This window comes from Nilaparvata lugens, chromosome 2 (genome assembly GCF_014356525.2).
Source record: "Nilaparvata lugens isolate BPH chromosome 2, ASM1435652v1, whole genome shotgun sequence".
NCBI classification, from domain to species: domain Eukaryota; kingdom Metazoa; phylum Arthropoda; class Insecta; order Hemiptera; family Delphacidae; genus Nilaparvata; species Nilaparvata lugens.
Genome location: NC_052505.1, coordinates 8,975,256 through 9,047,344, shown reverse-complemented (window position 1 = coordinate 9,047,344; position 72,089 = coordinate 8,975,256). Strand labels below are relative to the sequence as shown.

General features: G+C 35.2%; 1 protein-coding gene across 1 annotated transcript; it reads right to left on the bottom strand.

Annotated features, from left to right (window-relative positions):
• Positions 1-29,077: 29,077 nt before the first annotated feature.
• On the bottom strand, positions 29,078-71,658 carry LOC120349780 (developmental regulatory protein wetA-like). Its single transcript, XM_039420488.1, has 3 exons — positions 71,515-71,658; positions 64,087-64,278; positions 29,078-29,274 (listed from the first exon to the last, which is right to left on the bottom strand). Exons 2-3 carry the CDS (start codon positions 64,237-64,239, stop codon positions 29,254-29,256), a joined length of 174 nt encoding a protein of 57 aa, XP_039276422.1. The 5' UTR covers positions 64,240-64,278; positions 71,515-71,658; the 3' UTR covers positions 29,078-29,253.
• Between the last annotated feature and the right edge of the window lie 431 nt (positions 71,659-72,089).

Genomic DNA, 72,089 nt, shown 5'->3' with positions numbered 1-72,089 from the left:
ATGATTTGTTAGTTGTAGCACTTTGTCTGTTTGAAATTGAGCCACGACTCCATGGCTTAGGACAAGTATTTCACTTGTTTTATTTTTGCATGATGGATTTCGTGTCTCATGCAATAATGCAGAGAAGTTGTCCGCAGTTATTTAGATCTTGTGGGGCATTACACGCGAACGTTAGCCTAGTATGAACGTAGCTTATGGCATTGAGCCGCTGTACCTATCACAGAGAACGATATCATTTCCATCAACAGTACAGTGGCAGTAGTTCATTGTAGACCTGTATTTCCACCTTTAGGGCTTTGAATAACACAGGAACGTATCTGAATATTCATGATAATGAATAGTATTGATCTATAAAGTTGAAAATACAGTTCAAAGTTTTTGAAGAGGAAGTTTGCTTCCGTTTAGCCACGAAGCTCTATTGAAGCCCTTTCTCAGCTCTATTATTCCATCAATGTGACCAGATTAATTGAAGAAAAATACTTGAATGCATTAAAACATTTTTATAAATGAATTTCAACATCGATCTTGAGTAAACCGAGAATTCCGATTACTAGAGAGTGTTATAACAATAATAATTGATTGATGTTTGATAGTTAGTAAATGAAATTCGAAGCTCACTGGAGATCGATGATGATAATGATTATATCATCATCCTTATTTAAAGTGTTTGACAAATTCACGACAGAACTTGAGTTTGTGGCCTAGGCCCGGCTTAACATTAAAACACTGGTGTGCCTTTTGATGATGATGTTGATGATGATGATGATGATGAAGATGATGATGATGATGATGATGATGATGATGATGATGATGATGATGTAACAACTAGAACTAGTTCCTTGAAATTCTTCAATAAATGAGTAATTGATGTGACAGTTCAAGATCAAATACAATAAGGAGATCTTCCGTACTACAACTCAAAAAGTGACTAGATTAGATTATGTAGTCTACTAGTAATGGGGAAGGTTTAATTCTTCTCCAAACATACTAACTCCGACTCATAAAGAATTTTTTCATTCCATTTCATTTTAATTTCATTACATTACACATTACCATTTGACATATTCCAAGTACACACTGCATTACAAACCAACAGATTATATGTAGGCCATTCCGATACAAAATTAGAACCAACCACATCAATCTCTGCATCTCTGTCTAATAATATTTCAAATGTTCAGTTCGTGATAGGTGAGCAGAATCACCTAGTACAAAAAGTAAGTCCCGAAAAGATTTATTACCCTTGGCTGACGTCGTTCTTGCAGCTTGAAGATGCTTTTTCACAACTTTTCCCTTCTTATCTCTCCACTCACACTATCATTCAACCATTCCCTCAAAGAAGATATTCTCTCACGTTTAGAGGCTTTGGTATTTTCCCAGAAAAACCATATGAAAAACAGTACGTGCCTCAGCGCATAAAGTCGTGTCTCAGCTATTAAATCTCTACTACTGTTGAGAGTAAATATTTTTTTCATTTTTGCAATATTCTATATAACAAGAATTGATAAAGAATCAACAAGAATGAATAAAAACGTACTCATTCACGTAACTTGATCATTATATCAAATGAAATGACATGCGTAATTGATACAACCACTCATTCATTGGAAAACTTTGAGACCATAGTTACAGTTCTTACACCATGATCAGTTCCTAATAAATTGGGCTGATTAAAATATGTCATAGGTCATAAAATATTGATGATATTGTAAAATTCAAAACTGGTACCTACTGAAATTTTCGCAATAACCTAGTGGCTGTGACAATGTTTCAAGGTGTGTCATTTAGTATGATATAATGTATGTACCATTTTATATTCAAATACATCAGTAATACATAAAAACTACTCACTCACTAACAAACAGGAAACAATCACTTCTGATCTTATCAATGGATGGTCTAGGCTACCCGATGTTCCCAAAACTATTTTCCCTCACTCAAAACATCTTTCTGAACACACGAATATCAAGAAATATTAATTTTAGAATATTAACTTTGTTTTTTGGTCCTGCAAAATTATTCCTTTAATATGTGAATATTTCCTATTCTAGTGATAATAATATGAAATATTTCTTCTATGTTTGGTTTTGTATCTAAATTTAAATATCTACTTTGCGAAAATATTCAAGGACTGATAATTTTGTGAAGTGAACAACTACAGGACTTGACCTATTTCAGACTATGTGTAGCCTTATCTAAATTTGGGAGAGGAATAGCACAACCTTACTATAACCTTATTCTTTCTCTCCCTATCATTTTGATGAAGTATTTATTGTATGAATCTATCAATAAAGAATACGAACATTCGAACTTGATGATATCCAACAATAATAATTTCATTTTTCTAGATTGGAGACCAAAGTTAACCACCAAAATTTTTTTATCGATAGGCCTATATGAATTGTTAAGTTTGTCATGAATTAAACTCAAGGTGTTTCTAATAACTGATGTTTATTAGTTCGCCATTATTCTAAGAGCTGACTGCAACGCCACTGTATCAAATAACATTAATTATTTCCAGTACAATTTCTCAGAAAAAGGCTACTATCAATCAATTGTAGGATTGAGTTTTTGCGAAATCTCCTTCCAAGATGGAGTAAAGCAGAGGCTATTGAAGAGAGAGTGGGGACACTGGAGAGGGGTGATTGCATCTGTGCGTCTGACATAAAGATGTATGAATCAAGGGTGAAACTCTCGCATTGTTACCCTGGGGACTCTCTTAGTCAGACCCTGTCCCAATTACCTCCTAGCACCCTCTAGAAATTGATTGGATCGTATTTGGTGACCTTCATATCGGGAAATGGAATTTTATAGTAGCCAAAAAATTATTCTTATAATGGCAAGAGATGAAAAACTGCCTCAACAATGAGAGGATAGAATGTTTTCCCTATTTCCAATTCATATTCAATACTGATTGGAGCATACGAATATAAACTACAGATCATTTTGATCTCTATTTTCTACCGAAGAATGATCACATCAACATTGAAAATGATGACTATTGCCAAGAAATAGTAAGGTTCAAAAAGACTGAATAGTCTTGAGAATAATGTCACTGCATAAATTGAATATAAGCTGTAATAACTACTATAATTCATAGCAAGCTCAAACTTCATAACAACTCATTAGTCAAATTGAAAAAAAAAATTGAATTAACTTAATGTTAAATCATTAACATAAAATTGAACTAAATATTAGTCATTGGTCCACCTTCCTGTCCCCAAATCTAAGATTTATAGGGCACAGTTAAGACTGGAATTCAATGAAAGTGTGAATATTTTACGGATTTTAGTTTGTGAATTAAACAATTTATTAACTTGCAGTTCGCCATGAAGAGTGAAATAGATGAATAGATTATTTTTTTCATTAATAATTAATTAAAAATATATTATGCAAAATCTTCAATTATAATCAATGAGCAACTTCCAATATCCTATTCAGCTTTACGAACAATTTTCCATTTGTTATCATGTTTTCGACAGAAACAAGCATTCTTTCAACGGAGGTGATGGATGGTAGCCAAAGTTTATCAATATAAGATAAAGTACTCAAGAGATGGGGTGTATAAATATGGATCAAGATCAGGTGGAGCGCAGAAGGAGTTACCAGTTAATTTTAATCCCGCTCGAGGGACTCGGAAATTAGAACACAATCCTTGGAAGTTGGAGCCGTAGTAAGCAGACTAATCTGCACAAACTTCCGCCGAAGTTCAGCACTTGCAGAAAAGTTTCAGGGTTTTATCATGAGATCCGGGCGAGACTGGTGTCAAATATTTGCACGGTATTAAGCGAGCCGTCTGTTTGCTTTTCCAGTGCATGGATTAGTTTGCACTTTGTGCCCAAACAAGACATCAAAGCAGGACTCTCGCATTCGACACCTCGCATTGCGCTCAGTCTAGCGAGAATAGGACATAGGGACATATAGGGACCCGGCCTGAGGCCCTTTGTAGCACCAGAAGGGCGCGATCTCCCCCAAGGTCACGTGCTCGCACAAAGCATTGTGCGTCATTGCTGTCAATTAATAGCTGCACACAGTCGTCTGCGGCCCCTCCATAGTCTTGCAGCAGTGCAGATAAGCGCCGTCACCCAGAGGGAAGCAATCATTTGCCGAAATGCAGAAGGGGCTGTCGATATTTCAATCTGCATTGTGATCACATTGTTGGTGATCGATCGCATCAAGAGAAGTATTCTTATCGACATGAAGTTCAGTCCCCTTGGGCTGTGATCCACTGACCCTCAGTGACTGATGTAGGTCGTGTACAGAAAGGAAAATTTGACCATGTAGGATACTGTTCCTGAAAGTCCTTGTATCGAAATAAAACTAGCTCCAATACACTTGTTTGTATGTTTGTTCAAATTTTCTTCCTGGTGACTCTTGAAGAGTATAAGAAATCGTCAAAAGTAAAATTTCAATTCCTGGTAGTGAATAGTACTTTACTCAGTTTGCATTCAGCATTTTGTGCGCAACGTTCACTTGGATCTAGAAATTCTACTGTTAGTAGTATATTTTTAGGTATTATTGTATGATATATTAATGAGGAGCACATTGGGATATAACAAGTGGATACTGAATTCGGTTTCAAGTAGGCAATTGCAAATGAACCAATAATAAATGTAAGATTTTGATTTTGATCTCAGAAGTTATTGGAGTTGAACCTTGATTGATTCTTAATCGTGGTGTTTGACTAACTACAGTCGAACCTCTCTATAACGAACCTCCACTTAACGAAATCCTCCACACCACGAATTTTTACCTGGTCCGATGACATTTTAGAGTTTTTTCTGCTTATTTACCTCTATTTAACGAATTTCGGACCACTTAACAACAAAGTTTTCTCTTGACTTGAACATACAAAGTGTAGTGTGTATAGAAAGCTGACGGTCATTTTCAAGGAATTCTTTAGTTTCAGCAGAAAGGTCAATAGACTAAAAATAATGGCAATTCAGGTGGGAAGAAGATAGAGTGGTAGACAGTCAATAGAGGGTGAAACACATGTTGGAAATTGAATGCAAGTTACTGGAAATTGAGTTCCAAGAGCTTGTCATTATTGTAGACCAGGCAGGTGAACGATTGGACTTTCCCATTCTTGCTTTTGACACACATTTCAATTCTTTGAACTGACTATGATGATGATGATGACTGTGACGAACCTGAGGAGAAGAATCCGTCAGATCAAGAAGTTCTTGAGGCTTTCAGAATTATCACGCAAGGATTAAAACTGAAAAATAGTGTACCAGACTTGTTAGACTGTTTGAATAGATGTGAGTCGTTTATCAAACATGATGTCTTATTCAAATGCAAAATTCAACCCATATTACTCACTTTTTCAAATATAAAACAAAAAAAAATGAAATTTTCGTTTTGAGTTATTCTGGTATTTATAGTGAAGTTATTGACAAAATAACCGCATTTTGCGTTCCATCTAAAAGTAGTGTAAAAAGTTGAAAAATATTGCTACAGAGTATGTACTTTGATCAAACTCTACTAATAGTACAAATCAAGCTTTCTGAGAACAAATTGGTGAGTTTACTTAACTTATTACGTTCTACAAATATTCAACAAACATGTTTTTTTCAACAGCATGAATTTTCAAATTTCCATATTAATATTTGCCTAATAGGTACCATACCTACGATGATATGTTTTATGTACCATATTCATTTATTTACCGCCGTGATACGATATTATAAGATTGATAGGATCGTGGTAGTTTTCTTGACAGAACCTCTGAATATCGAATACCTCTCGGCAGCGAATTTTTTCTCGGGATAATCGACTTCGTTATACAGAGGTTCAACTGTATTTATTTCAACCAGTTCAGTTACTATGTAATAGGTACCTTAAGATGCGATTCCTTGGAGGCGTTCTAGCAGCTCTGCTCGAGTAGCGTAGCTATAAGCAGGAAGTTCTTGACGCAAACAAGCCTGCTTATAGCTGCGAATTATAAACTTTGAGATTATATTGAAGATTATAAACTTTGTAAGCTAGCTACTATGTTTATATCTAACCTTATGTGGCTTCAATACTATCGATGGTTCAAAGATGATGTAACATTTTCTAGGCTCCAGATGGGGATAGAATGTTGAAGAGCGCTTCCAAAAATAGATATTTCTTGCATCAATAAAAAATTATAATAGAACGTTCCTGCACGATACAGTATCACTTTTATTTTGCTTGGCAATAAAACAGTGTTTATGTGGAGAATGAATGGGAATCAAATTTGGATTCAATTCAAATTCTTTTAGTTCAAGTAAATTGCAGATTATCTTTTTGTAGCAACCCCATCTCTTGTTGATTCCACGATGTGCTGAGAGACAGTTGGTCGGGCCAAAAGTAAATTTTAAGAGCTCATCGCTCTTACATCAGCATGGAAAATAGATTCAACAGCCTGATAGCTGCACAAAAGCATTTTAAAAATAGGACATAGGCACATAGCTCAATCACGCATATTCCATAGTAGAAATCTGAGGGAGAAATCGAATTCAATGTTCTAAACGGGAACTTCTGAGAATTCAAATCTCTATTGAGATAGAAATGGAATATCCAATGCTAATAAATATTTTATATTTCATTAATGAATAATATTATTTGATAATCTAAAATTATTTTCCTTGAATAGTCCAAAAATAGGTGATAATGATAATAACAACAATGTTGATAATATGAACAATAGTATGATGAATAGACTACCATCTCTCGACAAATTACATCACTCAATATCACGTGATGAATGACATAGTTTCATTGTCAATCAATCATCTAATAATAAAATATCAGCTTCATCAATTAAAAGATTTTGGCTAATAAATACAATCATGATATTCATATTGTTACTCACCCCCAAACTGGATAAAGAAGGGAATTTCTTCTTAAACATTTTCAAATTTGATTTCACGTAAATCACTTGTTTTGTGTATCACTTCACACCAACATTTCACAGTAACAGAACAGATCGTTGATAACTATGACTGCGTTGTTGAAACACCATGGGAAAATCAATAATGGATAGTTTTTCTATTGAATCACAATTTCTTTCAGACTTTCAAATTCAAAGGATATTTTCATTTACTACTGTGTGAATACTTCAAACAATTGTAATTGATTCAGTCCATGATACATTTTATAACTATTGTCGAAATGGGAGAAGGATTTTCTCAACTGCTAGTTCACAATTCCAAGTTTAATATTCATCTGAGCCATATTTATGATACATGAAAATTGAAAAGATATTTGATAATTTTAGAATAAGGATGAACATCATGAATATAAATGATTCAAGTGTGCAACTTGCAAATGCAAAAGCATTTCAACATCTCATATCATCAGTATTATTTGAGCTTATTATTGAGCTAAATATTGTGCTTGTAGAATCAATATTGATAAGTTATCATACAAAATGAATTATTGCAGAATATTTTTGGTATTCATAACTCACTCCACTGTAATACTATCTCATGTAAACTGTGACACAAGAACTGCAATAATTTCCTGTGAGGGATCAAAACACAAATAGATCAATGATATTTGATGATATTTATTTATGATTTTCTCCAAGAATTCAAGAAAAACTGGAAGATAACATATCGGAGTATTCTCAAGATTCTTCACTGCAAACAGTGTTCCCAAGAAGCTAGAAGTATGTTTCGTCTGTTATATAAACAACAATACAGAAGCTTGTGAGAATATATCACAAAATCATAACGCATTTGTAATCAACTTTATTCATTTGCAATCAGGATTCATATGTTGGATTATATTGGAAGAGATGTTATACATCTCAGATACATTTCTCATCAATAATGGAAAAAGTTAGAAAGAGTGATTCAATAGAGAATTCTCACAGTGTATTATCAGCTAACCACAATAATCAGGGGTTCAGATGGAGTAAGAAGGTCGACGACGATTCGATTTCGTATAACTTAGTTGCTGTGACGCGAATTCAGTCCGAACCAATACTGCGAGATCTCGACAAAAATTTTCCACCCGATAAGAGCCAACTTCACAAGAATTTTCCACCTGATAAAAGTGAACTTCACCAGCCGAACTTGATCACGATTCACTAGGCAACGGTCGCGTTGAGTTTGTCGAAAGAAGCAACGGCAATGCGAAGCCCAACTTTCAGCTTAGCTTTCAAGTCCACTGTATTGGACAGTAAAAATAGATGGCGTAACCACTAAGAACTAAGTTTAGAACGCCGATCTTTTGCCGCTCGCTGATGCTAACTTCTGGCCATTTACACAAATCATTCGAGATAGGCGGAAAGTTGCGAGACTCATGTCTGGCCATTTCGACCTTATCACAAGTCGACAAAGTTTCAAAGTAGGAGAATTCAAATGGCTTACAATTCTCACTATTTCTAGCTCAAGCCTATTATGAGGAAACAAACAAGTAACTCGAGTCAATGTTTCAGTAGTGTTCATCCAACAATGTTTCAGAAAACAGTCTTTCCATTTTCTTAAGAAAAGCCTATTCAAGTTCTGAAATAAAAGACAAGATACTGATAATCCATAGAATAGAACTGAGACTAATCTCCCGACAGTACACAAAAAATAGCTCAATAGCTACCATATTCATTAATTTATAGCTTGAAACTTTTAGTGAAACTGATGAAATAAAATAGTAATTATGACTAACTAGTAAATCTTCTGTGAGATATTGAATGAAAATAATATATCATGAATTTTTTCAACAACTGATTTATTGAAACAATTCGAGATACTGGTTTACTAGCTAGTAAATCTTCTGTGAGATATTGAATGGAAAAAATATATCATGAATATTTAAAACAACTGATTTATTGGAACAATTCGAGATACTGGTTTCGGATGTTACACAATTTTCAATTTCTTGTCACCTAGCAGCTTGAATGATGAGCAACAGCATATTAAATAGTATTGGTGAAACCATACTATCTGCCATTAGCTGTTGAGTGAGCACGACTGTCATTGGCCAAGACTTATGACCATATTTGGAATACTTGGGCGTGACTTGTCTCGGCCAATGGCAGTAGAGATCAGCCTTTATTGGTCGACATCTAAATAAGCCAATCGTAGGACGCTACTCACACCATATTATATACTGCTGCTCAATGTTTAAGCTTCCAGTTTACTAGAGATTGATAATTATAAGTTTCAAGGCTATTACCTCAAATTACTTTAATGAATTAACTTATAGGTTTGATAATATCAGCTAGTTTCCATTTAATATGGGTATCTACCACAACAATCGGCTACCAACTCCACAACACAGAAAAGAAAGTTTATGTGATTATAAAAAATGAATAATAAATTAATTAACTAACTAAAGAGACTTGAGATGTTGTCAAAAAATCCACTTCATTCACTTTATAAAATTAACTAACCTCAATCACTATTTTAAAATCATTTTCCTTGAGAAAATTGATTGCAACTGGGTATATTTTGGAACGAATTATTAAATTTCAGAGCTATTCATAACCCTTGATCACAATCTGTGAAGTGACTACAGTTCAAAAGAATTACTTGGAGCAATATCGATTCATAAATAATCAATCGATCAACATTCAATAATTGAGAACTTATAGAACATACACCTTGGATAAAGGGTTCAGAATAGTCACGCAATCAGTGCAAAGGTTCGATCGTTTAAACTTGAACTTGATGTAACATCTCATTGTCAGACCATTGATTTCCTGGTCCAATAACCTATCAACCAATTTACGGTTGAATTATATCAACATCTTCCAATAAGGGTTTTCTATGGAATAAAGAATTATTGGAAGTCATTTAAATGCGCAACTTAGATTAGTTACTAACTCATAATAGAATACATAATAGAATATTTGATGCACCAACATTTCGAAGACGGAGAATAACATTAAACTTAACTCATAACGCGGATTTTTTGTAAAACTTCATGTTAGTTTTTTCGATATATATGTTTTTTTTAGTATTCGGTATGTATTCTACAGTGTTGATTGTAGGGATGTAAATTGTCGTAGAAAGTTAGGTGGTAGCAGAGACAAACAATCTAGCTATCATATTGAACGGTAGAAAATAAGATAAATTATTTTGATAAATCAACTTATGATTTTGACAATATCAGCTATTTTCTATCCTATATGGGTAAAATAGCAGGAATCTATTTCTAAAATATATTTTCTACTCTATGGTAGTAGATTCAAATGCTGATTGTAGATATAAATTGTTGAACATTTTTAGGGTTGTAAGCCAACTAATAAAGCTCAGTTCTACTGTCAAAATATATCAGAACCAATAATTTATTATAGAATGGCTTATTGACAACGTGATCTTCTCCTTTCCTTATGCCGAAAGAGTCAATGAATAGAGAATAATAAAGAAAATTTGAAGTGCCTCATGAGCTAGCGATGACCAAACAGCCTCACAATTCACACACAACTTCTGTGCCTTTATACACAAAAAAGAGAAACAACATTTCTCTATAGTCAAGAAACAAATTTTTCTTACTCCTTGCTCTAAGGTATCTCCGGTGTGCTCCGGCTTAAATTACGTCATGAGTACTTTGAAAATCAGTTCTGGATCCCATATAAATCCATGTATTAGCAATACCAGAGACAATTTATCAGGGATTGCGATACAAGTTCACATCCCTTGCACGATGATATCTGATTAATATTATTATATTTAATGGTGTCTTTACTCTATGGCGATACCGACTAGGAACCATTAAGGTGAATTCCCACACATCGGTACGGTATCAGAGAACGTACCCGGTTCAAACAGTGAGAATGTTATTCTCATAATTTCTCTATAATTTTCAATGGATTTCCAGATTCGCACTCAGACAGGCTGAGCGAGAAAGTCCCATTAGAAATCATGGGAATTATATGTTTACTGTTCTGGTCACTGACTCCAATATAGATATGTGAAATATGATTGTGGCTTTATCATGGCGGTCGGCGGCCTGTTACGGGGTGTCATTCATATGTGTGATATCTCAAATGCGCGAGTATTTCAACTTTTTGTTATTTATTAATTATACTATTATGTTGAGCGAGCAATTTCTGTATATCTGTTTATATTTTTATAACTGGTTATTTTTATTTATGTTCAACAGATCTTGAAAACAGCTCTAACGATTTTCACGAAATTTGAAACATAGTAGCATAGAGAAACATAAGCGTAAGTATAATGATTTTATGTCGCAACTTTTACTGTTATCTCAAGCTGGTTACTGTCACTCATTGTCGATTTTTACTGTTTTGACCGGGTGAGAGTGTATGATCGGCACAATATGAGAGACTACCAGTGTCACACAGCTTCAAAGGAAAGAACTACGTGGACTATCGGCTTGAGATAACAGTAAAAGTTACGACATAAACTCCCTATACCATGGGACATATACTTACACTATTGTTTCTCTATGATAGTAGGTTTGATATGAAAATTCGATTGCACTGGGTCTCATCCCTGGGAAAACTCGCTGAAGGACATGAAAAGGATAACAATATTATTTTTCCTTGGAAAAACAGATGATAATTTCGTCGTCTGTCGAAACACAAGATAATTCTGTCTCTGTATGTGTGTATAATACTTACACATAATATGTGTGTATAATGCATACACATAATGTGTGTGTGAGAGAGAGAGAGACAGAATTATTTCCAATCAATAAGCGAGAAATTTTAATCGACTTTATCAAAATAATCTGATTTGTTGACATTGACAATCATTTTAAACTAGAGTATATCATAATTTTCAAAGTTATTCATTATTTGTCAATTTTAAATGATTAGTGATTGTTATTCAAGGTGATTTGTAAATAATCTAAAATAGAACTTTATTGTTTCGAAATGTTTGGACTGAAAATTGAACCTGAATTCAAGTGTATGGAACATAACCTACTTTCTGGACTATTTTTAGTGTATAAATCAAAATTCGGGGAAGAAACAGTTTTGGGCTGTGCCTGTTAGTCCTTAACCAATCATTTTAAAGAATTGTGTTCTGTTTATCAATAAATAACAAGCGAAGCTCGGTGCCCCGATATTCAAGCATTAACAAGAAATTTCAAATTAAACTAACAGATTGTCATTTGAATACCAAAAACTAACCTCCCTAGCTTTTTTTGCACCTTCAAACATTTAAACAGAACCTTCTAGGAGATGTTCATACACTAAACAATTTGAAATCTCGCCGATCTGAGGCACTCCTGTATGAGTGGGTGTACGCTCACTCTGTCTTGTCTCTGCAGAGTCGAGAGACAATGAACGCTATCTACCGCCAACAGATGGAACTTCTCCCGTGTTAGGCTCGGGCGCTCGATTTGAAATTTCTTCCATCAGAGCTGCTGCCACAAAAGTTTCCTGCACACAGGGGCATTATAGTGATTTCCTTGTCCACTTTATAATGACAGTATGATTTGAATAGCATTTATGTTGCTATCATTGGACAAAACATATAGCACTATCCTTTTCAAGCTCCGCAATTTTGTCAATTCGTTTTTTAACAATGTTAGGAATGTAAATTATCAACAAAATTAAAAATCTTAATTATAAAAATGTATTATTCAATCATTGAAAGATTTATTCTCTTGAAGAAAGAGATAATAATGATTATTTTGAAGAATGAACAGTTGATATTACATTAGTTATCCCGGTATCAGGTATTAGCTATCCTCTAAAGAAGTTAGTGACAAGGCAGAGAATCTGCTCCGCTGTTCCATCTTTCTCCATCGCTATTACAACGTGGATCTTACTATAACAGCCGAGGATCTTTATTGGTGGAAGCCGTGACCTATCAAGGTGAACGACTGCCATTGGTCTACACTAACCCCTCCTTATATTAGCGGTTCATACAAAAGTTACAAAACAGCAAACACAGCAATTGAAGATTATTAAATTATTGAAATTGTCACGAAATAAGTAAATGTTACAAAAACAAGGGAAAAATTGAATAATAATGATACGAATCTTATTGTTCAATTATTCTTATTCAGAATACCTACTATTTATGAAGGAGAAAAAATGTTTGGTGATGAAATAAACTCGACTGTATGAGTGAATGGATAATTGGAAATTTTTGTAATTTATAAATCACTTAATTATAAAATATTTTATATTATTCTGAAAGTACTGAGCTCAATGCCAGACAGAAAACTGTTTGCAGTAGGCTGTTATTGAGCATAATATTTCTATTTGCATAATTAAAACAATAATTCATTCCCTTTTAGAGCCTTGAAAGTTTGCATTCTGGTCACACACCGATTAGTCAAGACAAGACTAGTCACGTTTAGTCACAATACTTTACATAGTTGCTTATGGAGTCATGTCTAATTGCAATGACTAATCAGTGTGAGTTGCGTCATAAACAGCAATGTGAAGTATTGTGACTAAACGTGACTAGTCACTCTTGTCTTGTCTTGACTAATCGGTGTGTGACCAGCCTTAATCGATAAAATATAACAATCCATAAATACTAGACTACCCAACAGATTTTTGTTGAATAATGATTTGCCCAAACTTGTACCCTTTGGTTTAGTTCTTTTTTCAACTTCATTATGATACATTTGAGCCGTATATATTTCCTCTTCATTTAACTCCCTGTCAATTTTCTATTAACTCGAAAAAATCTTCCATCTCTTCTGCGTTCGGAAGAAATATTACTTATCTATGGTTATGAATTATTAATAGTCTTCGTTGGGTCTCACTTTCGATTTTTCTTCATTATTGACTCATGTAGCACTAAGCTCCACAAAGTATTTTTGACAGTCGAAGACTAAGCTCGCAAGATTCTCAAGGGTAGATAGGGCTCTTGCACGTTGAAGTGGCTTGAATAAAAGAGAGCACTCTCCTCTTCAAGCTCCGCAATTTTGTCAATTCGTTTTTTAACAATGTTAGGAATGTAAATTATCAACAAAATTAAAAATCTTAATTATAAAAATGTATTATTCAATCATTGAAAGATTTATTCTCTTGAAGAAGAGATAATAATGATTATTTTGAAGAATGAACAGTTGATATTACATTAGTTATCCCGGTATCAGGTATTAGCTATCCTCTAAAGAAGTTAGTGACAAGGCAGAGAATCTGCTCCGCTGTTCCATCTTTCTCCATCGCTATTACAACGTGGATCTTACTATAACAGCCGAGGATCTTTATTGGTGGAAGCCGTGACCTATCAAGGTGAACGACTGCCATTGGTCTACACTAACCCCTCCTTATATTAGCGGTTCATACAAAAGTTACAAAACAGCAAACACAGCAATTGAAGATTATTAAATTATTGAAATTGTCACGAAATAAGTAAATGTTACAAAAACAAGGGAAAAATTGAATAATAATGATACGAATCTTATTGTTCAATTATTCTTATTCAGAATACCTACTATTTATGAAGGAGAAAAAATGTTTGGTGATGAAATAAACTCGACTGTATGAGTGAATGGATAATTGGAAATTTTTGTAATTTATAAATCACTTAATTATAAAATATTTTATATTATTCTGAAAGTACTGAGCTCAATGCCAGACAGAAAACTGTTTGCAGTAGGCTGTTATTGAGCATAATATTTCTATTTGCATAATTAAAACAATAATTCATTCCCTTTTAGAGCCTTGAAAGTTTGCATTCTGGTCACACACCGATTAGTCAAGACAAGACTAGTCACGTTTAGTCACAATACTTTACATAGTTGCTTATGGAGTCATGTCTAATTGCAATGACTAATCAGTGTGAGTTGCGTCATAAACAGCAATGTGAAGTATTGTGACTAAACGTGACTAGTCACTCTTGTCTTGTCTTGACTAATCGGTGTGTGACCAGCCTTAATCGATAAAATATAACAATCCATAAATACTAGACTACCCAACAGATTTTTGTTGAATAATGATTTGCCCAAACTTGTACCCTTTGGTTTAGTTCTTTTTTCAACTTCATTATGATACATTTGAGCCGTATATATTTCCTCTTCATTTAACTCCCTGTCAATTTTCTATTAACTCGAAAAAATCTTCCATCTCTTCTGCGTTCGGAAGAAATATTACTTATCTATGGTTATGAATTATTAATAGTCTTCGTTGGGTCTCACTTTCGATTTTTCTTCATTATTGACTCATGTAGCACTAAGCTCCACAAAGTATTTTTGACAGTCGAAGACTAAGCTCGCAAGATTCTCAAGGGTAGATAGGGCTCTTGCACGTTGAAGTGGCTTGAATAAAAGAGAGCACTCTCCTCTTGCATCGTCGAGCATCGTGTCTAGAACCACAGGCTTCTTTTCAAATTCGATCTATCTCCATCTACCCACATCTTATTCAATCTTCAACCTTTACACTATCAGCTATACATTTTTTTGAGATGCCTCTCAGATCTCTCTAAGAAATTGAATTGGAATAGATGTCTCCACGTACTGATTCTCATTTGAAAATTGAAAATTATGATACTAATTTATGATCAGCTACATAATACTTTCATCTCTCACTTTGTTCATTATCATCAACTCTCACTTTATTATATTAGCAGCCTACTAGCGCTGCGGGCCAGGCATAATTTCACTCGTACGTTATGCCTTACTTATGCACTTCCTTATACAAATCTAACCAGACCAACTTTATAGAGTTTTCATGTCCTAGACCCAGAATCTCCTCATATGCAGAGGAGATTCATAAACTCTTCTACATAAACTGTGTTCTCATTAGATCTAATAATGCAAACTTTTTATAGTTTGTTATTAATCTATTATATAATGCTACTTGAATACTCACATTCTATTCTTTTTTCAGCGTATCAATATCTTGCTTGTCATAAACTTGTTACAGAGGAACAAACATGATATAAACCTTCATTATCGAATGATTTCAATTCCTACAATTCAAAAGTAAATATAATTCAGTAGAGGATAGAGAAATAGATGTGTTTGTAGAGGAAAATGAATTAGACCAAGAAGAGAAAGTAGCATTCTTGGGAATTTTATTGGACAGGAAATTAACATGGCATCCTTACATTGAGAGGATATGTAATAAGATATCATCTGGGGTATTTGTCCTGCGGCAGCTTGCTAGGCTGAATGATAAAAAACTACTGTTAACTGCTTACCATGGACTTATACTATCTCATATTAGGTATGCTATTTTAGTATGGGGTAATTCATCTCAACAAAATATGGACAGAGTGTTTAAGATTCAAAAGAAGGCACTCAGATGTATAGAGAAAGTGAATAGGTTAGACTCTTGTAGGCCTTTATTTAAAAAGCTTGGTCTATTAACTGTGCCATCTTTGTATGTATATGAAGTTGTAATGCATGTGAAAAAGAGTGGTGTGATCCAGAATTCAGATGTTCATGAGTATAATACGCGAAACAGAGCAGATTATCATATAATGGGTCACAATAGTAGGTTATTTGAACCAAAACCAGATTATATTGGTAGGAGATTTTATAACAAGGTACCTCAAATCTTGAAAAGTAATGATGATTTGATGATTTTCAAAAAAACAAATGAAAAAATATTTAGTTGATAAAGCTTTTTATAGTGTACAAGAATTCCTTTCAAACCTAAACTTGGTTGAACTACTTAGTGTTAGAATTATTATGTAATAACATGACTTGTCTTATACTCCATGACTGTAGTCTTTAGGACGTAATCTAAAAAAAAAAAATCATAAAATTTGGGAGGAGTTCTGTCTAGATATTTCGATGTAATGAAATAGATTCATTCACCCCTCACCACCAAAAATATTCCGAAGAAAACAGTCAAGATAAAAGATAAATAACTGACCCTGACAATTTTAATAATAATTATAAACAAAAAGTAGGGTAAGAGAGAAATGATAGAAAATTAGTTGAAATTATTTCCTGTCTCATGAGCTTCGTAGTATTGTGTAGGCTAAATTAAATTGTTTACACTCCCCCTTCCTTGAAAGAATCAAGAAGAGCTTTATAATTAGATCAATTTACACTCAATTTTCCTTTTTTTTGAAATATCATTGATGAAAATTTTCTCTACAGTGATATAACTATAGTAATAAGTTCTATAGAGAAGGTTCTTTGAGGGTTTGGCTTGGAACAATAAATCTACAATTAACAATTCCCCCGCAAATCTCGAAAATGTAACAATTCTGAGTGAATATCAATGTGATCTGTGAATAATTGTCATGTGCAACTCAACAAGCATTGATAAGCTTTAGTCGATTGGAGCTTTACAACATAAAAGCTATAGACTCAATGATGAATTAAAGGGTGTCGGGGAGGATAAAATGGCTAGACAGACTGGTGTTGTGGGGAGGGTGGAGATCAATAGGATGCCATTTCACTCTACCTATGACCTTTCACAGGCAACTAGACTTCTAACGTTAGTAATCATCACATTACATGTGGTTAATAGCTTGAAACAGGCAACTGAATACATTATCAGGATGATTAGCTAATTCAAGCGCAGCACTATGCTCAGTAGCATTTTTAACAATAATCTCCATTTATTCTATAACACCAGGTACACCACTGATGGAAATTTTATTAGAACTCAAACCTACAGTTCTTTTTCATCATATTCCTGTCACAATTACAATTTATCGTAAGATATTGAGTTTCTCCGTAGGGTTTGTTGGTTGAGTTTCCAGACTTCTATATTATTTGACTCCAGTGTGCCTTTCAACTATTGGCATATTCTTTTACAAAATGGGAATTTCGAGAAATCACAACCGCTTCACACCAGATTTTATTACTTTCAAAATATAATATATCTGCAATATACTTGGAACACCATCATACCTAAGACACGAAAAATATAAGATGTCTCACTGTTGCTCTGAAGTAGCGATATATTATTTCAATAGGCTCTTTATAATGCAAGAGCATGGAAATCGGTAAACTTATACAATTTCAAAGAGGCATCAATATAATATTAATCTATACCGTGAATGTTAAAATCTTTATAATCCTACAATAATTCACTATGATGGGGAAACTAGACAAACTACGGTAATGAATTTCAATTACTTAAAATTTCTGAATCGGGAGGCATAATAGAACACCCCTATTCATTTATTGCAGCTTATTCTCAGATTATAATAGTCTTTGTACAGTCATTTGTGAATTTTTATACTTCGGTGTTCGGTAGGTGGATAAGGTTCCGTCGTTCCAAGTCAGCATGAAGACTAGCATTTGTTCTATTGTGCATGATTTATATTCGTGCAAAGACGGTCGAAAGAAAACTTTATGTGCAGAAAGCACGCGAATTCTATTCAAATCAGGGGCAGAAAGTCATGGAGGAACGCGACGCTTTTCAACTTCGAAAAGAACGAGTTTCAGTTTGTTCCTCATACACTAGAGTCACAGAGATTCCTGATATCGGCACTAGAAGTTCTTGTAGATTAATGGGCAGAAATAAAAAGAATTATTAAAAGATAATAAGTATCATGATATTCAAAAACGTTGAAAATGAAACAAACTATGATAGAACCAGGTATATTTCTTGTATTGAAATACTTATGAAATTGTTATGAATAAACTCCTCTGGATGTGTCGTCCAACATCCAGAGAAATTATTATTATTATTATTATTATTATTATTATTATTATTATTATTATTATTATTATTATTATTATTATTGAAAACCACCATACATGAGAACGTCTTGATATTGACAAAATAATCAATTCAGACACAATATTATTAATCTCTTGAATCTTGGACATTGAGCAGCCGAGTATGATAGTGTAGGTGAAGTTTCACGTTTGAACATTAGCTGTAAACCAATGAATTATGAGCTCCTCTGTCCTTGGCAGAGGACTAGACACGCTCAAGTATTTTGACCAATGACAGTAGAGCTCAACCTTCATTGGTCTACAGCTAACAACCAATAGTAGGGCTTCACCTACAATAACACGGGAGTGATCCGTGGTCTAGTGGATAGAGTGCCTGCGTAGCAGCATAGAGATCCCGGGTTCTCAAGCCCTCTCAATACCAAAAGTTTTTTAATCAGATCACTCCCGTGTTATCGGATGGACACGTTAAACTGTCGGTCCCGGCTGAAGTATGACAGTTGTAAGGCCCATTGACGGCTTAAATTATATATTCAGGAGGTGGGACCTTCCCGCAAGGGACTCCCCACCAACAAAAGTCATACGAATTTACTTTTTTTACCTACAATATATTCTGCTGCTCAATGTTTAAGTTTTTAGCTTTCAGTTCACTAGAGAATGATGATGATGATGTAACAACCGAAACTAGTATCTCAAATTGATGTATTAAGTTAGTGCTTTGACAATGTTAAGTCGTTTTCATTCATAGAAACATTTCCCCAGCATAAAGTTAACTCTCAATAACTGTCGAAGTGTTACATGAATACTTTCCCACTGAAATGCCTACTAGGAGCTGCTTATAAACGATTCTAAAATAAAATTTCCCCAGCTTTCTTTCATATTCAGAGCTTATTTCGAGCTGATAAATTCAAAAGTCAAGAAAATGATACCCTTCATAATGACTGATAATTATTTAATAGAGAGCACATTGCGAATCTATATGAACGATGGATATCAACCGGTCTATTTCATTAAAATAATTAAGTTACCTTGTGATGAAGGTGAATAGAATTATGTAGTTGTGTCTCATGCACAATTTATTCCATATCTATGTGAGTCAAGAGCTTCCATTAGTTTATTAAATTTATATGAAGGTTGTTATATTACACTAGGGAGTGGTTACATTTTGAGGCCATTACACCAATTTTGAGCTCAAAGTGATGTGACTATAATGTAATTTTCCACCGCTATAAAGTTCCTCGTAACGCTAGCTAGGAAATACTCATTTTTGAAGTGTCTATCCTTCGTCTAGACTTGATGTTATTTGATATTTTGTGAGAATTAAAAATTTGTGAGTTTCCTGAAAGTTATAGGAATCGAAAAATTGTAACGTGCTATAAATTTTCGGCTCTAAATTTATTGTCTAGATTCAATATTTTCTAAATTTGGCTTACTGGTTTTGTGTTTTGTTTCGGTTTTGTATATGTTTGGACTTTTTAACATCTAAATGAACTTTATTCCGAAGTGAAAAGTGTAAATTAAAAGTATTGTGCTTTATAACCTTAGTGTCCGGTTTCCCATTGGGGAACTTTGGACTATTATATACGGCGAGGTGGAACTACCTTGGGTCTCCCCACCATTTAAAGCCATACGCTAATAATAATATAGGAATCGAATCATAAATTTGATTAATGACTCATATGAACACCAAATATGCGAATAGTGCATGTTGATATTTTCAACAAAGATTTTCTTGTAAAATTATATTCCACGCACTAGAAAATATACTATCACAGAAATAATATTTTGAGGCTGAGCTATCATAGAAATATTGAACGCCCATATAAGCATTCAGATTAGGATTTATTCCGCTAAAAGTTTAGATGGGAACTCTATGTAACTTGATAATGCAATCAATGCGATTTATGCAACTTGATAATGCCTGGGAAATAGTTTTCGATTTTGGAAGATGTAAATATATTTTGATAGAATGTACACGAAATGATATTCATCCGGTCATTTTTGAATTATTCTAAAAGTCAGAGTAGTCAGAGTAAGAGTTTCAAACATTTTAGGGAGATTCAACTGAATTTCAGGACTAATAAAAAACCAATAACCCAATTGGTGAAACTTAACTTTGGCATCGACATGCTCGATGTGTAATAGTTGAATCACTACTGCATCACTGTGCATTACAGTCAACGAACCAAGACCACCACATTATGTAGAAAGTTTTAAATGTATAGATTGATCGAGAATTGCACCAAGACTACCACATTATGTAAAACGTTTTGTTGAATGGATAGATTGCTCGAGAATTGCGTACACAAACTAATACGTTAACAATTTGATTACGAAAATCAGTAGGATTCTGTAGCTCGTCATGAACGGAAGAATTGCAACTGACAGGCCTCGAACGCTAGTCGATGAGTGTTACCTAATCCGCGAGGCCCCACCTTCCCTGACGGACAGGTGCTCGCTTAATATTTCGTGTGAATCCGTACCGAGTTTCATACTTGCAGCTAAAGTTTTGACACACGATACGTAAAAAGATATTCCCATCGAGGTACCATCCTTGTGAAGGTCCTGCTCGCACTCAGGACTGGTTGAAATCAATGCTGCCCAACAATTACATAACGTCACATGAAAGCCTGATCATAGACAATCAAAGCCAATCACAGAGACGTACCTGGAAGCCTACTGGTACGCACAACGTACGAGTCACAGTCGTGCGAAAATCTGACAACGTAAAAAGTTTTTTATAGCTGATATGCGAAGTTACACCTCTATTTCAGATGGTATCAGTAATCGATAGGATCGACTGGAGTTTTTTGACTTGTTTCATTGACGTGAATAGACTTTTGATTTTGATTTCTTCAATGAGTGTTCTCTAGTGGTAGATTTATCCCACATTCAATTGATTGGGCTGCATTATTTTTAAATTCAATTTTATGCATAAAGCTTAGTCTTTCACAAATAATAAATATTAACTAACTATTAATCCTTATAATATGTCTCTTATACTCATTCCTCCATTGATTAGTGTGAATTGAATTCCCCGGTATTATATTCCCTTTATGATTATATTCCCTTTTATGATTTCTTGTTCACCAGACTCCCTCACACAGAATAATTTATTCCTTCTTTTCAAATAACAATACAATAGAAAATGAATGCTAAGGATTTTTCAGTACAAAACTTGTGATTTGGAGCTAAACTTGGGTAAGGCTTTAACAAAAAACAACGGTTAACAAATAAATGGCTCTCATTAATGTGTGGGGGGATTAATAATTGCTTTGTTATTCATAATATTTTGAATAATTTACATAAGAAATAATATATTCTAAGCTGTTTCATCTATACTACCTAATTTGAAATCTTATTGCTTTGAGATCAGACTATTGAACGAGATTCAATGTTTCGAATTCCAAAGAGCAATATTATAAGTATTGATCATTTTTACCAGATGAGTAAAGTGGCTTATAACTGTTGGTTGAACAAGATACATCTCTGACTATTATTGGTTGGAATCGTTTCTTATGTCCATTCAGAGAGAAAAGAAAACAATTGAATTATTTTCTCTCTGGTCTACTATCGCAAACCACTTTTCTGGTCAAATTGAGGATCGGTAACATAATACTAGCCCATTGGATTGATGTTTTTATAATTATTGTTCAATTCTTCTACCCTCTACGGACTTGAACGCTTACGAAAATACTATTTATTTTTTGAATTAAATATCCGGTTCCTGAAAACGCTTCTTGACATCCAGTGTGGTTTGGTTTCTGAACCTGTAGCTTTGTAGGTTGAAAACTTGTTTAATACTTCTTATTCTACATTAGCTCAACTTTCCAAATAGATGTGCGATCAAACAAGTCATTTATGTTGATTAGAATCTCCTAACTCTCATTCAGATAGATCCTTTACAGTGTTTGGAGTAGAATTTTGAAGAATAATTTTATCCTTTTATATAGATTAGTGGAGTTCGTCTCATCATTTCTCTGCTAAAAAATCAAAGAATCCAAAACTGAGAAAACATATATTGAGAATTTAATCAGTCCAACAGTAGAATTCTCGACACGCTATACTATCATGAGTTTAAAATTTTGATAGGTGCTGGGAATAATCGAAAGTGACATATTTGATTCATTCCATGATATTGTATTATGAAATTGAAGAATTCTTGAAGCTGAGAAAAAAATTACAGCAAGAATCGTCCAGACCAGATCAGAGATCAAACATGAACAAATAGTTCTATACTTGAAACAAAAATAGGTAAGTTGAGGTGATGCTTGGGAATTGAACAATTTCCCTAGAGTAATGAATCAATGCACATTAGAACACATTTAAGCCACAATTTCCAATTTGAAGCGAAGAATTTTAACGCATGGAATTTAGTCATTTCTCTTTTCAACTACCCCAGTACCATGTATATGTGGACTCTGTATGAGATTTCAGTGAATTGCAGTCCTCTCATCAAAATTATCAATTTGAATAGCACACAATGATAGTTATTCAAAATTGTCAGCTTATTTGTCCGAATTTAATGCTATAGTATGTTGTCAGTATTCTTCGTATGTTAATACTATTCTCCTTCCCATCATACCCAAGTAAGCTTTGAATAGAAAACATCTACTTTCTAATCTGAAGTTTGATGATTTCTTATAGAACGAAATCTAGAGAATGTTGGGTCAATGTCGGTTGAATTCAGAAGAAATAATTTGTTATCCATATTTCAAAACAAATTCTATATCGTTGAAAGAGATAGAGATATTTAAATTGAGCTACATTGTCCTGAACCTTAATCCTCCTAAGAGTTAAAACAACACACGTTTTTATGTAATTGAACACGTTTTTCTAGAATGATTGAAGTGTGGATGAGTATTTGTTCAGCTAGTGTTGAGTTGAGCCACTCAACAAATAGGTGAACAGATTCTGGTTGATAGGCTCAACGCTGACCGGTTATTAGTGACTGTCACCTCCAAAGGACACCACGTGAAGAGAGAGAGAGACCGGCGTCGTCGCCTAGCGTCGGACTGAACTGCACTGGACCTGTGAAGGAATGACTATGAACAAGTCAAGCTGCAATGCAGGGTCTTATGGACAGGTTGGAGCCTGCGCGTAACTAACTACCCTTAATAGGGTGGCAAGAGGTAAGATGGGGGGGACCAGAGTGCAGTTCAACCCGCTTTTCATCCCCTCACTATATACTATCATCTACCTCTATTAGGTGGTTGGAATACAATCAACCACACTATCAATTACAAACGACATCATACCAACAATCACTTGTCTATTCATGCCCCATATCAGTGCGCTATCAATATTGGAGCCTTCATCTTGGATTAATTTGTTGGCGCAATATAATCTGTCAGCTGTTGAGTTGGATTTCACTTGGAACGAATATTAATCAGTAAACCTCAGTTTGCTTCTCTCTATGAAAATCTGTGATGTTTGATCTGTGACCTATATTATTGTTATCAATCCTCATTAGTGTTAATGAATAAGGCATCAAATCAATAATAAATTTGATATAATTTTCAATAATATGAAATTACTATAATTTGTATTCATATTGTTGATGCATAAGACATCTGATTAATATTTTTGAAATTGGAGTATCATGCAAATGCCGGTTTCTCTTCCCTTTGAACATCCATCTCCATCGAGTGAATAGATGAGTCATCCCACAAAGTGGGTTGATCTCATCAATGAAATCTTGCTGATGAAGTCTCACTGATTACATTTCTATCATAATTTTCAGTAATATGAGTGGAAAAATTGGGATAGCCCCTATGGAAAGCGCATTCAAATTTCATTTCATTTATTCATAGACAATAGATACAATGCAGGTAAAAACAACAGGCATTCGCCCAAAACTGCTTCAAACCTTAATTTTGAATACACAGTCTAGAGGTTATGTAAATGATAACTCAATTCACATAAAAATTAAACCATAGAATAAAAAATCTTACGTTAGTATCTGTTTTCTCTGACCAAACGCATGAGGTTGCAAGATAAAATAGTTATCGTTATAAATGATGTGGCATAATTTTTTTCTAAAATGTTATACTATTGTTTAAATTGATCTATTTTTTATAATTCAGAGGACACTAGAAACAATCAATCACAAGTCTATGAAACATCATGTTAGTTTCTCGTTGATCAACCTCTATCATAGTAATAACTGAAGACAAACAAGTACCTCATCATCATTCTCATAATATTCAACTCCTCAACAATGATAGTTCTACAATTATTGATTATGCAATTCTCAATTATCTTGAAATAACAAAATTCACTGGAGTTTTTTTACATTTCATTCACTGACCTCCTACAAAAGGGGTATATGGATTCATTGGTATTAATGAATATATGTTAAATTATATTTGTTATTTGATGAGAGGACATATTTTGCTCAATTATTGGTGTGCAGCTCTTTCAGTGTTATCTAGTATTGTCTAAGATGGACTAGTTCCACATCTCAATATCCAGGGCCGGATTCAGAAATTTGGCATCCCTAGGCCCAATTTTTTTGGCGTCCAACTCCAATTAGTAATACCGATATGATCTCCTTGAATCATATATTGAAAAAATATAGTAGAGACCTACTTTGTTGATTGATTGAACACCATATCATGATCCTACTCCATCATTATTTTATTTTTTCGAATAACATACTAATTTGTTCACTTCCAGAATATTTATGAGGAGAATAATATTCTAGCGGAGAAAGGCAGAACTCTCTCATGACACGAATTATGATAGGAGTGGCTTGCTTGTGACGTTGTCGAGCTGCTTGCTTTCTATTGGTAGTGAGCTGTGAAGGTGAAATGGCGACTGATCAACCCATTAACCAATCAGACAGCTCCTTGGTTTTGGTTGCGTGAACTAGGCCTACTAATTCAGCTACTCCGTCATCGATGTTATTGTCCCAAGTAGTGTATTCAACAATAATAATGCCATGAAAGGGTTATTTATCAATTTATTTATTCATTCCAATAACGATTGAGCTGCGAAGGTTCAAATTCGATACACAAGTTCAGCTGAAATGACGGGGCTCAGAGTTTGAAGAGTTTCTTTTTACAAATTCATCTTTTTAAAGCATTTTCTCAGATCCCAAGTAGAATTGTAAAGATTGAATATGAATTTTTGGAAAGTTTACTACATCAATTTCCATGTCAATTGTGAAAATATTGACTTACTACAATAGTTTCTTATAATATCTCATAATATCATATATATTATAATAATAGTAGAGTACTAAAATGTATTTGAAGTATGGTGTTGGAGACGGATGCTCAAGCTGAGATGGACTGATGAAATTACTAATGAGGAAGTATTTCAAAGGGTTGAGGAAAAGCGATCTCTTTTGCATATTTTAAAGCCAAGACGGCATTCTTAGCTTGACCATGTATTTAGACACAACGAATGCACGAGTACTGGAAGGTTTAATAATATTGGACAAAGGGCTCGTGGAAGACCCCGGCTACAATATCTGAAGCAAAGGTCTAGGGATCCAGAGCTACATCCAACTGAAAAGTACAGCTCTGGACAGAAAACGATGGAAAGCTGCGTACCAATCGAATGATTGAAGCTAAAGAAGAAGTAATTACAATTTGAAACTCATTAAATCACAGAAGTTGGATCAATTAACTAATTATTGAAGAAAACTCTTGGTTATGTACGAGCAGTTGGACTACTTTTTGGAATGAGCTTTGGAAGCTCTGCTGGAAAGTTGAGAAGAAATAGACATGATTGAGAGGAGCGCTAAATTTTAGATGGGAATTGAAATGCTTTTACTTTGGGATGTTGGACTAGCAGCTGCTTTCCCTGCCTTTTGATACTAGCTACAGAGGGGATCGATACAATTCGGGAATGCATTTGAAAGCGAACTCACCATGAGCATCGCTCCAAGTGGGAAAGAGATAGAGATGAAGTTATTGAGAAAGAGTTAGTGCGAAGAGGTGGCGAAGGATGATAGGGGTTGAGAGGGTTCAAAGGGGAGGTGATGACATGCAGAAGGTCAAAGTCCGGGTCACGGAATTCCTGCTCTTGCTACTTCGTGCAAGCGAACAAAATAAATTTTCACTGATGGCAAAAGTTACAAGAAAACTCCCTCTAGTTGCCAAATTGAATTTCGTTTCAGACCTTATGCTCGCTTCAGCTATTGCAAATTTGAAACAAGCTAAATTTGCTGAGCGGACAGCAGATGCTGGAATGTATAGCGTATAGTCGAACTTATTCAATTATAATCGTTTCAAAAATAATAGTCTCAGAATACATTTCGATATAGGTTTCTGTGTAGCTTGCACAACAATATTTGAATGTCAGTATGGTAGCTTGTAAGCAGCATTATTGCAATATCACACTTCTTGAGACTAGAGGATCAGAATATATGGAACAACTGAATCAACAGATCATAAGAATGAATTGAAATAATAAATTATTATTGGGAGCACCTTGAATATTAGCGTTTTTATCCATTTAATGTATTTATAAAAATCTTAATATTTATAATTTTGGAAAAAATTTTAGATGAATGACTCAGAAACTTCGTTAGTGAAGGACCCAAACATACTGTTTCCAAAAAACACTTTACTCACATGTGCTACTCTTTAACAAGTTAATAAAAACAATATGAAAATATTGTAGTACCCTTTATCTCTTATTTTTGTTGAACTATTTCAAAGTTATTTAAAAAATAAAGGGTACTAGAAGATTTTTATATTGTTTTTTATTATACTGATTCCACCATTTGAATGCTAACACTTCACATGTTATTTATTGATGTCACATACTTTTAAACATACGTTTTCTCTTGCTTTGAAGACACATTCAATACTTTCCATTTTGAAACCCTCAATTGCCTCTGACTCACTTTTGCTTTTCCAAATTCCCTAGTATGAGGGTAATGCTGAGCACCATTGTGAAGTCTTTCTGACAACTCCTTCACTTGATACAGAAGTAATTTTCATAATTTTAAAAATTATCAGATCTCGTTACATCCATAATATATCATGGAGATTCCATCTTATGAAAGAGTTTTTCACTTTCGAATTCAATTCTCAAGTTGTGACTCCATTGATCGTATTTACAACACTTCACAATGGTTTTTGATTTTCACACTTAGTGGAATCAGTCGACCAAAGAGATGAACACATTCCGAACTCAATTTCCATTGAGTCAGTTTTTATCTGATTGTTATGTTGTTGCTTTTTCATTTCCAGAATGACATATAGGCTACTGCAACATAATGAATCGAAAATTATAAAAGTATATCATTTTCGTACAATGATTTATTGAAATCGTCATCTTAGACATTGAGCTTTCAATGATGCGCGTCGTTTTATTGTTTATCAATTATGCTTACCTTAGAACTCTACTCCCATTTCTAACTTAGCTCCATGATTACCTGCAAGAGGAAAGATAATAGAGGGGTACTGGCATATTCATAGAGTAACCTATTATTCACTGTGTAGTGAAAGTTGCAGATGGTTCTGATGATTCTGTTTTGAAGGCCAAATAGACGTTTTCTATTGGTCTTCGATAGATATGGGAACCAGACTGGGGCGGCATAGGTCAGGTATGCTCTGATGATGGCTGTGAATATGAGCAGCCGAAATTTCAGGGGGAGTGAAGGGGTGACAAGTAGGGGGAATAGTTGTACAAACAGCACACGACAGTGTTGAATTTTCACTTTAATGTGTTGTTTGAAAGTGAGTGTTCTATCCAGAGTTACACCTAGGTACTTGACGGTATGGGACCATGGCAGGGCGTGGCCATGAATTTTGAGAGTGGGAGGAAGTTTGAGTTTTCGGGAAAAGGCGACAGCCACACATTTAGTTGGATTTATCTCTACCTTCCAGGATGAACACCAGGATGTAAGCAGGTTTAATTGCTCTTGAACATTCCTGGCCGCCCTATTCAGATTCATGCTGCTCGAGTGGAATGTGGTGTCATCAGCAAATAGACTTGTTTGAACTGAAGGTAGAGATGGCATGTCATTGATGAAGAAGGAGTAGAGGATAGGTCCAAGCACAGATCCTTGGGGGACACCTGCTGTTGCTGGGGTGAGAGCTGAAGAGTTTACTGAAGATGGGGTTTGGTTGTGAACTTCGAAATACCTATTAGTAAGGTATGACTTGAAGAATGCCAAGCTAGCACTTCACATATTATTTATTGGAGTCACATACTTTTTAAAGTCATCTTCTCTTGCTTTGAAGACACATTCAATACTTTCCATTTTGAAACCCTCAATTGCCTCTCACTCACTTTTGCCTTTCCAAATTCCCCTAGTATGAGGGTTATGCTAAGTAGGCACCATTGTAAAGTCTTTCTGACAACTTCTTCACTTGATACAGAAGTAATTTTCATCATTTTTAAAATTATCATATCTGGTTACATCAATATATAATTGAGATTCCATCTTATGAAAGCGTTTCTCACATTGAAGCCAATTCTCAACTTGTGACTCGTTTGATCGTATTCACAACGATTTTTGATTTTCACACTTAGTGCAATCAGTCGACCAAAGAGATGAACACATTCCGAACTCAATTTCCATTGAGTCAGTTTTTATCTGATTGTTATGTTGTTGCTTTTTCATTTCCAGAATGACATATACGCTACTGCAACATAATGAATCGAAAATTATAAAAGTATATCATTTTCGTACAATGATTTATTGAAATTGTCATCTTAGACATTGAGCTTTCAATGATGCGCGTCGTTTTATTGTTTATCAATTATGCTTACCTTAGAACTCTACTCCCATTTCTAACTTAGCTCCATGATTACCTGCAAGAGGAAAGATAATAGATTAATATTATATTGTGTATTATTCATTCAAGGCTTTGTAAATTGATGTTGATGTATCTAGGCACATAATCCACACTCAATTTGATCTAAGCACACATATGAGGTCAGCCAATACAATAATTAATCAATACCAATATAAATCACCAATACCAATACAATTCTAAATTAGCTTGAGATGCAATATATCATTATGCTATTTGAGATTGAATTCGATTTATAGAATAATCGAAAAGAATATTTTGATTATTCTCCCAAGCCTGAAGAGAATTCACACTATCTCTGAGATGTTTCAAACCTTCATACTAATAACTTCCGAGGATTGGATAGAGCTATCTGCTTTGTCTAATGACGCAGACAAGGATAGCAGACCAATGTTAATCAGGTGCTGACATCTTAAAGTGAATCTCACTATAGTTAATTGGCGAAACGCGCAATTAATTGGGCAGCCAGTCCGACGACAGTCTCAATTCAGTGTGAAGTGGTGGTGGACCAAACAGAAGTGAAATATGGATGGTGCCCACAATAAATCGTGTGCAATTTGCTGAATGGAGTGCCGAATGCCAAAAGAAGACACTGAAAGCAGTCCATCCCGTGGAGTGAAAGGAGAAGAAAGAGAAGGAGGAGAAGAAGATTAAGAAGAAAAAGAAGAAGGAGAAGAAGAAGGATGAAAAGAAGAGGTGCAGTGCAGGCCACATGGCGATCTGATTGTGGCGCCATAATATTGATTGCTCACTATATACAAGTACTAGTACCACCTACTGTACACACTAAAGCATCCCCAAAGACAAGTTGCTCGGTCAGCACCGTCGGAGCTTAACCCAATTCTTGCTCAACTCCCGCCGCTTGCCTCTTAGTTACTCTTCTGTTTTCTGCTTCGAAACGAGAAAAAAGAGATAATTTGAATAGGGAGATGATGATAATAGTTTATTTATTCATTCATTTATTGTACACAATACTATAATATTGATAATTCTTCGATAGAGCAGCTGTTCCCAAAGCTCAGATCATCTTGATGATTGCAAATCTTTGCGTTAAAATAATGCGACAAAAAGAAGATTGAGTCTTGAGAACTCAATTGATTCAGTCTTAAAGATTGGAATTGAGTCTTGAAGATTAAGTCTTATTAGTGGCGTCCGATTAATATGATTATAAAATATACTAATAAACTTTACTCCAACTTTACGCTTCTTACAGCTCTTGCACGAATTATAAGTTTTATAATTTTGGTTTCAGAACCAGCGATTAGATTACTCATCAAAGGTCTAAATAATTTTAATCCATCTGAAACTGCAGGCTCAATAATAATGTAAACAGTGATTCATAACGCGAAGATTCTCAGTCTTATAATGTATGTAAGAAGATTTCGCACAAAGGAAACTACCTTGCCTAGGTTCCAGGATATTGTCATATCAATTATTCACATCTGGAAATATTCAATTTTCCGGTAGAAGAAAGTGTGCTTCGGGGGTTCCGATACTGTGGGGTCTGGAGGTATCTGCAACTGATTCATTAATAAGTAAGCAGTTTGATTAGCCTATTTCACTGGGAAATGTCCTCATGGATTAATACAACTTTTCATTCCATCTTACATCGGGATTTAATTAGATGATTCGATTATTTTTTGTTCTTCAATATGGCCTACAATGTGAATGAGGGATGCATGATAGTGCTCATCGAAATGCATGAAATTCCATCAAATGTGATAATTAGAATCCGACCAATCTGATCTCCAAATAGAGCTGATGTAGGTTTCATGTCCAAAGAAAATCTTCCAGATTCACAACTAATCTTCATCTTTTTCTTTTTATTTATCTTCAACTTTGCTCTCCCATTAACGGTTATGAATTGGAGAATACGTTGAGAATTTGTATGCAAACTCAGCCAAAGCATTTAGAGCGCATGTTAAAAGAATATTAGAAGTGATTCATAATCAAGTCGTTTCTCCATTCAATCGACTTTTTCTCTTTCATCAGTCTTTGAGTTTAGTTCATGAGTCTCAAGTGATTGAGTTTATTGAAAAACACTTATTTCCGAGGAATATATTATTTGATATTGATCTCTCATATCTATTACATTTGATTATCATTTCTTGCTTCAATTTTTCTTATTGTCTCTGCAAATTTTGTATTATATTGTTTGCTAACGACGTGGTTAAGTGGTATAGTGGACATTATTGTCCAAACTTCGCCACGTCAACAAATAAACAAGTCATTCTATTCTATTATTTTTCCAGAATAACATAAACCAATATTAAAATCTTATAAAAATGTTTAGATTAATGACCATTTGACTGAACTATTGTAACCGGAAGCTCATTGTAGGCTGATCGTAGCTCAATAATCTCCAACACTACTTATTCCATAAGGAACTACAGCAAAATAAGAAATAAAAATCTGAGTGAGATTGAGAGAATCATGAATTGTAGAGCAGAACTCGTTTGCAGACAATCACATTCTGGCTTCTTGCTTGCGCCGTGTGAGGATCAATATTGCCACAAAAAGACAATGAGTGAGTGACTGGTACCGGTGCAACGAAGCGCTACCTTTGCAATTGGGTGACCTTCAATTCTCCTTCTATTTCCATCCGATTTAATCTTCGAATAAATACATATTTCCAAATGTATTCGACACTGTTGAATGAGTTGATACTACTTGATAATGTACTTCTAGATAAGAGTGATTTTCTGATTATGAAAACTATGAGAACAAGAAAGAGAATAATCAGGAAAATAGAAAGATTCGGACAATATCTAATCAGTCTGAGATGGGAAAAGTTTTCATTCATTATCATTCTGAAATTGGGAGAAGTTTCCACCTTTGACCACTCTCTACTTTAACTCTTGATTTATCAATTTTTCAACAAATTCTATACTTTCTGGGTATTGGATGTAATATTGCGGTAGCTATCCATACTTTCTTGAAAAACTAGATATTATTGCCCAACCACCGATTTATTGAGAATCAACCAAAACCTCGGTTGTTAAACCATTAGTCAACATCTAGTCAACTTCATGTCTATATCAATAAAGTAAAGATCAGCCGTATTCATACTAACGGCCGAGCATTGTTATTGGTGGAGTCCGTGACCTATTAAGGTCAAAGTCTACATCATTGGCCTAGACACGCCCCTCCTGAATTAGCAGTTCATACAATTGTTTATTTGTGATTTCATAAACTTAACCTTTGGACAACTTAAACATTCTTTCAACATTTTTCGAGAGAAATAGTACAGGCTCAGCCTAGTTTTTCCTCCAATGTCATAACTGATTATAGTGTTTTGTACAATAAATGAGTAAATAAATAAATCGTTACAAAATTGGGTTTTTGGCAGAATTCGATTTGAAATGAATCTACTATTTTCGATTATAGGACTCTTCATACTATGAATGGGACGGTTCATACTTGCTCTATTACTCGATCTCACAGAAGAACTCAAGTTTTCTCAACTCAAAGAAGAACTCAACTCGAAGATTTTTTCGATTATATATTCCACACAGTTGCGGAATGTGATTGTTCCAAATATACTGATCCCAATTTTGTATTTTTCTTTGGAATAGAATAAAATAATTCGAATTTGAGCTTGTATTGGGCCACGTGAGAACTTATTGACTTAATTGTTCATACAAATTTATCGGCCGTAGAAGGAACAAAATAGAACTCAATTAATACTAGACTCAGGATCATATGGACTAGTATCGCATATTGAGACGCGACGCGACGTGACACGAGTCTTCTAGATGAGCTAATATCATTATGATCACATTGAAACGAAGCTAGCACGTGTGAAAATCAAAATACAGTATGATATTAACCCATGTAGCAGACACGGATCACGTCGCGTCTCGTTTCAATATGCGACTAGTCTATGCCGATCTACTGAGAACGTGTTCGATACAGTGAGAGAATGATTTCACTAAGCAGTTTTATGGACTGTTCTTACTCGATCGGCCGGGAAGAGTAGAATAAGTCTGATGAGAGCTCATGGAATTAAATTTTCACTGCAGCTGACATAAAACACAGCACTCAGTGAATGTATAATAATCCTCGATTTTTTGCATACACTAATACTGATAAGCCAGTTACTCATACATCAATAACTTTTTGACGTGTAATTTTTTTGTCTTTATGAATTCTACCAGATTAAACGAAACTTGAGAAACATCATCGGTTTGACATTATCTGTCCAATCTGATGTATCTAAAACTCGATGTGTGTGTAACTGGCTATATTATGTGAGAATCCACATAAAAAATTGATCATTTGTTTCAAAATAGTTGATTCCGGTAGGTGAAACCCGCATTTTACCGCTACATATCACATCAATACTTGAGAAACAATAGCATAAGTAGATATCCCATGGTATAGGGCGTTTATGTCGCAACTTTTACTGTTATCTCAATCTGACAGTCCACGTAGTTCTTTCCTATGGAGCTTTATGACGCTGGTAGTCTCTCATATTGTGCCGTTCATACACTCTTACCCGGTCAAAACAATAAAAATCGACAATAATCGACAGTAATCGGCTTGAAATAACAGTAAAAGTTGCGACATAAACGCCCTATACCATGTGATATCTACTTACGTTATTGTTTCTCTATGGTTTTACATTGTACAATGTTCTTTATTATCAGGCCTACTATTCTTATTCCTCTAATAACATTGTGGGTTGAATGGGAAGAAGTTCTTATTAGGGCTTTTATTGCCTAAACTTCACCCACAACAATTGTAATGTTTTGAAGTGCAAAAATAACGGCATTCATCTATCTATTTATCCACCTATCTACTATCCAGTTGTTCTGTGAACAGTAGACCTCACGCAGTATTCTCATCCACAAGTACCTGATTGAAACTATAGACCTTATGGAAATACAGCAAAAGACTGGCTTCTCCACACATCTGTGTAATCACTTGTCAGCTGATTTTTGATGGATATTTCTATAGTCTGATTTTTACTCTAATATTGGCGTATGAAGGAGGCTCCTTTTCCCTTTTATATTATCCTTGAATTGCAAAATTTCTAAAAGCCTTGTTTCGACGCGCAATTAAAAAAGGAACATACCTGTCGAATTTCTATTCCGCGTTTCACCGTAAATGCGCTACATTTAAACATTAAGAGAAATGCCAAACCGTCGATTTGAATCTTAGACCTCACTTCGCTCGGTCAATCAATCAATCATCACTGTGTATTTGTATTGCCGAAGCAAGTACATAAAGTTCACAAAGATTGATCATTTGTCTACTCTGCATTTATATATTTCTCTTTCAATCCTAATATTGTGTTGAGCGCTCTGATTCCTGTTAAGGTAGAATGGAAGTTCAGTATGCTGGAGCAATGTCACGTTCAATTTGCAAAGCGAGCAGTTGGAGTTTGGAGATGCGCTGTTGGCAATCAGGTAGCAGCAGGGAATAATTTACATCAATTTGTTGCTAAAAGGAACGAAGTGGAGTCGTAGCTGGCAAGGCTAGGGGCTAGGCTAGGCTAGGCTGGTTCCTGGCGTCGCAGCTGAGAACGACAACGTCGCATTCCGTGTCGCACTGCGGCCTTCGAGCCTTGACCTTGCTAACATCCACAATAAAAACTTTAATCTTAACACTTTCCTCAACTTGGGAGAAGCTGATAATCTGTTGCAGATTATTGATGTGCCCACCTGTTACTTCTGAACAAATTGACTGGCGTATTTTGAATTCGGGAGATGTTCTACTCCAACAATGAACAGACATTTATTGATGCTTTTACTATAAAGTATTAAGGGTACTTTACGATACATAGTCTAAAGAAGAGATAAATTCCAATAATACATCTTAAACAAGAGCGAGTTTCGCCAATGTGATGAGATATTATTGTTCGTCTCGTCAAGTGATTTTGAAAATTTTTAGTGCTGCACTATAAATTAGTGTTATCGGATGGGCACGTTAAAATGTCGGTCCCGGCTGAAGTATGACAGTCGTAAGGCCCATTGACGGCTCAAATGATATATTCAGGCGAGGTTGAACTTCCGTCAGGAACTCCCCACCAATAAAAGTCATACGAATATTATTATTAATTACTAGATTGGTGTATTTTTGGTTCAAGTTTCCGGAAATACCTGAATTTATTCAATTTCTCAGTTTCTCATCAATTATCATATAATTAGTTCATAGTTCAGTGTTTAATCCTTCTGAATCCAAATTTTCGAATTTGTCCATCTTGGACATGAAATTGGGCCTAAATTCTTGTTTAAGCTATCATGGAGATGCAGTGCGCTAGAATTGAAACCATATTGCTTGGGACGTCATCTAGGAAGCCACGTTCGAAGAGGAGGAGAAAATTTAGTGACGTGAGACTGTGGATAAGTCTGGAAAACTGTAAATATTTTTTAAAAAGAGTTCTGGCATGAAGAAAAGAGACAGAACCGTAAAATTCCAAGAATTTAATGAAGACTTCTGAATTGATCAGTCGGTAGTAATAAGTATGAGAGAGAAAAAAGTGAGGGGTCATTGTGTTCAAGTTGATATCAATCACTTGGAAAACAATTCATGAGATTATATGAATAGGGAGAAGAGGATCCAACTGTTAAACTGAACATTATCATCCTCATCATGAATTAGGGGTGGCACATTTTTGTAACTCTCTTCACTCTTCCGCCATTATTTAGAAAATAGTTCTCTCAATATTCTTTCATGAATATATCCCTAAAATAATATAAATAATAGTCCATTTACTGAAACAAGTCATTTTTTGAGAGTATTTTCTACTAAATAAAACAATCAATTCTGAATATAATTATATGAACATCTACTTCATATTGACAACCAGCCATTCCTTGACTGTGTAATGGAATAAAGAGAAGATAGCATTTTTTTCTGTAGTAATGGCTAGAAAGCACCATTCAAGTTCAAATTCGAATTTGTGATAATGATGAATTTATTATTGTGCTGATAATAATGACAAGAGTGAATTAAAATGTGCTGATGATGGAAAATTAGTAAGATCATCTGGTTCAAGATATTTGGTCCCGATAGTTGGTGCAATTCAGCCACCATTAAAAACTTTCTCTTGTGAAATGTGTCTAAACTATTTCACCCAGCTCTCAGCATTTTCGCCAACTCACTATTCCAGAGAATGATAAGCAGGTCTCATTGAGCATTTCTGACCATATTCTTTTTTATTGTTTTATTGTTCATAGCATCCATTATTATTCATCTCACTCTCTCCACACTCTCTCAATCTCTCTTGGTTATGTCGAGTGAGTAAACGTGTGTTTAGTTCGGCTCCGTCTTCTAATAGATATTTCGTAGGGTTATACAGTTCAATTCACTAGAAATTATACATCAAGTTATTCAGTTTCTCGAGCTAAATTCAATAGTGAAATTATATTTTTGATTAACTCACACTCTTTTCATTTATCTTGAAAAAACATTCCTAATTCTTCAGTTCACCTTCTTGCCTATAAAAGTGTAAATCCACCTAACGGTACACGATGGGTCGACCGAACAGAGGCACACCGAAGAGTGAGGTCAATGCTCCGAAGCCAACTATTTCCGGAGCATTGTCCGAAGAGACCCTCCTCATTATTCGACAGCAAATCGAAGAGTCTGTCCACAGTGCTGTTTCAATGGCTGTGAAGTCTATTTTCGAGGAACTTCAGGCATTGAAGGAGGAGAACAAACAGCTGCACGATAGAATTCGTGAGCTGGAGGTGTCTTGTCACCTGAAGGTCGACGACTTCGAGCAATATGGGCGCCGACATTCCATACGTATTTTTGGGATCCCAGAGAGCGACAAAGAAGACACGGACCTGCTGGCGCTCGATGTCTTCAACAAGAAGCTGAACGTGCCCGTGACTCTGGCGGATGTCAACCGCTCGCATCGCGTTGGAAGGCGTCAACCACCTCAACAAGGGCAAGCTAAACCCAAGGACCGACCCATCATAGTTCGACTCTGCAGCTACCGGACCAGGAAGATGATCTTCGACGCTAAGAGGAAGCTGAAGGGTTCTGGCGTCACCATTCGCGAGGATCTGACTGCGGAACGTCTCAAGATCCTCAATGCTGCAGCCGACCATCATGGGCACAGGAATGTCTGGTCATCTGACGGGAGGATTAAGATCTCTATCGGCGAGGGAGGATCCAAGAGGGTCCACACAGTCGAGAGGATGACCGACCTTCAAAAAATAAAGGTAAATTAAATAATTTCAGGATTCGATGACTAAGGTGCCCTTCACTACAATAATAGGAAATTCGTATTAATAGATTTCACAGTAGATATACCTTAGCATTTTTCATGAGCTGTCTTTCTGTTCTATAAATGAATCTTTCCACTACTATTCATGATTGTATACAAGGCAATTATTTCAAACGGAAGAGATCCATATTTGTTAATACTGATTAATAATTTATCTTGATATTAATTCCCAAAACTACGTTCAATGCATCAACTACTCTACTCCAGAGGGTACTAAGAAAATCATTATCTCTATTCTTACCAATAATTACATCTCTTACCAAAATTATTTCCATAATTAATAATTTTCGAAATGCTGAATTCAAAATAAATTGGATTATTAACATACGTTATAGATATAGATGTAATCTATAGGTATAGATAGTAATCTCTTCTATATTGGGTGTACATAATGATATCTTCTACTATTGCCACAGCTCGAACAATAGAAGCTAACGTGTGAAGAGTTATTGATAGAACAGAGGGGTGGGTAGTCTGTTCATATGCTTATAAAGGGGCTGTGTTTCTTTTAACGTTATCTTAGACATTCATCACTAAAATATTACAGTACTCAATTTACTACTTATATCGTTATTGCAACTCCCAATAGTTGATTACACTTCTAATACTATATAATACTATTTAAATTTCACCGTTCAATCCTATTTAAAACTCATCTAAAATAATCTAGCTCTTTCTCAAGCGTCTCCTCTACTTCTTATTTTTCTTTCTCATTTCTCTTCTTAATCTTATAGTTATAATGATTACTAGAATATTGTTGTAATTTTGCAATGTGATTTTTGTGATTTTTGTGACTTGTAATTTTTGCAATGATGATTATTATTCTTTTCTATTCTTCTTCGTCTTCTTCCTCTTCTTCTTCTTCTTCTCCTTCTCTTCCTTTTTCTTTTCTTCTTCTTCTTCTTCCCTTGATTAATTCAAGATCACAATACGATGTTCTGTTTCTTATTCTATAGTTCAGTTTCATAAGTTCTTCTCAATTGTGCACATTCCTTCTTTCTCTTCTCTTCTTCCCTATTATTATCATACAAAATCCATATACACAATTGAACAACCTCAGATCATTTTACAAGAGGATTCGATGCAGTATTTAGGCGGATTCCTACATATCAGTGATATGTGATAATATACAACCGGTGCAGTGATGATATAATTAACATGAGCTCTAATTAGAATACTGAGCATGAAGACAAGTAGTGAAAGTGATGAGTCATGAGACTACTATACTGCAAAATTAATTATAAAATATTGAAAAATCCCACAACTCAAGCTCGCTGAGCTTTTATGGTCTCATGAGAACTTATGGGACGAATAATCTCACTGTACAAGCCCCTTCTTTGCTTCTGATATGTGGGAATCCACCTTTAAAGACAAAGTAAGTGGATTTTATTCAAAGTGAATTTAACTAAACAATTTAACTAAACAATTTGCTTAGGCTCAAATAGTACTCAGGTGAGGTTTTTTGAAAAAAAAAAACATGGTTGCCTGTAAAGTCGGTATACGGGCGAAAGTTTTACGTGACAATGACTTGAGTGGTAAAATAATATTTTAATGTGAATATTCATATAGTAGGAAGAAGGATGAAATAATAGTAACAATTTAAAACATTTATTTATACAAAGAATTATATTTAAAACATTAATTTATACAAAGAATCTCGCACTGAACCACAACATTGTGATTACTACAACATAACCTATTCACTTATGCATGATTATGTGATTATGCATTATTGTGATTACTACAACATAACCTATCATTCACTTATTCACCTAAGCAGGCGCAGTCGCAGGAGATTGCTTGCGGCGCCTGCGCAGGTTGACTGCTCCGTTTCACTCTCTCTCCAGGTGAATGCCTTGCTGGCATTGCTGGTTTGCTGCTGTGTTGCTCGCCACTGCTCCTATTCGTGCTCTTTCCAGACGACCGTGAACCAAAACGAACGCTCTCACTCGCTCTCATTGTGAGCGCATAACGTGGGAACGTAACGCAGTTTCTTGAAGTGTCACCCGGCAAACCAATTTATAAGACGTTGTCACGTCAAAATCTGGTGTGGTAAACTCACACAACTTTCCTTGCTCATTGAACTTTACTGTGAGCCACATTCTTAAACGACAATAATAATTTAGAAGAATAACATAATGACGATTGGCGGCAACATATTTGAAACTGCGATCAAACTACTGTATATGTGTATATATATTGTTTTCAGAGTAATTTTCTCTTTGTGTAAATTGTTGTGAAATTCGATGATTTTTTAAAAGTCGTCAAAACAGCTGCTCTACAGATGAAATATCTCGACTATGTGTTATTTTTATAAACTGCTCTACCTACCTACCTACTTCATGTACGAGAAGGAGTTTACAAAGTCCATTTCTCAAGGATGGAGTGGACCCCATTAGTGTCCAAGGAAAAAGATTTATGCCAGTTGATAGAGCTGATAAATAACTAACTATACAGGGTATAAATTTGAATAAATCAGTCCAGTCATTTTTGAGAAAATCGCGAAAAACATGGTTTTTCAGTAATTATCCGCCATTTTTTCTGCCATCTTAAATTGAATTTCTTATTGTCAGGTCCTCATGGTAGAAGGACCTTAAGTTTAAAATTTCAAGTCAATCGGTTAATTAGGAATGGAGTTATCGTGTTCACAGACATACACACATACACACATACACACATACACACATACACACATACACACATACACATACACACATACACACATACACACATACACACATACACACATACACACACACACATACACACATACACATACACACATACACACACACAGACCAACACCCAAAAATCATGTTTTTGGACTCAGGGGACCTTGAAGCGTATAGAAAACTTGAAATTTGGGTACTTTAATTTTTTTGGAAAGCAATACTTTCCTTACCTATGTTAGTAGGGCAAGGAAAGTAAAAAGGTGTTGTAGAGTGTGTAGTACCACTTGAAATTTTCCAATATCAAAATTTCACAGAATACGAATTCAATACTGTTTGGAATATTATATTTCAATGCACCATTTGATTGACTGATATTATTGACCAACGTCTCACAACTGTTTTAATAATGCAGACGATATTTTGGCAAACGGTGAACAACTAAAGATGAGAGTGTAGAGCAGTGGATCTTACAAACTGTAGACAGTATGGTACTCTAAAAATACCCGAATCACTCTTACACAATGTATAACCTCAAACTGAAAGTAATCTTGAAGTAAAGTCATGGTGTACGCCTTATCCATAGAATCAGTCTTTGTATATTTATGCTCTCTTCCTTTTGGCAGTTCATACTACTTTAAAGTTTACAATGTAATACAAATGCCAGAAATTTGCATGGTAGAAATATTCAACCGCCATGCAAATAAGATGGAAAATAGAGCTGACTGCCCTAGAGGCGTTCGATATCAAACTGCACCAACACTGAATACGAACCAGTCACGATTACAGTAAATTGCTGTCACTGTTTCAGAAGTATTGCATGCAATTGCTACTGTACTAATATTGTATCGTGAAATCGCAACAGAAATATACAAAAAAATATATATATTCTCTGAAAATACAATCTAACGTAGCTGATTTACCGTGAATGTAGCCCTTATCAGAATATTGATGTGCTTTCAGAAATATCGATACAGATAGGTAAAAGCCTAATATAATTTTTTTTATCATGGAAAAATTTTCTCTGAAAATAGTGAGGTATCGAAGCTCTTAAATCGTGGAATAAAGCTCTTATCGAAATATTGATGTATGCTTCCAAATATATCAATATTCGATTGAGAGATTGAGAGATATTTGAGATTGAGAGATTTATCAACAATGATAAGATAGTTCAATAGAAAGGATTGATAGCTTGGTAGGTTGGGCAAAATAATGTCAATCGAACTTCTTGCAACATCTCAGGCGCCATATTTCTACATTTTTCATCCATACTTTTAAAATATAAAGCAGGTCTATTATGTCAATTGCTTGAGCACCATATCACGATGCAACTCAATAATCACAGTATTGTAATTTATTTAAAGAATCGTTTCTCACTTCAAGAATTCTAGATAACAATACTATCGGAGAAAGACAGAACAAGCTCAACATCAAGCTGCTTGTTTCATTTCATTTAATTTCATTTATTTATCGTCACATTACATCAATTTTTGAGTAACACTCATTTGACTGGTGACATGTCAATACTAGAACAAAATTATATTTAAAAGACTTAGTTTTAACTTCTTGAAAGTAAAATAAATAAATACACTCTATGATGTATCTCATCAAATTCATATGGAAATGAAAGTCACAAAAAGTTAAGTTACACTCAACAGCCCCTTTTCACAAATTAAAATTCGGCAGCAGAGTATAGGGCTTTCTCTACTAGCATTTTTCTGACTGTTAGTTTGAATTTGTTCATTGAATCTAGATTTCTAATGACTGCAGGTAATTTATTAAAATAACGTATTCCAGAGTAGAATGGAGTTTTCTCTAGAGCTGTGTGCCTATGTATTGGAAAAGCAATGAGACTACTATTACGTGTATTATACCCGTGATTATCTGTGCAGAATTGAAATTTATCTAAATTCTGTTTAACAAAAACTAACAATTGATAGATAAAAATAGATGGTAGCGTTAGAATGTTTAGGTTTTTGAAGAATTCTCTGCAAGAATCTCTTGATCTCAATCCACAAATGACTCTTATTATTTTTTTCTGGATTAAAAAAATTTTACCGCTATCAACAGAATTTCCCCAGAAAATGGTTCCATAGCTTAGATATGAGTAGACATATGCGTAGTAGACGGCCAATAGGGTGCTTTTGTCTAGTGAGTGAGAGAGGGTGAGAATCACAAAATAAGATTGATTTAGTTTTTTTGCAAGGACCTGTATATGCTCCTTCCAAGTAAAACTCTGATCTATTATAAGATCATTATATCTTATTCTCATTGTTTCTTATTGGTAAGGAGGAATGGCGACTAAATCAACTCATCGACCAATCAGACAGCTCCTTCGTTTTGGAGGCGTAAATTTCCAGCCACTCCTACATAAATTCCCATCGATTCCACGTTATTGCCCTGAGAAGTATAATCAACGATTGGAATGCAATAGAAGGGTTATTTCCCAATAAGAAAACTCAAAATATCTCAAATTCCTAAAATAACGGGTGTCCACTGTATTCTAAGAAATTTACCTTGAGGAGTTGATTCATGTGAAACTTATGAGTATCAATATCAATGGCATATAAAACTCAGAAACTTGCTGGAAAACAGGTGAGTTGAAAGACACTTCGTCATCTCATAAGATACTTTATAACGATGATAGATCATCATGAATAGGCAACAAGGCCATTTGCTTCTTATCAGAACACATTTCTTCCAAGGCTTTGTAAGGAAGAATAGAGAAAATAGGACATCTACATAGGGTTACGTTCTCTCTTCATGATTACTCAGGAAGCAACAAACCATGCAGCACATCCTAATATACCCCCGAAGCACTTCATACTTTTTCTGCTAGTAGAATGATTTGTTTGGGGTTGATGATTATACTAGTTTGTATGAGAGCTTCTTAGAGTGCTAGAGCACTTTGACTTGGAAAAGTACAGTCGGTACTTGAAAATTCTAGAACACAATATTTTAAAAAATCAGGTATGAAATTCATCCATTATAGAATGTATATATTCTCTGTATTTGATTTCCATTATTTATTTCGTACTAAAAGAGACTGAAAAGTAATTCGTACCATATATCCAAGACTAGGAAATGATCGCACTAATAGAGAGAATTTTTTGAAGTTGCACAAAAAATTATTGATAATATCATCCACCCATGATTGAAATCTTTGAGATTCATTATTAATCTATCAATGATTGAATCTATATTCAAATAATATAATACTACTATAGAATTATTGAATCTACTATTCAAATTAATATAATACTATTATTCTAGATATAATTTTTTCTAAGAAGAAGAAGAAGAAGAAGAAATAGGAGGTAAAGGATGGTTAGGAGGAGGTACAGGTTAAGGAGAAAATGAAATTGCACATAAATGAAAGGATGTATACCGGTATTCAAATTATCAGTTAATTCAATCTATGGGGTAATATTTCATCGATTATAAGGATAATAAGGAATTAGTTATGGGAATTAACCATCTGTGACTAGGCAGATCAATTTTGTCTGGATTTTCCGTCTGGCAGGAGATACTCAGGGCGCATTCTGTGAGTGACAAAAAAGAACTAATTCCAATATTCTTCAGCTTTGCATTGTTGGTGCTTGGATCGAACTTCATACCGCCGTGAAGCTGGCCCCACCATATCGAGCCCAAAATTTGAAACATATGCCAATATTTAGGGCTTTTTTTGGGCTTCCAGAATAACCAAGTTTCAATTTTTGGGCTCAACCGGAAATGGGTTTTATAAGGGTTTATACATTGGCGGGCCAGCTTCACGGTTAGCCCGCCACCATCACCGATCTTGAAGATGAAGGTGTCATTTGATAGAGTGAATTTTGAGCTTTCATTCTATACCATTTTAAAATTTTGGGCTCAAAAAATACGATCGTGAGAGACTTCGAAAGTTTTCAAATTCGGCGGGCCAGCTTCACGGTTAGACCGCCACCATCACCGATCTTGAAGATGAATGTGTCATTCGATAGAGCGAATTTTGGGCTTTCATTCTATACCATTTTCAAATTTTGGGCTCAATAATTACGCTGCGGGCGGAGGAAAAACGTTATAGGCAGGGGGATGGGGGGTTGATGTATTAAACCAGGTCCCTTGTCGCCGCCAGGGAAAGTGTATTCCAGAAAAAAATGATGAGAATCGATGGAACAAGTCTTCAGCTATCATATGATACCACTTTCAATTTTTGGGCTCGATAATCACGCCGTCAGCGGGGGGGGGGGAAGGGTTGTAGGTAACCAGGTCCCTTGCCGCCCCACCATATCGAGCCCAAAATTTGAAACATATGCCAATATTTAGGGATTTTTTTGGGCTTCCAGAATAACCAAGTTTCAATTTTTGGGCTCAACCGGAAATGGGTTTAATAAGGGTTTATACATTGGCGGGCCAGCTTCACAGTTAGCCCGCCACCATCACCGATCTTGAAGATGAAGGTGTCTTTGGATAGAGAGAATTTTGGGCTTTCATTCTATACCATTTTCAAATTTTGGGCTCAATAATTATGCTGCTGGCGGAGGAAAAACGTTAAAGGCAGGGAGAGGGGGGGGGGAAATGTATTAAACCAGGTCCCTTGTCGCAGCCAGGGAAAGTGTATTCCAGGAAAAAATGATGAGAATCGATGGGAATCTATGTAACAAATCTACACCTATCATATTATACAACTTTCAATTTTTGGGCTCGATATTCACGCCGTCAGCGGGAGGGGAAGGGTTGTAGGTAACCAGGTCCCTTGCCGCCCCCAGGGAATTTGTATTTCATAATAATTCAACAAAAATCGATATAACAAGTTTACAGCTATCATATGATACCACTTTCAATTTTTGGGCTCGATGATCACGCCGTCAGCGTGGGGGAAGGGTTGTAGGTAACCATGTCCCTTGCCGCCCCCAGGGAATTTGTATTTCATAATAATTCAACAAAAATCGATATAACAAGTTTACAGCTATCATATGATACCACTTTCAATTTTTGGGCTCGATGATCACGCCGTCAGCGGGGGGGAAGGGTTGTAGGTAACCATGTCCCTTGCCGCCCCCAGGGAATTTGTATTTCATAATAATTCAACAAAAATCGATATAACAAGTTTACAGCTATCATATGATACCACTTTCAATTTTTGGGCTCGATGATCACGCCGTCAGCGGGGGGGAAGGGTTGTAGGTAACCATGTCCTTGCCGCCCCCAGGGAAGTTGTATTTCATAATAATTTAACAAAAATCGATATATCAAGTTTACAGCTATCATATGATACCACTTTCAATTTTTGGGCTCGATGATCACGCCGTCAGCGGGGGGGAAGGGTTTTTGGTAACCATGTCCCTTGCCGCCCCCAGGGAAGTTGTATTTCATAATAATACAACGGAAATCGATGTAACAAGTCTACAGCTATCATATGATACCACTTTCAATTTTTGGGCTCTATGATCACGCCGTCAGCGGGGGGAAGGGTTGTAGGTAACCATGTCCCTAGCCGCCCCCAGGGTAGGAGTAATCAAGGAAAATCCGTTGGAAATCGATGTAACAAGTCTACAGCTATCATATTATACCACTTTCAATTTTTTGCTCAACAATTACGCCATCAGGGGGTGGAAGGGTTGTAGGAAACCAGGTCCCTATCCGCTCCCAGGGAAGGAATATTTTCAGAGATTTAATCAAAGGTCATGTATTTTAAAAATATCATCATACAATAATCAGTACGTGTATTATTGTTTCGGTTTCACTTGCAGTAATGTCTTTAGAATTAAGTATCACTAGATTATATCGATTATATCGAGTTGAACATTTGTATTGTTATTTTCAGAATGAAGATTGTCGTTCAATATGAGTTCTCAGTATGCAATACTCAACTACCCCGCTTTCTCTATTGAATTCGAAAGTGAATACTTCCTACAATGTGTGAATAGGGTAGGAAGTTCATGGAATTTTGGTCCGTGTCAGAGTGACGAAAAACATATTCAGTCATTTGAAATCAGCTGAATCAAAAGAAAGCTAATGGAACCAAGGAAATTTCCAGAAAGAACGATGTCATTCAATATTGGTTTTCAGTGTGCAATACTCATCCATCCTGCTTTCTCCACTTCAAAATTGAATACTTCCTTCCAAAGCTTTGAATAGGGGAGGAAGTTTATTGTATTTTGGTTCGGCGTCAGAGTGACGAGAAACTTATTCAGTCTTCACGAATCGGCTGAATCTAAAGATAATTTGACACAAGGCGGTATCTTTGGGCATGAAAGCTCAGAATAGTAATAATAAATAAAAAGGCTTCTTCTAGAAATGTGTTAGTTAAAGATATCAGCCTAAGTGACAAAATCAATATCAGAATTGTCTCCGACACTTTTGTTTCTAAAGCGTTCTTAGAGAATAAAGGAGATGTTGAAAATCAACAATAGAATCGACCCTAGTCTCTGCAGATACATTTCTATAGTCAATAACAAAAGTTGAGCATGCATATTCTCCTAGTTTGCTCGTTTTCAGTTTCGGAATTCATGAATAGATTTTGTTTTGCTAGCTTGTTTTACAAGTGCGGCCCCAGTATGTTTTCTTTGAAGGAATGATTTTGGATGGAGAGCCAACCCTCACATGTCCATGTTGACGTCATTTTCTCGTCACCCCATTGGCCATTGCCATTTTAGAGTGGGATACTAGAGAGCTTTCTTCAAAAGCTAAGAAATACTAAGGGCATCAGTTGAATTGCCTTGCAAATTGCCTTGCAATACGGTAAGATAATATTCACAGAGATTCCACTATCGATTCATTGTAGAATATTAATTTCTTTGTATCCCAGTAGCCCCATATCAAAGAAATTTCAATTTAAACTATTTTCAATCTCACTCTTGGATAATAAGAATAACGGTAATTGTTTATTTCACATTCATTCGTGTGCTATGTAAAACTTTAATATCAATCAATTTTAAAACTAATTCTTAGTTAATAATAAATGACAATCTACTTTCTACCCTTTGTGCACTACGAATTATCCTGTTAGTTCTTGACCGAAATTCAATCAAAATTTATTACATAATAATATTTTCACATATATTATTTCAATATATAATTGTAAACATTATAATATTGTTATAACAGGTTTACAGCTATCATATGATACCACTTTCAATTTTTGGGCTCGATGATCACGCCGTCAGCGTGGGGGAAGGGTTGTAGGTAACCATGTCCCTTGCCGCCCCCAGGGAATTTGTATTTCATAATAATTTAACAAAAATCGATATAACAAGTTTACAGCTATCATATGATACCACTTTCAATTTTTGGGCTCGATGATCACGCCGTCAGCGTGGGGGAAGGGTTGTAGGTAACCATGTCCCTTGCCGCCCCCAGGGAATTTGTATTTCATAATAATTTAACAAAAATCGATATAACAAGTTTACAGCTATCATATGATACCACTTTCAATTTTTGGGCTCGATGATCACGCCGTCAGCGGGGGGGAAGGGTTGTAGGTAACCATGTCCCTTGCCGCCCCCAGGGAATTTGTATTTCATAATAATTTAACAAAAATCGATATATCAAGTTTACAGCTATCATATGATACCACTTTCAATTTTTGGGCTCGATGATCACGCCGTCAGCGGGGGGGAAGGGTTTTTGGTAACCATGTCCCTTGCCGCCCCCAGGGAAGTTGTATTTCATAATAATTAAACGGGAATCGATGTAGCAAGTTTACAGCTATCATATGATACCACTTTCAATTTTTGGGCTCTATGATCACGCCGTCAGCGGGGGGAAAGGGTTGTAGGTAACCATGTCCCTAGCCGCCCCCAGGGTAGGAGTAATCAAGGAAAATCCGTTGGAAATCGATGTAACAAGTCTACAGCTATCATATTATACCACTTTCAATTTTTTGCTCAACAATTACGCCATCAGGGGGTGGAAGGGTTGTAGGAAACCAGGTCCCTATCCGCTCCCAGGGAAGGAATATTTTCAGAGATTTAATCAAAGGTCATGTATTTTAAAAATATCATCATACAATAATCAGTACGTGTATTATTGTTTCGGTTTCACTTGCAGTAATGTCTTTAGAATTAAGTATCACTAGATTATATCGATTATATCGAGTTGAACATTTGTATTGTTATTTTCAGAATGAAGATTGTCGTTCAATATGAGTTCTCAGTATGCAATACTCAACTACCCCGCTTTCTCTATTGAATTCGAAAGTGAATACTTCCTACAATGTGTGAATAGGGTAGGAAGTTCATGGAATTTTGGTCCGTGTCAGAGTGACGAAAAACATATTCAGTCATTTGAAATCAGCTGAATCAAAAGAAAGCTAATGGAACCAAGGAAATTTCCAGAAAGAACGATGTCATTCAATATTGGTTTTCAGTGTGCAATACTCATCCATCCTGCTTTCTCCACTTCAAAATTGAATACTTCCTTCCAAAGCTTTGAATAGGGGAGGAAGTTTATTGTATTTTGGTTCGGCGTCAGAGTGACGAGAAACTTATTCAGTCTTCACGAATCGGCTGAATCTAAAGATAATTTGACACAAGGCGGTATCTTTGGGCATGAAAGCTCAGAATAGTAATAATAAATAAAAAGGCTTCTTCTAGAAATGTGTTAGTTAAAGATATTCAGCCTAAGTGACAAAATCAATATATCAGAATTGTCTCCGACACTTTTGTTTCTAAAGCGTTCTTAGAGAATAAAGGAGATGTTGAAAATCAACAATAGAATCGACCCTAGTCTCTGCAGATACATTTCTATAGTCAATAACAAAAGTTGAGCATGCATATTCTCCTAGTTTGCTCGTTTTCAGTTTCGGAATTCATGAATAGACTTTTGTTTTGCTAGCTTGTTTTACAAGTGCGGCCCCAGTATGTTTTTCTTTGAAGGAATGATTTTGGATGGAGAGCCAACCCTCACATGTCCATGTTGACGTCATTTTCTCGTCACCCCATTGGCCATTGCCATTTTAGAGTGGGATACTAGAGAGCTTTCTTCAAAAGCTAAGAAATACTAAGGGCATCAGTTGAATTGCCTTGCAAATTGCCTTGCAATACGGTAAGATAATATTCACAGAGATTCCACTATCGATTTCATTGTAGAATATTAATTTCTTTGTATCCCAGTAGCCCCATATCAAAGAAATTTCAATTTAAACTATTTTCAATCTCACTCTTGGATAATAAGAATAACGGTAATTGTTTATTTCACATTCATTCGTGTGCTATGTAAAACTTTAATATCAATCAATTTTAAACTAATTCTTAGTTAATAATAAATGACAATCTACTTTCTACCCTTTGTGCACTACGAATTATCCTGTTAGTTCTTGACCGAAATTCAATCAAAATTTATTACATAATAATATTTTCACATATATTATTTCAATATATCAAGTTTACAGCTATCATATGATACCACTTTCAATTTTTGGGCTCGATGATCACGCCGTCAGCGGGGGGGAAGGGTTTTTGGTAACCATGTCCCTTGCCGCCCCCAGGGAAGTTGTATTTCATAATAATTAAACGGGAATCGATGTAGCAAGTTTACAGCTATCATATGATACCACTTTCAATTTTTGGGCTCGATGATCACGCCGTCAGCGGGGGGAAAGGGTTGTAGGTAACCATGTCCCTAGCCGCCCCCAGGGTAGGAGTAATCAAGGAAAATCCGTTGGAAATCGATGTAACAAGTCTACAGCTATCATATTATACCACTTTCAATTTTTTGCTCAACAATTACGCCATCAGGGGGTGGAAGGGTTGTAGGAAACCAGGTCCCTATCCGCTCCCAGGGAAGGAATATTTTCAGAGATTTAATCAAAGGTCATGTATTTTAAAAATATCATCATACAATAATCAGTACGTGTATTATTGTTTCGGTTTCACTTGCAGTAATGTCTTTAGAATTAAGTATCACTAGATTATATCGATTATATCGAGTTGAACATTTGTATTGTTATTTTCAGAATGAAGATTGTCGTTCAATATGAGTTCTCAGTATGCAATACTCAACTACCCCGCTTTCTCTATTGAATTCGAAAGTGAATACTTCCTACAATGTGTGAATAGGGTAGGAAGTTCATGGAATTTTGGTCCGTGTCAGAGTGACGAAAAACATATTCAGTCATTTGAAATCAGCTGAATCAAAAGAAAGCTAATGGAACCAAGGAAATTTCCAGAAAGAACGATGTCATTCAATATTGGTTTTCAGTGTGCAATACTCATCCATCCTGCTTTCTCCACTTCAAAATTGAATACTTCCTTCCAAAGCTTTGAATAGGGGAGGAAGTTTATTGTATTTTGGTTCGGCGTCAGAGTGACGAGAAACTTATTCAGTCTTCACGAATCGGCTGAATCTAAAGATAATTTGACACAAGGCGGTATCTTTGGGCATGAAAGCTCAGAATAGTAATAATAAATAAAAAGGCTTCTTCTAGAAATGTGTTAGTTAAAGATATTCAGCCTAAGTGACAAAATCAATATATCAGAATTGTCTCCGACACTTTTGTTTCTAAAGCGTTCTTAGAGAATAAAGGAGATGTTGAAAATCAACAATAGAATCGACCCTAGTCTCTGCAGATACATTTCTATAGTCAATAACAAAAGTTGAGCATGCATATTCTCCTAGTTTGCTCGTTTTCAGTTTCGGAATTCATGAATAGACTTTTGTTTTGCTAGCTTGTTTTACAAGTGCGGCCCCAGTATGTTTTTCTTTGAAGGAATGATTTTGGATGGAGAGCCAACCCTCACATGTCCATGTTGACGTCATTTTCTCGTCACCCCATTGGCCATTGCCATTTTAGAGTGGGATACTAGAGAGCTTTCTTCAAAAGCTAAGAAATACTAAGGGCATCAGTTGAATTGCCTTGCAAATTGCCTTGCAATACGGTAAGATAATATTCACAGAGATTCCACTATCGATTTCATTGTAGAATATTAATTTCTTTGTATCCCAGTAGCCCCATATCAAAGAAATTTCAATTTAAACTATTTTCAATCTCACTCTTGGATAATAAGAATAACGGTAATTGTTTATTTCACATTCATTCGTGTGCTATGTAAAACTTTAATATCAATCAATTTTAAACTAATTCTTAGTTAATAATAAATGACAATCTACTTTCTACCCTTTGTGCACTACGAATTATCCTGTTAGTTCTTGACCGAAATTCAATCAAAATTTATTACATAATAATATTTTCACATATATTATTTTCAATATATAATTGTAAACATTATAATATTGTTATAACAGTATAACTCCAATATATATTACTTGTATTATTGCAAATACATCGAAATCTTGAAATATTTGGTTTTTAGAGTATAAGCTAGGTTCATTTGAAATAGTTTAAAAAGAATCTATCCTTTTAATGAAGAGATTACCTATTGTTCTTGTTGTAAAACTGGGGCATTATGAAAGGTTCTTAAATTGTTTATGTAATGATCATAAAAGTGACTAGAACCGCCTCTTTTCTATATAAACAAAACGACTCTCAAGTTCTCATAAATTATTTTTTGTGTAGTTGAGAAGTTGATATTGTGGTAATTATTCATATTGAATGAAAAAGACTGAGAAATTACAATGGTGTAATAACCGGAACCGGTCTTTCTAATTATCAATAAATTAGTGGTTTTTTGACAATTTCTCAGTCTTTTTCATTGAAAATAAATTATTTCTTGCGATTTAAATTTCTCATAATTTATTACTATTCCAATATTTCTATTGAGATTATAGTATTATATTGAAATTTTAATAGCATTGTATTTTGACATTCAACATTAACAATTTGTTTCTTTTTGACAATTATCATCATAATAATTCTCATCACTGACAATTATCATCATAATAATATTCTTATCACTCTTACAACCTGATTGTCTTCTTTGTATCACAAGATTACATTGTCTTGAAAAATATATATTGATATACGGTACACCCCTCGTATGGACTTTAATATAGTATATTTTTGAAATTGCCAAGTGGCTAAACAATTGTTGCATTATCTGTTACATTATTTTATACTATAGGTTAAAATCCTTGCTTGCTGACTGCCGAAACTGAAATTTATATCTTATTATTTTCAGATATAATACCATCAACCTTAAATCTGTGGTGAGTCTGGTTCTCTTCAGTTTGTCGCTGATGCTGCCATTCATTCTTCCAGAGTGAGCTATCAACAGCTACCATCAGCTGTCAACACCATGGACAAGGTAGGAATTTATTTTGAACACAGCTTAATTATCACACATCATAATATTATTTTCAATATAAATATTTATCTTGGTATTGAAACTCAGCAAAATTTTTACCTTATGTTTTAATAAAACACACACATATTCAAATAAATTTGAAGAAATTTAATAACCTGGCCCGATTTGAATACCAGAAAAATTCAGATAATTTTCAACTTTTCAAGAAATAGATTCATAGAAAATTCTTAAGCAGATATTCGAGTTATATCAATTATTTGAGGTTTCATTCCATGTAATTGAGAAACAGAAATTAAATATTGTAATGTTCATGTGAAGCTATTTAATTTATTGTTATTTTAAAAATAGTTTGTGTCATGGTTTCAATGGTTTCAATATCAAGTGTTCATGGGAAATCTTCTCTTTGTGAAAATATTAGTCTGTATTATTTAATAATGTACATTGATACACAGGCTACAATATCATTATCAACAAATACTAATCATCAAACAAGTTATCATGATTTAACGAGAGCGATTTATCGTGATATTTCTACCTGAAACATTTCTTGAAAAGTGAAAAAATATTTGAATTTTTCCTTTATGCAATCAAAATATATTCGGTATATATATATATATATATATATATATATTATATATATATATATATATATATATTATATATATATATATATATATATTTATATATAAACTTACATGAACTACTCAAATAATTTTCTGAAAGTAAAAAAATTAGTAGTCTACATTCATTTGGTACTTATGCAAAAAAAGAATTTCAAACCAATTAAGGCTGTGCAAAAGCTAGAACTAAACATTTTTCTGGTGATATTTTTAAAAGTTTCTCGATTTGTATATCATCAAGCAATCAAAATGAGAAAGTTTTCTCGGGAAAACATTTTTTCCGATCACTACTTCTTGAGATATGAGCGCCTCAAGTTTAAATTTTTGATACAAAACATTTCAAATTCGGTAAGAGAAAAATCCATTAGATTTGGAGGATTGATTCTTCATGCTATTATTGATCTAGTGAAAGTAGAATTTTCTAAAGATATGAATTTTTGATAAAGTTATTCAATTTACCAAAAATAACTCAACAAAAAGGTATTTTTGTTAGTTTTTATTGAATTCAATAACTTTCTCATAAATTGATATTTTCAGAAAAAAATTTTTTCACTAGATCAACAATACCATAAAGAATCTATCCTCTAAATCTCATGAATTTATTTCTCACCGAATTTGAAATGTTCTGTCCAATAAATTTAAACTTAGGCGCTCATATCTCAGAAAGTAATGATCGAAAAAAATGTTTTCCCGAGAAAACTTTTTCATTGTGATAGCTTGATGATATACAAATCGAAAAAAATTGAAAAAATATCACCAGTAGAAAGTTTATTTTTAGCCTTTGCATAGCCTTTTAATGTTTTGTATGTTGTTGAACTTTCATTGTTGTAATAGTCTTGACGATCTTAAGAGCCTTCGGCAATCTTACTGAGTCACATTATTTCAACACTAGGAAAAAATATCTTGATTACCGTACTTTCAGTTTTCAATCTTCAATATCTTTCGATTGTCGTCATTCAAATGTATAATTAAAAATCTCTCTGGTCGATATTCTGTGCTCTACAACCTAAGACCAGATACACAGCTCTATCTCATATAGATTACCAGATACACCAGATTACAATGTTCCCCGTATTTCGAAGAAAATATCAATTCATGTAAATATGTACTAAATAATAAATTACAATCTAAATAATTGATATCCAAATTCTAAAATTTTCTAAAATTCTAGAATTTTCCAAATTATAGGTAATTTGTGATTTCACGAGAAGTACACTTGATTTGAAAATTTGAAAAGTTGTGATCACTCTGATCATGAAACAGAGTTTCAGTAATATTGTTAAATTCAATAAATAGCCTACATCTATTTTGCTATTTGATAATCAAAAATCGAAAAATCACGTTCTTATCAAAAGGAAATTAAATAAGAATATCTTGAATACTGTTCCGAACGATGAATTACATGCACATCTATGGATAATTGGAATTTATTAATTTATATGATAATATATATGATTAACGTATCTCGAGATTCTGGTGAATATGACATTTCTCATGATTCTTTCAATTTGATATTATAGACGTGAGAAGTATAGACGAATAAAACATCATCTCACTCTATAACGTAGAAATTAATCTACAATAATGATAAAGAGAAAAACTGGCCTGACCGACCTACAGCTGAATAACGTGTGCAGGAGGTGGATAGACAAGTCGAAGAATAAAAACATTCTCAGATATACAAGTTTATTGCAGCTAATGTTTATTGCATTTCGACATCACAATCACAATATTGTTTGGAATTCATCTTTGCCAAACACCGCCTATTATTATTTTTAAATACACCGCCTATCATTTAAATTTATTCCAAGTTTCAATCCATACCTATCGTACAGTATATGGCAATGATAAATGATATGCACAAGAAAGTATACTGAACTTGAATTAAAACGTTGAATGCTACAAACAGTTACTACATTCTATAATAAACATTCTCCAACAGCCTTAAGACAGTTCCTCATATAATATTTTATTCTAATTCATATTACTAGAATATTACTGAATTATATGGAATATGAATTATTGATTTGTACAAGAAGTATTCATCCAGTTAGGTATATACTCAATGACAAGAATATACAAAATAAATGTTAATTACTCAAGAACTGTATCATATAAGATAACTTATACCTGATTGGATATAGGTATGAAGAAACTCGTCAAAAATATGATCACAAGCTCAGAAAAGCTAAAATATCATTGATTAATAATTTTTTAACAAAAATAAAATGAGAACTCAAAAATCAGTTGAATGTCCAGGTCGGAAGGTTGGATATTATTCAATTTTGATAATAAACTAACAACAAATTGGATAAATTCTTATAACTTCGTTATTTTTGAACAGATTGATTTGAAACTTCATGGGTGTGTTAATTGTATGAAGGGAATCGTTCATGATTTTTTGTAGAATTTTCCTACGTCCTCTTCTCCCTCCTAAACCGAAAACATATGGTATTTCTGATGGTATATGAGAGAGGATTCAAAAGTAGCGCTAATGAGTAGGCCAATAGCGTTGTTCAGCGGGCGATTTAATCCAATCCTCTTCCTTGCCGCGAAGCACAGAGGAAGCTCAGAATAGCGCAACTTTTGAATTTTCTCGCATATAGCATCAGAACTACCATATTATGTTTTTTTGGTTTGGGAGGGAGAAGGGGACGTGGGAAAGTTCTACAAAAACTCATGAACGTTTCCCTTCATACAATATTAACACACCCATGAAGTTTCAAATCAATCTGTTCAAAACTAACAAAGTTATAAGAATTTCACGAATTTGATGTTAGAAAATAATCAGAATTGAATAATATCCAACCTTCTGACTTGAACATTTAACTGATTTTCGAGTTTTCATTTTATTTTTGTAAAAAATGATTATTCAATGATATTTTAGCGTTACAGAACTTGGTACTGTATCATATTTTTGGGGGCAACAAGGTGTATACCTTTCCTGGGGGCGGCAAGGGACCTGGTTACCTACAACCCTTCCCCTCCGCTGACGGCGTGATTATCGAGCCCAAAAATTGAAAGTGGGATCATATGATACCTGTAGACTTGTTACATCGATTCCCGTTAAATTATTATGATATACAACTTCCCTGGGGGCGGCAAGGGACATGGTTACCTACAACCCTTCCCCTCCGCTGAGGGCGTGAATATCGTGCCCAAAAATTGAAAGTGGTATCATATGATAGCTGAAGACTTGTTCTATCGTTTCTCATCAATTTTTCCTGGAATACACTCACCCTGGCTGCGACAAGGGACCTGGTTTAATTCCTTTTCCCCCCCACCCCCTGCCTATAACGTTTTTCCTCCGCCAGCAGCGTAATTATTGAGCCCAAAATTTGAAAATGGTATAGAATGGAAGCCAAAAATTCTCTCTATCCAATGACACCTTCATCTTCAAGATCGGTGATGGTGGCGGGCTAACCGTGAAGCTGGCCCGCCAATGTATAAACCCTTATTAAACCCATTTCCGGTTGAGCCCAAAAATTGAAACTTGGTTATTCTGGAAGCCCAAAAAAAGCCCTAAATATTGGCATATGTTTCAAATTTTGGGCTCGATATGGTGGGGCGGCAAGGGACCTGGTTACCTACAACCCTTCCCCCCCCGCTGACAGCGTGATTATCGAGCCCAAAAATTGAAAGTGGTATCATATGATAGCTGAAGACTTGTTCCATCGATTCTCATCATTTTTTTCTGGAATACACTTTTCCTGGCGGCGACAAGGGACCTGGTTTAATACATTAACCCCCCCCTCCCCCTGCCTATAACGTTTTTCCTCCGCCCGCAGCGTAATTATTGAGCCCAAAATTTGAAAATGGTATAGAGTGAAAGCCCAAAATTCGCTCTATCGAATGACACAATCATTTTCAAGATCGGTGATGGTGGCGGGCTAACCGTGAAGCTGGCCCGCCGAATTTGAAAACTTTCGAAGTCTCTCACGGTCGTATTTTTTGAGCCCAAAATTTGAAAATGGTATAGAATGAAAGCCCAAAATTCACTCTATCAAATGACACCTTCATCTTCAAGATCGGTGATGGTGGCGGGCTAACCGTGAAGCTGGCCCGCCAATGTATAAACCCTTATAAAACCCATTTCCGGTTGAGCCCAAAAATTGAAACTTGGTTACTCTGGAAGCCCAAAAAAGCCCTAAATATTGGCATATGTTTCAAATTTTGGGCTCGATATGGTGGGGCCAGCTTCACGGCGGTGAACTTCATCCTTGCACAGAGGAAAGAATCACTACAATTATATGCTTATTCCGTGATCCTTGTTTAAAGCTGCTGTCGAACAGCTGTTTTTCGTTCGAAGACAGTCATGTCCGATCACACGTCATGTTCGTCACACTTGTCCTGTCGTTAGTAGCCGGCCCTACAGATTATAGGAATCATGAATAGCAATATAATTGTACTACTGTATTATGACTTTTATTGTATTATAAGTAATATAGATAGAGGAGCATACTGATGATAATCTTTCATCTATGGTCTAGAGAAACGGAAAAATCAACTTCTATTCACCTCAATTTTATTATTATTTTCGCCTCACTTGAAACAGTATAGGTAATATAAATGATGTCGCTTGTGAAGTGAGGATTCTCAATCAGTCTACCTTATCTACTCGTCTAATTTATTTTAATTTGCTGGTACCATAAAGAAAATAATAGTCATAATCATCCATCTAGCATCTAACATCATCATCAAGATCTAACACATTTTAACATTCGTCATATCCACAGTTTTATTAGGATGATTTTTCGGAAGTCTGATTATCTCTTCGTAACAATCACTCTTCGTGATCACTCGTTCAAACATACAACTGTTCCACCATGGTCAAATCTGAACATGGTCAACTCTTGTAGCTGTACTTTTCTGAAGTTGTCCAACATGTTTGCTGGCTTGCTATTGGTTACATCTGATTTTTATGGATGGAAATTACTGAGATATTGCAATTTTTCGGATACTAATGAATTAATGATTATTATTAAACGAAAATTCAAATAATATAGTAATATAGTAATATAGTAAAAATATAGTAACACCCCATGATACTTAATATCAGTTTCACAGCTCATATTCAGAGGGTAATTTACCGTCAAAAATTGAGATTACTGTACTTTTCTCTGTAATTACTGTACTGATTTTTCTTCATATTCATTATTTCGGGGCAGGCCCCTGGGCCCCCTTCTTATATAGGCCCCGGGCACAGACGTTTTGTATAGTCACACATCTACATTAATTTATAATAATATCTCAAATATGAATTAAATACTTTCGTACAAAGAGATTTACAAATCACCATCATTTTTTACAATTTTTTATGAACAAAAAACATTCCAATTCTAATGAGATACATTGAAGCAGCAAGGTTGATCTAAGGATTGAATAATATAAGCCAATCACTTGTCAGCTGATTTATGATTATTCTATAGTCTGATTTTTACTCTAATATTGGCGTTTGAAAGAGGCACTTTTTTCCTTTTGTATTATACAAAATTTCCAAAAACCTTGTATATGAGTCGACGAGCAATTAAAAAAGGAACATACCTGTCAAATTTCATGAAAATCTATTATCGCGTTTCGCCGTAAATGCGCAACATATAAACATTTAAACATTAAGAGAAATGCCAAACTGTCGACTTGAACCTTAGACCTCACTTCGCTCGGTCAACTATAATAATCTACTAATTAAAAGATTCCGTATTAATTTAAAGATTTCCGAATTAACAGAGTAGTTCTGTGAACAGTAGACCTCAAGCAGTATTCTCATCCACAATTACCTGATGTCACTTGTTTTAAATGTTAACAAACTCAGTTTGAATTTGTATTCCATATGATATAATTCATCCAGTTCCGTGATAATCTTTCTATCAGATGAAAATTAATTTTTACAATCAAAAATATTATAATTTCTCCAGCATTATTTAGTTTATTTGTTTATTTTTAATCACCTATTAAATTAGTTTTTTTCGAATGTGAGAATATTGATCCTAATGGGCACGCATAATAAATAATACCATGACTGCAAAACAAAATATTCAAACCAAAGACCTTAAAGCTGCGATTAGACCAAAGTTATTAACAAAATGTTAATAACTTTATAGATTATACTCGCGCTTCGCGCTCGGTAGGGGGCTTCGCCCCCTGCACCCCCAGTAGGGTGGGTTAGCAGCCTCCGCGCTTCGCGCTCCGGCTGGGAGGCGGGCTTCGCCCGCCCAGTTGTCTTTATGACTGATTTATGACTGTATAGTGATGGTAACAGCCTCCGCGCTTCGCGCTCCGGCTGTGAGGCGGGCTTCGTCCGCCCAATCGTCTTTATGACTGTATAGTGCTGTATAGTGATGGGCGTGATTGGTTCACAATGTCTCTTCGTGACATTATATTCAATTCCAATCTGAAAATCTTCCCCATTACTCTAGTTGGCACTCTCAGAGGCGTGTATAGATTGATATGAAGGGAAATTATGTTAACTGAAATGTGGGAGACATCACTCACAGTCACATATTACTCCAGTACACCTGTAACTGGAGACTCGACATTGATCAGTTTCACACCACTATACTATCACTATATACATCAGTCAATACACCACTTATGCAGGTACTATATTATGTGCCTCTATAGCAGAGGTATTGAAAGGCGGAGATCGTTGTGTCACGACACAAACTTTAAATGAAATATGGATGTATTGAAATACTTTCCAGGCTTCTGATGGAGGGCACAAACGAGGCTATCATCAACAAGGTGGAAGGATATACTGTGTTTGATAATGAGTCATTGGTAAAGAGGCGCGACTATCTATTTAATTTGTGCTGATTGCCTTATTGTTTAGAAAGTAGAATTTAGAACTTGATTTAAAATAAGCCTATATTATGTCGTATATTAATAATTATGATTGTTGAGCTACAGTTAGTTTCTTCATATTGTTAGGAATATATATTTTTCTCTATCATATAATCTGTATTTTTTTGTCGTACTGTTATCTTGTGTAATAATTGAGAGTTAAGTGTAAGAGAGGGCCGACTGCGCTCTAACTTCGCTCTCTAGGAAAAATAAAGGCAGTCATACTATTCTATTCTATTCTATTCTATTCTATTCTATTCTATTCTATTCTATTCTATTGTACTGTGTTGTTTTCTATGACTATTGTCATTTGGTATTCCTACTTAAAATGCAAATAAATAGATTGAATTGGATAGAAATGGTTGAATTTGGCGCTGGTGGACCTTCTCTAACATCTTGAGGGATTAAGAACCTAATCAATCCCTTTATGACGCACTTTTCAATAATGTATGTGATGGTTTAGATGGTTTATGGCTGTAGAAACCTATTATCCAAGGAAAAATGAGAGTTGATGGATAAATTGTAAAGAATCCTCACCAAATATACGTATATTTAGAAACCAAGTATCGAAGTCAGGGATTTGTAAATGCCAGTTCTATGTTAGTGCAAAGATCAACCGGGTCGATTCGTCCCTAATAAAATCACTATTGTAACGACTTGTTTGTCTCTTTTTTATAGCCTCAATTTCTGTATGGGAAAGGAAACATCATTTACAATTTTGGAATAGATCGGATGTAGGTCAGCCTAGCAGTATAGCTCCAGAGAAGGATTTTGTTGGCAGCAAAACGCGACGTCAGAAAGTCTGGAGAGATCTACGCGAATGGCAGCCTAACGATCTGTAGCAGGCGGCGCCAGGCGACTCCCGACTCCCGAATATTCGGCGACTCCTGAACATCCGACACGACCCGAATCAGGACGTCTGGCGTCAACCCACTCATTCCCGGGCTCCCGGCACACAAATTATTCATCCCACAAGCTTTGCAAAAACTAAACACTGTCCAGTTCCTCACCCCCAACACTCTCGATACCTCCTCGCTTTCTGTCCTATTTATTTTTGCAGCATTGCGGTGATGAGTGACAATGGAAACTATAAGGTGGATGATATGTCCACTTCTCATCATAGAACTAAATTCCAATGATAGACCTCAGCAATGTTTTAAGCTATCAGAAGCATTCAGGTACAATGCCATGAACCTCATTAACAGCAAAGACGTTTCATTAGGGAAGGTAAACATTTTTGATACGGTTGGAATAGTTAGGCCTACAATAGAGAAGTCCTGGGGCTGCACCAGGAAAATTTGAAAGAAGAATGAATTTGATAACCTCTGTACGTCATGTTAGTTGCATACTGTAAGCCAAGACGCAAATGTCAACCGTTAAGTAATTTCAAGCAGAAATTGTACAATTTTCATACATTCTTTGGGAGTTTTCTCCACTAAGGTACAGCCAGAAACATGTGAACGATTAGCGATGAGAAATATTGAACTGTACTGTACCAGCTGTACTGATTTCAAATTGTTTAATCTGTATAATGTTCGTTAATATATCCGGCAATCTATCTTATTTGACCGTACCTTAATTCGGACCTAATTCTTGACCCTACTTCGGACTTTCACTAACCCGGACAGGGTTCAACCCTGATCCTGTAATCCCGAATTAGCGGAACTGGATTGCATTATTCAAAGTGGGACATCTTACAAACTGGACTTTTCCAGTTTCTTCAAGCATTGGTCAGTGTCTGCACCATCCCCGATCCACCAATACACGGCTATATTCATGATAGTCGGGGTCTTATAATAGTGCTACTATATTACTGGCACAATGCAAATAAAATTCTACATGTGATACGTTCACAACATGTGGTAGACACCTCTAGGCGACAGACAGAGTGGAGCACTTCTACTCACATTCCAAGTATGGACACTACCTTACTAATAATAAACATATTTCAAGGAAATGCAAAATATGTAATGATGAACAAATCTATAGATTCCACTATCTTCATTGATCGATTGATTATTTATTGATTCATACAGATTCATACAAAAAGTACATCATAAAAATGATAGGGAGAGAAAAAATAAGGTAACCTTGTGCTATTCCTCTCCCAAATTTAGATACGGTTGCACATAGTCCGAAATAGGTTAAGTCTTGTAGTTGTTCACTTCACAAAACGAGTTAAGTGATATTAACAATGTTTTAATTTTAGAAGCTGGGAAATAACTGATTGATTCTTTGGTGCTCGAAAACAAGAGGTAGACGCTAGAGGGTGCGGGCTGCCCTATTTTCGGTTTTCTGCCTTCTGACGTTCCTCGCAGCATGCAACGCTTTATTATCGGTCGGACGTGGCTCCACAACAGAACGTGTCTTGATTTGCCAAGTATGTTTGCCTCTCGCTAATCAACGTCAACTTCAGGCGTTCTCGGAAAAAGCTCTCGCTACACTCGATGAATACCAATAAATAAGAATAGTGAAATAGTACCTTGTTTCCCTTTTCCCTGCAGGTCAACTATTTTTATGGAATCTCTCTGCCACTATCATCATTTTCCGACATGATGAATGATGTAGAATCCGAAAAGTCCTTAACTCAGACTAGAATAAGTTCAATTTGCTATTGTGCTTAATTCTGTATTCTGCTTCAGCCTTCTCTTGTATTAGGGTAATCAGTTCATTTATGTTGCTTGATTATTGAGAATTGAGCTCATAGCTTCAGTGATTCTAATAGACTACTTAGACTACTCCAAACATAATAATAGATCACAGGCGCATGCGAACAATGTTACCACAGTAGCGATAAGCAGAATAATCATGCACAAACTTGTCTAGTTCTCAATATTTAAATCGATTTTCTAACCAGACATAAAAATTCCAACTTTTACTAGAGTTGATTGGATTATCCACTCAGATTGAATATTAGAAACTTGATTCAGTAGTGACCAATTCATACTTTTCGATTGAAGAGACATGAACATTCTTCTCTTGAAAAAGCATTACAATGGAATAATGATGAGATGTTGAACTGAGAATTATGTTATGATTTATAATACATGTAGATTGGAGTAAACCCTACTTCATGCCCACAGTCTTCTGTCTGAGAAATGATTTTCAAATCCTTGAATCTATCAAAACATGAAAAGAATCATTTATACATTGATATGAAATAATATAATCATTCTAGTTTCGGATTTTGATAATAAAGGAGAAAATAATGGATTGATGAACCCACGGTGCTCTGGTGATCTGAATGATCAGTGAATGATTCTATGGAAATTCAGAGAAGTATAATTCCTCATCGAAAGGCTGCATCCATAGGATTGCCACCCATCTATATTTAGAGTAATTATTTTATCTAACAAAGTGATAACAAAAGCTACCGGTAACAAATGATCAGATAAGGATTGTACAGTAGAGTTTATTGAGGATAATCTTCCATGTGATAATGGTAATATCCAAACGTGTCACCGTCTACTATCTATACTCCAAGTAGAATTATGGATTTCATCTTCGTGGATAGATTACTCACTCAATTAATTATTATGAAGAGTATTACTAGTAGCCTTCACTCTTTTATGTTATTTTAGACGCAATTATAGTGAGGTCCACGTTATAATGGCAGTATTTGATAACATTGTTGTTGCTATCCTGATCCAATATTCGACAAAGCAGATAGCGCTATTCTTTTCTAGCTATGTGACGTTGCCAGCTTGTTTTTAACAATGTAGGAATATAATTTACAATTAACAATATATTCGATCATGAAAATTATTCTATAATTGATTAAAAAATAACTTTTCTTGGCAAATAAAATATAATTGATTTTTTAACAAGAATAAACAGTTAATATTACATAAGATATACTGGTATCAGTTATTTTCTATAGAAGCCAGTGGCAGGTTTATAATCAGCACCGCTGCTCTATCTTTTTTCGCTTCCATTATAATGTGGGAGTCACTATATAGTCACTATAGATCTTTTTTCGCTGCCATTAAAACATAGGCCTCACTATAGTTTCGGCCGATCTTGCCACCATCGAGTAGTGTCAATATGTATAGTCAGTCACTCAATAATTATTTATTTTTTTATTTATTCGTGGACAGAATCACAAATAATATAAATATGATTAGGAAGGAACAACAGGCTTGGCCCAAATCTATTCCATTCCCAAATTTTGATAGATTAATAAAATGTCCAAAAAATAGGTTATGTTTCCACTGTAAAACGTTCATTATGAAGGGTTTAAATGGCGAAACTGACCTGATGGTGGTTGGATTTGAGCTCAATGTGCAGGGGTGGTCGCGCCCGGGGGGTTGGTGAAGGTATCGGTGGAGCATGCGGCTGTTGCATCGGATGGTGATGTGGATGATGCTGCATCTCATTCAAAGATGGCTGTATTATGAAATGCGCCATCTTCACTGGTCAAACCAGTCGTCTCTTTATGTCGAGAACCTGGAAAAAACGAGAAACAATTCATTTTTCAATTTTTCGATGAGAACAAATTTCTTGTACATTGAATGTTGATTTGTTTGAAATGAGGAATATTTCCAAGTAGTTGGTAGGGTGGGTAGTGCGAAGGATGACAATGAGAGATTGATGAACCTAGATAGGTGCGTTTGCAGCTCATCTAAATTTAAAATTAGACCAATTAATAAGGAATATATTTTTCCTACAGTTACGTTGAAAAGTGGCCATTGCTGCACTGATTACAGAACGCAAAGAATCACTTTTCCGCTCTAGTGCGGGAAAAATTTTTCTGCACTCCAGATTTGCAACATGGCAACGCAAAATACTTAGTAGGTTATATGGAGCAACAGTGCAGCAAAATCAAAATGAAGTTGGTAACAGTGACTGCTGTGGCTGCTATAGTGAGCAGAGGTGCAACCAAGCACAACGCGCTAATTATTACTATTATATATTATATCGAGGACAGCAACAGCACAGTGCCACCACAGCACACACCACACAGCCGCCTCGCCATTCAAACACTACTAAGTTATTTGATGGATTTCAGGCAATTTTACCCATAATTACCCACTTTTCATATTCAATGGTAACTGTAGGAAAAACTTAATGTGAAATACGTGCGCAAAGTTCCTCTGCTGCACTCAAGAAACCATTCCGCCCTCGCCTACGGCTCGGGCGTAAACGTTTCTTTCGGTGCAGCAAACTGTCACTTTGCGCACTAGTTGCACAAATAACTAATTCAATTTGCTTAAGAAAATAAAAGGAGTATCGGTTTTCAGGGCGCAACTCAGGTCCATAATTCACCATCTCAGTTTCAACGGATGCATCTGTTTCTTTAACCACGAATGACCACACAGTATAATAAATGCGACCAATACCCACACGTAATCGTAGATTTGCGTATATGGTGCATAAATGGGCCGGTTCCCGAGCTCGGGATTTAGCTAAGTTCTAGACTTTAAACAGCTGGAGTCAGAAAATTGGCTTTCCTAAACGGGGCGTAGTCATAGTCCAAGTTTAAATAAATTTCGAAAAACTAGAAAATTGAACACAATATGAAATAGAGAGAAAATAGTGTGAAGTTCAAATTATTTAGGAATGTTTCATTTCGTCAAGGAAATACGTTTCCAATTTATTATAGAAATGTGAAAATAAAGATTTATTTTGTTGCAACTATTTACTGCGACTACACCCCGTTTTGGAAAGCTAATTCTTCTCAGCTGTTTAAAGTCTAGAACTCACCTGAATCCCGAGCTCGGAAAGCAGTCCTAATAAAAATATAAGTAGACCTGGCCCTAGCTGGAGCCATCAAACTGAATAGTTGAATTATGCAAAATTACGCGTACCTATATAAATCATTAACTTTATGAAACCTTCAAAGCTTCTGAAATTCAATTTGAAACCTTCAAAATCAACTATTGAACCAGTTTCTAATAGTGAGTGAGAAAGATGAATAAGATTTTATTTATGGGTTTTCTTTCTCCGATTACTATATACATGACTAATTAGCGCTGTATTGAGCCAGCTCCAACCAATAACAGAGAAATATCAATAAGATTTCATTCCTGAACTTCCTTTATCTGATTACTAGCAGGTAACTCGTGCTCCGCAAGGGTCTAAAAAGAAACTTGACCCACTGAAATCTTGAAGAATTAAGAATAGGCCTATAACCATCCTCGGTAAATTATGAATCTATATGCAAAATTTTAAGTTAATCAGTCCAGTAGTTCAGACGATGTTGCATCATTCGGGATTTTCCTATCCCGTACTTGTATAAGCCAATTCTTTTCTTTATTATATTATAGAATAGATTATTTTCCTGCTGTAATTGAGCAACAGCTCAATCTGATAAACTGAAAATTTATGAAGAACGGATGTGAGAACATCCCTGGTTATTATATCGGTCTAAATGTCAAAGGTGATGCGAAGATAGTTCACAAATTACGCCTGACGATAAAAACTTGGACGGGTTCATCCAGTGATTCACATTAAACTGTTGTTCTAAAAGGTCGTGGCATCTAATAAGGCGTGGCTCTTATAAGATCACACTATCTAATAGAGGTGAGAGTCTATCGAGAATCCTCATAGCAAAAGGATCAAGGGCACGGTCCAAAGTTCATTATAGTTTGATGATAAGCACAATGTCATAAGCTGGAAAATCAAGGACCTAGTATTTCAGTTCTATTTGTATAAGGCACTGACTTCTAAGATGTATTTGGCATGAAAAATATCCCAATGCCAGTTGAAAAAGGGGCTAAGGGAATGAACAGAACGGTCAGGTCGAATGTAGATTCCAGCTTGCTATCTACCTTCTATATCTATTACGATGACTCCGAATGTTTTTGTCATTGCACAGCTATTCAGTGGCTTCGATACTTACCGCGACTTGCTAGTTCCCCCTCAAAAGGCGGGGGACTAGTTGAGGGACACGTTTTGGGGAAAAAAGTGACGAAATTCTGAAAATGATGGTTTGATTCTGTACTTTTACTATAAAAATGATAGGAGGTTTCAACATCATGATTCCTTCCTAACCAGCGAAATTCCCAAATTCCTATATAATTTGCAAGTTCCAACGTAATGTTCAAATTCCTATATAATATGCAGGTCACACCTCTTTACATGAATTTGAAGTGTAATCTAATTAATTGAGTTTGCTCATAAAGATTCCAAATTGCTCGTATTGTCCTCTCTCCATTATTACTCCATCTTTCATCAGGTGAATTCACCCAACCAAATTATGATGGAATCTGTATTTGAATTTTTGCAATCAATGATCTATTTGCCATTCCAATCTATATCTATATCTATTATATAAAAGCGAAATGGCACTCACTCACTGACTGACTGACTGACTCACTCACTCACTCGCAGAACAATAAATCTACCGGACCAAAAACGTTCGAAGTTAGTAGGTATGTTCAGTTGGCCCTTTAGAGGCGCACTAAGAACGGATTTGGGAAAATTTCCAAAGATTCGCCCAAAATCTACGTTTTTCCAGCGTTTTCTCAGCTTTATCGAGAACAAATGAACAGGAAATGTTCAAATTTAGTACAGAAGCTCAGCTAGGGTGTAATAATGTTGTGTTAGAAGGTATTTGCAATAAAGACAAAGATACGCCCAAAATTAGCGATTTTCCAGCGTTTCCTTTTGCTTTTTCTCAGATTTATCGAGAACAAATGAACAGAAATTGTTCAAATTCAGTACAGAAGCTAAGCTAGGGTGTAATAATGTTGTGTTAGAAGGAATTTGAAATAACGCCAAAGATACGCCCAAAATCTGCGTTTTCCAGCGTTTTCTCAGTTCTTTTATCAAGTAATAGACAGAAAATGTTCAAATTTGGTACAGAGATTCAGCTAGGGTCTAAAAATTTAGTGATGAGGTGACTTTAATATTTCATCGAAGATACGCCCAAAATCAGCGTTTTTCCAACGTTTTTCTTAGCTTTTCTGCGTTTTCTCAGTACTTTGACTTTCTGATGAAATGAAGCATGCTCAAATGAAAAATTCAGGCGAGCGAAGCGAGTCCGCTGATCTCATTTTTGGACGATCCAGTCGGGGGTCCAGGGGGCGGAGTCCCCTGGCTAGACTGATATGACGAGCGAAGCAAGCCTGACGGCTAGCTTCATATAAGAAGAAGAAGGAAAAGAAGAAGGAAGAGAAGAAGAAGAAGAGAAGAGAAGAAGAAGAAGAAGAAGAAGAAGAAGAAGAAGAAGAAGAAAGAAGAAGAAGAAGAAGAAGAAGAAGAAGAAGAAGAAGAAGAAGAAGAAGAAGAAGAAGAAGAAGAAGAAGAAGAAGAAGAAGAAGAAGAAGAAGAAGAAGAAGAAGAAGAAGAAGAGAAGAGAAGAAGAAGAAGAAGGAGGAGTAGTAGTAGGAGGAGGAGGATGATGATGAGGAGGAGGAGGAGAGGAGGAGGAGGAGGAGAGGAGGAGGAATAGTCGTTATAATCATCCACAATCGGAGTGGGGTGAGTGATTATGAAGAAGAGAGACCACTAATTAATTGTGAATCTTCCACGCAATTTGAATGACAATTCGATGATTAATTAATTGTTTCAAGCAGCTTCATGGAAATTAACCAGCTCTATCTTCTCAAAAGGAAATTTCTCATTGAGCTCACAGGTTGTAGTTTTCCACAGGATTGCACGCAAGCTTGTTGATTAGGTTTCATTTCTGAAAAGCTGCACCTTTAAAGATGGTATTATCTAATTCCATTAAATCACTCTCAGGACCATCTAAGATGGGATATATTATCAGATTGGATAATATATAATACGGTACCATATAATAATGATAGTAAAGGCAATTTGCATCCAAACAGAAAACATAAGTATTCTGAATTCTGATATCAATAATTGATGTTTTTTAAGGATTGAAGTTGGAATTTTATTCACAATGAGCCTCATGAATATTCATGGTATTCCCAGATCCATTCTTGTATTAGCAGAAGATGCATCTGATTTTATGTGGACAAGATTTTCCGTAGATATTGTAGGGTGGATAGTGGATCAATTGTTTATGGAAGTGTTGTTGAATCCTAATGCCAGTATTATATAAGTAGTCTCCGAGAATGTTGGTTGTTCTCAATGAGGGGGGTCAGAATGGGTGCTATCTATTTGATGCGTCCGCGGAGTCTGTCGAGTAAAAACTAAAAACTTGAAGATTCATGACTCATTATGAATAATTCATTTTAGATTCAGGAAAACATCCTACAGCATTTAAAGAATATACTTGCCCACAGAATCCACCCACATACCCAATCGCAATATGCAGAACAACTTTTAGAACAAAATAATTTATATAGCTGAAGGAGGACATGTACGCAATCTCATGAGATAGTAATTTGAATTATTCGAGTCCAAAATAGCACAGCCCAACTTTCTCATCATTCCATTCCCTGTCAGACAGTATTGTAGAAAATAACTACTGTAGGTACACCCCCCAAAACTGCAACTTATCCCCACTACTAGCCTACCCCACTCAAGTAGCTACCTAACTGCTCTCCCACTTTTCCATCTATCCAAAATTCTTCAACCCCAACAAAACACAAATTTAGTAGCAGAAGGTACACTGAAGATGAGGTTAATCATCTCGAGAAGCGTCCGGGCTTGCATAAGCATGTAAGTAGTGTGTTGTTTCAAAAGTGAAATTTTTTACTATTTCGGATTATTTCCCCACATTCGATTAGTTTAAGTTGGGAGAGAAAATCCAGAAGAAGAAACGCTGCCTTGATAAGAATGATTAAGGTATTTAAAACTGTATTATATTACAGGCACAGAAGTTTAGTTCATCATTTGAGCCAGTTTTCGTCTACATACATAATAACATAATTATTACAGTAGCCCTTTCATCAATAATTATTCGCTTGTTACTAACAATCCCAGTCCTTGATTATTGAAAATATTTATTTGGAAAGAAATGTAAGGAAAACGATATACATGCATTTTACTAGCGACTGAAACATCGTAACCTCTCGAAAAGTCATTTCAGTATTTTCAAGATAGTCTTTTCAAATATTATTTTTTTTATCTAATTCTACTGATCATGGATTTCAAATCATTGTCATCTCTCCAATCGAGCTTGATGAAGCATTACATAGAAAAAGGTTAATATTTGAAGGCTGAATATATAAATACATGTTTAGCAATTTGGAGGGCTCCTTATTCTTACTGGAAAGCTCTTTGAACAAAACGTTCTACACTTCAAAAACGCACTCCACTTCTGTAATGCGTCAATAGATTTGCTCCATTATTGTGAAACGAGTAGGCTATCGACTCATCCTCATAATAATCACTTGCTCGGTGTTTATCATGTCATCCATTAATTTGGAAATTCAGGTTACATTCAACCAATGTGTGAAACTTAATAATGAATTACAGTTATTGAATCTCCATTAATTACTGATTTTAGTTACACAGAATATCCAGTTACCTGACTGTAATAAGAGCTATTTTCCGTATTATTTATTCATTAATCATGAAGAGGAGTTACCTTTCAATCAGAAAATCAAATTCAAATGGAGACCAATTTCAAGAGATATTTGATAGGATAATGCAGAACATAACCTATTATTTTCCCATTCAAGAGTTCATAGGATTTTTAGGACATTGTCAATTTCCCAATTTAAGAGTACTATGGTATTCAATAGAAGAAAGCAGAACATAGTTATTATTTTCATCATTGAAGCTTTCACATGATTTGCAGCACATCATTTTCCTCATTTCAGCTTCAAGAGAACTGTGGTACTCAATAGGATACAGCAGAACATATTATTTATCTCATTCAAGCTTTCAAAAGATTTTTCAGAACTTATTATATTATTTTCATTATTCTAGCTTGAAGAGGACTATTTGTCATTCAATAAAAAAAGCGAAACCTATTATTCTTATCATCCAAGATTTCAGAGGATATTTTTTGGAACATCTATTATATTTTTTTATTAGCTCGTACAAGACTAGTATATTCAAAAAGATAAAGCAGAACATATTTTTTTCTCATTCAAGCTTCCAGAATATTTTTCAGAACATAATATATTATCATTCCCAGTCAAGCTCTAAGAGCACTATGGTACTCAATAGGAAAGAATCTTTCATAAAAGCTCTCAAAGTATTATTAGGATATTTTTATCACCATTCTCCTCATTCAAGCTCCAAGAGGACTATGGCATTTAATAGGTTCGAGCAAAACATATCATTTTTAGAACATAATTATAATTATCTTCCCCACTCAAGCTCCAAGAGCACTATGGTACTCAATAGGAAAGAAACTCTTATAAAAGCTCTTAGAGTAATATTAGAATATTTTTATTACCATTCTCCTCATTCAAGCTCCAAGAGGACTATGGCTTTAATAGGTTCAAGCAAAACATATTATTTTTAGAACATAATATATTATCTTGCCCACTCAAGCTCCAAGAGCACTATGGTACTCAATAGGAAAGAAACTCTTATAAAAGCTCTTAGAGTATTATTAGGACATTTTTATTACCATTCTCCTCATTTAAGCTCGAAGAGGACTATGGCATTTGATAGGTTCAAGCAGAACTTATTATTTTTCTCATTCAAACTTTCAGAGGATTATTTCTTGAACAATGTGATTTTCCTCTTTTATGACCAAGACGGCAGCAGATTCCGGACATAAACATTGATGAGGCAGCGTGGCGCTAATGAGGTCGTCAAAGAGGTAGAAAAGTGTTTGGTGATTTATGAGAAGAAAGACTGACTGACCGTGTGCTGTTGGGCTGATAGGGTGGCTGGCTAAGGCCAACAGCCCATGACAGCTGCAGTGCAGTGCGTCGCTGTCGAATAGTGCAGCTCGTCTGTTGAGAGCGGCAGGTGCAGCCCTTATCGTCGGCTGGCTGCGTATCGACTGCCGCTCAGGCTGGCTGGAGTCTGGAGCCCGGCGCCGAACCTCCCCCACCCAGCAACTGTTGCCACCCCCAACTACCACCCATCCAACTTTCACCCTCTCAACTAGGAAAAGCGTCTCCTGACCACCCAGCATCCCCGATCATCGTCACGTAGACGGCCTCCATCAACTCGTTACTCTAGACCACAACACTTTCTTCAAGTCTACGGTATAGTCAGAGAATATACTATCAACATCTATTGATTGTTTTGCAATAGTCCAAGCAGGGCCTGAGAGGTTCAACTTTTCAGGGGGTAGAGGAACTGATTACTATAGTAAGATCCACGTTATAATGACAGTATTTGATCTACTTTGGTTTTGCTATCTTTGTCTATCATTCGACAAATAGGTACGCTGGTACTATCCTTTTCTAGGTCCACAACGATGACAATTA

What these genes read in the sequence shown, in the direction of transcription:
- LOC120349780 (XM_039420488.1), bottom strand. Translation starts at nt 64,239, where the DNA reads ATGGCGCATTTCATAATACAGCCATCTTTGAATGAGATGCAGCATCAT. An exon ending in TCAAATCCAACCACCATCAG is followed by an intron (nt 29,275 to 64,086) that starts GTCAGTTTCGCC and finishes TTCCTCTTGCAG; the next exon opens with GTAATCATGGAGCTAAGTTA.